Genomic DNA, 72,089 nt, shown 5'->3' with positions numbered 1-72,089 from the left:
ACCAGCCTGCAAACAGCCATCAGCCCCTCACCCAGGCTGGCTAGGCACACCAGTGGGACCCCCACCCTGATCCGGGACACCCTTCAGGGCAAACCAGCCAGCCCCCACCCATGCACTAGGCCTCTCTCCTATATAATAAAACAGTAATATGCAAATTGACCCTAACAGCAGAATGACTGGGAATGAATGGTCACTATGACACACACTGACCACCAGAGGGCAGATGCTCAATGCAGGAGATACCCCCTTGTCGTCAGTGTCAGTGTGCTCCCACAGGGGGAGCTCTGCTCAGCCACAAGGAAGACTGATGGCTGCCAACACAGTGGTGGTGGCGGGAGACTCTCCCACCTCCTCAGCAGCACTAAGGATGTACGACTGCAGCTTAGGTCTGCTCCCTGCTGGCAAGTGGACATCCCCTGAGGGCTCCCAGGCTGCCAGAGGGATGTCTGACTGCCAGTTAAGCCCAATCCCCCAGGGAGTGGGCCTAAGTCAGCAGGTGGACATCCCCTGAGGGGTCCCAGACTGCAAAAGGGCACAGACCGGGCTGAAGGACCCCCCTGATTGCACAAATATTTGTGCACCTGGCCTCTAGTAAAGTATAATTTTTTAAAAACAAAACAAACCACATAAAAAATTCATGAGTGATAAGAGTCAGAGAAATTGGGCACTATTATACCTTTGAGAATGTAAGTTGACACAGTGTTTTTAGCACAATTTGAATATATACATATATGTACATGCATATACTAGTACATATATAAATAATATTTTTAAACAGACAGACCTACTTTATAGTGCCATAACTAGGGAATGATTCTAATAAAATAAGTACAAATATATCCACAGATGTGCCAAAAGACCATACACACATCTTTTATTAGAGACTGATAAAAGTCATATAGTTATATGTGGTTATCAAAAAGATACACTAAATACAGTTTATGAGAAAACTGCATATTTAAAAAGTGTATATACATTGTGATTCAATTCCATTACTATGCATTTATTCATTCAGTCATTTATTTATGGCCTTACAGAATTTGCAGTCTAGTGGAAGTCTATGTATCTAATGACATGATTACAGAGCTAAAGGTCAAAATAGTGATTATCTCAAGCTGACTAGATCTTTCTTATTTTTCTGTAGTAAATTTGTAAAAATAAAGTTATTTTAATTTTTATTGATTTTTAGAGAGGGAGGAAGAGACAGAGAGAAAAAAATACCCATGTGAAAGAGATGCATTGATTGGTTGCCTCCCTCATGAGCCCTGACCAGGGAGCGAACTTGAAACCTAGGTATGTGCCTGACTGGGTATTGAACCTTGACCTTCCCAGGCACAGGAGGATGCTCCAACCAGCTCAGTCTCATTGGCTGGGGCAAAAACAAAAAAAGGAATTTATTTTAAATGATACAAAAAATAGTAATTATATGGTTGAATTAAGTCAAATTATCATTTACTACATAGATTTTTAAACAAAATCATATAGTCCACAATTAAATTAATAAATATTGTTTTGCCTAGTTATTTTGATTGAATTAATACTTTGATTTAAAACTTTTCCTCTACAAATGGGTGTGAATAAAAGTAAGGAGAACCTGATCAAAAAAGGTAGGGCTATATGTTAAGATAAATTCTTATTGGAGAATCTTTACTTTCTACCAGCAATTTCTCTTACTCTCTTCTACAGAATGATTCCTCAGTGCATTAACTAAATGCCAACATAGTCCCCAAAGATACAATTGAGATTCAAGGGATATTTCTTATGGATATATATCAATCACAAAAAAGTTTTCTTTTCAATTGAACAATGGTAATACAGCCTTCAGATTTAAGAAAAGTACAGATTCAGTACCATTCTCACTTACAGACTACTTATTTATGGATGCTGGGATGAGTTGAAAATGAGAAGCTGTGCATTTTGAGCCCTTCATCTGAATACCACTTATTCTAGGCTGCTATCCTTGTGTTATCCCCCAAGCCACTCACAGGATTTTGTCTTCAACATCATTCTCGAAGGCTTCCCTTGCATATTTTTCTTAAGGCATTCCAGGCCTGGTCTCTAGTTTCAGCCCTATCAGAGCTGCATTTTCACTCTTGAACAACTCATTTAACCTCTAAGAAAAGGATACACATATATTAAATACGGATTATTAAAGTAGGATTAAATAGGTTTCATTTCTTGTATGTCAGACTGATTTTTAATTCAGAAAATAAAAATTCTTACCATAACAATGTGAATCAGTTTTTAACAAATCTATAAGAGTGAGTTAACAATAACCCTTCTCTTTCAAACAGGGGTGTTTGAGAATAGATAATAAACACATACTGTATTGCATGCTTTGCTAACCTATGCACACCTATATGCAGCATGAGGAATACATAGAAGCAAATTGCATCACCCCTGCCTTCAAGTTGGATAAAGAAACATAAAAGGGGCATCTACTATTTACTCAGGTATTATGATAGTGATTGAGAAATCAAAGCCCAGAAAAACGATAACTGGCATACCCAAGACCCCAAGAGAGTGACCAGTAAAGCATTCCTAAGAATAAAGAAACAAAAAATATTTTAACATTTACAACACCTACCTTATACCAAGTCTGCCAGGTACTATTGAATACTCCAATAAGAAATTGCTGGGATGTTTCTTCCACCCTCTGATTTTCCTTACATTCATACTATTGGACTTATGTATCCATGTTTGAGCTGACGACTTGTCTAATCCCTTTGTTGGTAGAAAGCCACGTCACATGTGAAAGTGAGATTATTATAGACTGACAATTATCCCCTCTCCCTCCATCCCCTTTATCATCCCTGCCTCAGCATTTCAAATATTTTGCAGCAAATCATGAAAGAAAAATGACCATATGGCCATTTTTTATTCAACCCTTGACAGGCTTCAGAGAAATCAATGAAAAGTAAAAAGCATTTCTTGTCTCGTGCATTAGCTATATTGGAAATAAGAAAGTGCTGGTGTAGTTGTGTTTTATTCACATATGTGTTTGTATGTATCAGTCTTTTTAGAAACAGGCATCCTAACTAGTTTGTAAAGAGCAGTTTGATGCCATTCAATTCGGGGACTAGTCTCCCACCCTAAAATTTTCAGCGAGCATTTCTAATTTTTATAATGATTTTACCCAGGATCCTCTTCACCTCTCAAAAATAAGAGGACAAACCATGTCCATCTCTATATTTATTTCTTTAGGGATTCTTTCCCATCAATGTTTAGTTATCTCCTTTCTTCCTTTCACAGCCATACTTTTAAAAAAAAGGTTCAGACCCAAGTTCTCAGATTCCATTCACTCCTCAACTCATTGTAAACTGGCCTCTTCCGCCACAATCCACTGGAAACTGCTCAGGGTGCCAGTAATCTAGTAGTGATACATTCAGTGGATATGTTTATCTACAGTATCGGACTCTTTGACCATATCATTATCTTTAAAACTATGCAGGAGCATGTTTTTAATCAATAAAAGTCAGCAATTACCAAAGACTAATTCAATTATTGTTGTATGGTTGGGCATTTGGTTTAAGGGCCAGAGAATGGTTGGTTGAATGAGTAATTGAATAAAGGCATGCATATTTCATAGATCACGACATATTTACTTTTGTTCCATTATATCAGCAAATGCATTAGTTATTTAGTTAAAATGATTTTAACATTATTTGTGTTCCATTGAGAGTAACTAATGCTAAATTAGACAACCTTGAGTCACTGTAGTCCCGATATTTTTTTCTTTTTATTAATGTTCATCTGAAGAAAATTTGCTCCGTTCAGGCAACAGAAAATGTAAGTATTAATTCAATTCTTACACAATATTAAATTCAAATGTTTTGAAACCACTGTGATAAATTATTTTCATTAGAGAATATCAAAATATTTATGTGATATAAATTGTTGTCATATTTATCATCCCTTAAAACAATACCTAAATCCAACCATTATTTTAAAGTTATTTTTGCTGCAAATTTTTAATGCTGGAAAATCAAATGAAAAAATGATCAATATGTTGTTCAATTTATTCAAATCTGCATTTCAATTAAGACTATATCTTGATTGAATGTGTCATAGTCAGAAAATACTACCACTAGAATTTAGTGTCAATATTCTCCTTTATGGAAATGCAAGAATTTATATTTTATTGAAATATCACACAGTATTGCATATTTCACATGGTGTCTTTTTAGATAAAAATGTTCTCTACAATGTTTTAAAAATATTTTAATCTTTATAAAAGTAGAATAGCAAGACCTGGATCAGTTTAAGGATTTTTTTGGTAAATTTTGCTAGTCATTTATGAGTTTTAAAATGATTTGGAAAATGTAATTACAGAGAACACAAATTCAAAATGTATTTTCCTTTTTTCCAAACAAAATTCACCTTCGTGAATTTTATGTTGCTTAGCTCAACTCTTTAGTATAGAGTTGCTTTTGTATATTGCCTAAGTTAACCCTTATTATTTCAAGAGCGTTCCCCTTGTCTTTCCAAGGGTAGTTGTGAAGTCAAATATACATATTTCATCAAGAAATTCCCTATTTGGACAAATCAAAAAAATACTATATATAATTTCTTAATGGTTTCAAGGAATGCCATTGAAATTGGAACAATTGAGGCCATATCTCCTACAGAAAAACGTATAGATTATGCATTGTACAACATTTACTTCTGGATTATGGATCAAAATCCTGGTATGTGTACTTTTTTCCAACAACCTTATTAGTGTTTCATAATAGTCTTGACCTAGACAAAATTTTTTAGATCTTCACTTAAGTCAAAAACTGTACTGCTAAAAATCAGTAAGATACTCATTAATTTTGATTCCTTGGTTTTCTTTTGTTGGTAATTCAGAATTCATATAATAAATCTTACTTGCTTAATATAATTTTGCAATAATCCTGGTATAATCTAGTTGAACTGAGTAATGTATATTGTTTCTATTATAAGTATAATTTCTTTTCTTTATTACCTATAAATTAATAAGCTCATCTTGAATTTCCATCTTAAATAATAATCGTTTCTTGCATTATTATTATCTATCTTAGCTGTCCAGGCATTCTAGCATATAATATCAATACCCTATTTATTTAATCTAGAAATTTTCCACTCATATTTTTGTAAAAATGTTGTTCCTTGCACCATCAAAACCTTATTATGCTTGACTAAATATTAAATACATAACATGATATTTTTCTGATTATTATTAGACATATTCACACAAATATATCGGTGTTTGTTGAATATTCCCAATTATTGCTGGTTTTTCGGGGTTTTATTAGTTCTGGTAATGGCATAAGTGCTTTTCTTATGTGCATGGGAAATCTGCTCACTTTCATTGTTTCTAATTTTTAAACATTAAGCACATGGCCTATTTGAAGATATTCTATTTCTATTTTTTATTCATACTTCTAGGTTTTGTTAAGCTCTACTTTAATATTTTTGTTTCTATTATGATCCCAATATGTATAACCATCTAAATGATCGAAGGAGTAGGTAGCAAAAGATTTTATTCAAGTGTACAAAAATAAGTACTTTATCAAAATGTAAAATAAAAATGAAAATACAAAATCAAGACTATTTTATGCTTCTCAAAATGTTATTTTATTCAGAGCTATTAAAATTAAAATGCAAAGTACAAATTATAAGAATGCATATAAATATCTTAGATCAAAATTATGTAAATGCAATATTCTTAAAATTTACTTTATAAATTAAGTTAGAGTTTATGAAATATATCTATAAAAGGAAAACTATTTACAAAACTGGAATTTAGTCACCATGTTAGAGAATCAATATCATGCTTTAAACATATTATGTCTGCACCAACATATATACAAATTTGAGAGCAATATGAATTATTTAATATTACAAAATATTACTTAATCTCCATTGGCAAGCATGAAATGCTGCATTAACTTGTACCTTTAGAAGGATGAAATGGACCCAAAGAGGAGCTAGAAAATGGATGACGGGCTGTCCTGGGGAATGAAATGTCATTAGCCATTCTATTATACACACGCTATCTGGAAAGGTTTGCCAAGCTGATTGATTTCTTCTTTCTCTTTCCCAATTCTTTCCACTTCCCAAGTCCTGCATGCTCTCTGCTTGTGAGACCACTTTCCAGGTCAGCAGGAGCATGACCTGCAAGCCTTAGCAGCTTATGACACAGCAACGTTTCGCTTCGGGTTTCCTGGGGCCTGAACGGTATCAGTTGTAGGGAGGTTGTTTGGAAGTCAGGGTGAGCTGTGGCAGGGCTGACAATGGATCCTGACTGGCAGAGGGGACCAGGTATCATTTAAGGATTTAAACCACATAGAGGATTTATTGTGTATTTCTTATATGAGAGCTTCCAACGGACAGGGCAGAGTGCACGTTAGTTTTCGCCCAGGTTTCTGTGCAGGACTTCCCACAGCGCTGAAACGGGAAGCTGAAATACTACTGCCATCATCTCCACTTAGCCAGTCAGGAAAATGGGCCAGAGAGAGAAAGCACTGTGCTCAGCACCAGATCTAACAGGGACGGATCTGATTGTGAATCCAGCCCACCTGGCTCCTCCGTGCTTACACTCCCTCCAAAAACATCTGTCCACATGCCAGGCCAGCACAAAGCCAGGGTGCCTTCGCACAATCCAATAGTCTGCTTTAACCAGTTAAAATTCAGACAATTCTGAAAGCACATATTCGACGGCACAGTGTGCTTCCACTCTTTGGAGGTGGATATGACACCAACTCTTTACTCTGAACATTAGTCATTAATGGAAAGAATTATGTGGCTATCCTGTCTTTCCCAACTGGAACTTCTATGGAACTTCCCAAGATACACAAGTAGCCCCAGTCAATGGGAAAAAAGGGAAAACAAAACAAAACAAGCAAGTGCTCTTTCTTGTAATCAAATATGTTTGCAAATCCCTAGTCAAGAGGAGAGATTATGGCTCAAAACTCAGGCACATTTTTTATTTTCCTTCTTTTTTCTCTTGCTTTCTTTTTTCAAAAAAAATATATTTTTAGGTTTCCCATTCCAAATTATGTCTTTTGCAGAGGCTGCATGATATAGTAGCAGAGAAATCACTCTAGAGGGAGTCACTTACCCATTTTCCTCAGACCAAAAGTGAGCAAGTTGCAAGAATAAATTAATTTGTGCTAATATTATCTTCAAACCCTGCCAAAATATTTCTTGCTATTCCATTAGCATTTAGAATCCGGTCCATAATTCAGAGTGATATATTCTAGCTGCATACATATAAATTTTGGTATTGACATAGTCATTAAAATTCTGTAAGATTTTTTAAAGGTGGCTTTATATTAATTTGCTAATGAAACACCAGGTGACCGGAAAATTGTTATACACAAAGAACATTCAAAAGGAGAAGAATCCATAGAGTAGAATTTTTTTTAATGACTTTGTTCAAGTTCTCAGGTCTTAATAGATGTTATTATTCTAATTCCAAGAAAATTCCTAAGAGAGAGACACTGTGAGATATTTGGTAAATTATCACAGAGGACCAGCCTGATTTTAAGAGAGCAATGTTGAAAATGTCTACTGGATGATAAATAAGAATTATCAAGATAAGATCCCAGATGTCAATCTGTGTTACTGAACACAGGTACTAAACGCTGGACAAGAGGTCATCCTAAAAAAAGGTGTATACAGGCTGAAATAAAATTAGCCTATCTTTGCTCCAACTTGATCTATGAGAGTGGGTATCTCCTTCTGCATCATTTAATCCTTAACTTTTTGACCCCATTTGATGTGACATCCACCATCCAGAATTCCTTTTTGGCTGATTTTGGCTTGGTGTTTGGGAACAATGCATTTATTACATTCTCCTTCATCCTTGATACAGGATTCCCTTCAACATGCCAGCTTTCTACCACCATCCATGGCTCCTCCTCCTCAAGTCCAGGCTTAGATCCTAAAATAACCTCTTGAGGGTAATACCAGAGTGAGCTTTCACTTAGTAGCTACATGCATTGTGAGCATTCATCTTCTTCCCCTACAAAGGTATTACATGGGATTCCTCTAGGTACAAAATAATACCTCAAATATAAAATGATAATTTCTATGAGAACTAACCAAACATGGACTTACATTTCCACTAGGTTATGAATGGTTAATAGTAGATTCTTTTTATTGGTCAGATTCTGAAGAAAGTGAGTAAAACAGGCGAATGGAAGAGTGGGGGAAAGAAGCAACAGGAAGGGTCTGTAGCAAGAAATCTGAGGAAAGCAGAAAAAATGTTGGAAAACAAACATCTGTCAATAATCTTTCCTTTTAGTCCAATCACCTGCTTCTAAGAATCTCTTAGAGTTTGGGAATTTATTTCTAATAACTACCTAAAGGTAATAGTTAAATATTAACAGAGATAGGGCATTACATTCCTTGCAGAATGTGTCTTGGTGAATGTATCTCAGTGGAATTTGCCTCCTGTTAGAAGAACCTGGAGAGTGTGTCAGGGAGATTAGGCAATGCCGTGGGATGAGGCTGCAGAGATTTCCAGGAATAGTCCCTTCTTCACTTGACCAGGGCTGAGAAGTACATACAACAGAAAATAAGGTCAATCACTTAGGTATTTCTGTCTACATTGATATAGAGACTAGAGGCTCAATGCACGAAAATTTGTGCAAGAGTAGGACTTCCTCCCCCCGGCTGGCAACACCAGCTTCCATCCAGCACCCAGGAACCAGGCTTCCTTCCACCGGCCACCAGCAGGCACCCAGGACCCAGGCTGGCTTCCCTCTAGCCTGGTTTTGTCAGGAAGGATGTCCGGAATGACATCTGGAAGACATTGGTCTAATTAGAATATTACCCTTTTATTATTATAGACTAGAGGCCTGGTGCACAAAAATTTGTGCACTCGGGGGGGAGGGGGGTCCATCAGCCCGGCCTATGCCCTCTCGCAGTCTGGGACTCCTCGGGAGATAACGACCTGATGGCTTAGGCCTGCTCCCGGGTGGCAGAGGGCAGGCCCAATCCCTAGGTGCAGCTCCTGGTCGGGCTCAGAACAGGGCAGATTGGGGAGTTGTGATGCCACCCTCAGTCACGCTCAGGGTACGGCCGAGTGGGGGGTTGGGGCACCGCACCCTGTCACACTCAAGGCAGGGTCTATGGGGAGGTTGCGGCGCCACCCCTTGTCACGCACAGAGCATGGCCCATCAGGGGGGTTGGGGCTCTGTACCCTGTCATGCACAGAGCAGGGCCAATCAGGGGGTTGGAGCACTGCCCCCTGTCACGCACAGAGCACGGTCAATAAGGGGGTTGGGGAGCTCCCCCCTGTCACTCACATAGTAGGGCTGATAGGGGAGTTGGGGCACTGCCCCTTGTCACACTCAGGGCAGGGAAGATAAGGGGGTTGGGGCGCCACCCTCTATCACCCACAGAGCAGGGCCGTTCAGGTGGTTGGGGCGCCACCACTCTCACACTCAGGGCAGGGCCGATGGGGAGGTTATGGCTCTACCCCATCACACACAGAGCAGGGCCCGTGTGTGGGAGGGTGTTGGGGCGCCACACCCTGTCACACACAGAGCAGGGCCAATCAGGGGGTTGAGGCGCTGCACCCTGCCACACACAGAGCCGCAGGGCGATCAGGGGATTGGGATGCCTTCCCCTGTCACGAACAGAGCAGGGCTGATAGGGAGGTTTTGGCCCCGCCCCCTGTCACACACAGAGCCGCAGGGCGATCAGGGGGTTTGGGTGATGCCCCCTGTCACGCTGATCACAGTGCTGGGAGGCCTCGTGGCTCCGCTGATCCCAGTGCTGGGAAGCATATTACCCTTTTACTATATAGGATAGAGGCCTGGTGCATGGGTGGGGCTGGCTGGTTTGCCCTGGAGGGTGTCCTGGATCAGGGTGGGGGTCCCCACTGGGCTGCCTGGCCAGCCTGGGTGAAGGGATGATGGCTGTTTGCAGCTGGTCACACACCCTTCAGGGTGGGGGTCCCCACTGGGGTGCCTGGCCTGTCTGGGTGAGGGGCTGAGGGCTGTTTTGAGGCCGACTGAAGCTCCCAACTGCTCCTTTTTTTCTTTTTCTTTTTTTATTCTGGGCCAGCTTTAGCTCTGGCTCCAGCTCTTAGGCCTCCCCTGCTGAAAGAAGGTATCTGGCTTGTTTGGGTTCTATAATCGAAATAATGTATAATGCCAGCTCTGAGATCCCGGGCTCACTGAAACCAGGTTTCTGGGGTTTTGTTTAACTTCTATATTTGTTACAATGTTTCTTAAACTGCAAGCTCAGAGGCCGGCAAGGCAGGCAGGGAACGTTGGAGTCCTCCATCACTGAAGCAAGCAAGCCTCATGTTAGTTTCAAGCTGCCTGGCTGCTGGCCGCCATCTTGGCTGGCAGTTAATTTGCATATCTTACTGATTAGCCAATGGAAAGTGTAGCGGTCGTATGCTAATTACCATGTTTCTCTTTTATTAGATAGGATAAGCTACCATCCACTTTGCAGAGACTGGGAAGGATACAAGCAACTCTGCTCAATTTGGTCCTATCGTCACCTTGCCTTAGAAAATAATTCTTCTTGAAGCATGTGTTTCTAGATATCTTTCTCAAATGTAATTGCCCATTTTTTTAAGTGAGCAAATAAAATGTAATAAACCCTGACAATGTTAGAAAAGTAAAGAAGTCCACATACCATTTAAAAAGTTGATGAAATCAAGAAGTTCACATACGTTATTTCCTAGTCTCCCTCCTCCCACTATAGACAGGCATGTTGTGCTATGTAACATGCCTTGAGTATTCTTGCCAGACTCTTGGCTGTCTAGTTATCAATGATACCTAAATACTGGTTGAAAATGGAAAGCAATACTAGTCATCTGACCAGTATTCTCTTAAAGCCATTTCCATGATGATGGGACTCAAATCACATTTTTATTTCAGTCACTCCTGATAAACAATAAATTTAAAGAAATAAGGAATATCTGAAATTTTTTAAAAAGTTAAAAACAAAACTGTCTGATAGGTGAACACTCCCAGAAAAGTGAGAAAAGGTGTATGTTTTTTAAATATATATTTTTATTAATTTTGAGAGAGAGAGAGAGGAAAGGAGGAGAAAGAGAATCATCCACGTAAGAGTTAAGCATCAGTCAGCCGCCTCCTGCATGCCTCCCACTAGGAATAGAGCCTATAATCTGGGCTTGTGCCTGACCAGGAATTGAAGCAGCAACCTTTGGTGCACGGGACAATGCCCAACCAACTGAGCCACACCAGCCACTGCGAGAAACAGTTTTAAGTAGAGAAGGTTTTGTCAGAAGTCTCTAAGCTGCAATTTATTATATCTTTGTTATTTTCTTCTTGTCCACATGCTCTCCTCTGCTCTATATACCTTTCTAACCAGCATTTTCTACTACCCTAGATTTACTATCAACTTACAATTTAACCTAGAGATGACAGTAGTCATAATTACATTTGAACTAGAAAGTATCAGGAAGGAAGCAGAGAAGTTAGGAGAAGAGAAGGAGGGTACTAACATATATTGTTTACCAAGTATATTTCAGGTATTTTCTGGTGGTTTCTGGACACATTCATACATTTTACGCTCATATTTTGGTCTCCATTTGGGAGTTAAGAAAACTGAAACTTGGAGAAACCTTATCCAAAGTCACAAATATAGTGAAGGCAGCCCAGCCAGTGTGGCTCATGTGGAACCATGAACCAAGAGATCACCAGTTTGATTCCTGATCAAGGCACATGCATGGGTTGTGGGCTCAATCCCCAGCAAGGAGTGTGCAGGAGGCAGCTGATCGATGTTGATGTGTCTCTTTCATCGATGTTTCCCTTTCTCGTCATCTCTCTCTAAAATCAATAAAGATATATATATATATATATATATATATATATATATATATATATATATATCCTATCTAATAAAAGAGAAACATGCAAATTGACCATGGCCCCAAACGCTTCCCATTGGCTAATCAGGGTGATATGCAAATTAACTGCCAACCAAGATGGCGGCCGGCAGCCAGGCACCTGAAGCAAACAGGAGGTTTGCTTGCTCCAGTGACGGAGGAAGCCAAGGTTCCCCACCTGCTGCTGCCGGCCTCTGAGCTGCAACTCTAAGAAACATTGTTGCAAATATAGAAGGTAAACATTCCCCAGAAACCTGCTTTCAGCCAGCTGGGCTTCAGCCAGCAGGATTGCAACCGTGTTACAATTATAGAACCCAAACAAACCCAGATCTCTGCTTTCAGCAGCAGAGGTTTCAGAGCTGGAGCCGAGCCTCAGAGCTAAAACTGGCTCTCAGCTCCAGTGACAGCCATAGAAGGTAAATAAATCCCAGAATAAAAAGGAAAAAGAAAAAAAGGAGAGGTTGGGAGCCTCAGTTGCCCACCAGCCTGAAAACAGCCATCATCCCCTCACCCAGACTGGCCAGGCACCCCAGTGGGGACCCCCACCCTGAAGCAACAAGATGGCGGCTAATTTGCATACTGAAGGAAGGCGGCAGCAGGGGTTTGTGGATCTGAAAAGCCAGAGGCCTCCGGTGTGCACATCCCCCCTGGCATGCGAACATCCCCCAGCACACTGTCACCCTCCCGCGCCTGCAACAGTTGCAAACTGTTCCAGGCGTGCACAAGTTCCCCACGCCTCTCCACCGCACATCCATCAACGTGGCATGCCTAACACCACCACAGGATGTGCACACATCCCCTCTGATGCGCTCACGTCCTTTGGAGAGTGTCTGGGTGTTCTGGGTGCTGAGAGTGGGAGCCTGTGATATGACAGTGAGAGGGCAGAGTGGTGATGCCCTGTTCCCACAGAGGCCAGTGCAGCTACGAGATCACCTCTGGGGGGTTAATGCAGGTGCTGAGGCGGGAGCAGGTGCAGACAGACACACCTGGTGGGCACGGGTGGCCCTCGCTGAGGTGCCTTCGGTAGTGTTCAAGATCAAGAACCCAGAGGCAGAGAGGAATTCCGTCCTCTCAGTGAAACAGTGGAGTAGTCGGGGCAACTGTAGAGAAGGAATGTGCACTTTGGGTGCCAGTACCCAAGAGCAAAGGCTGCCCTGACTGAGCCTCGCTTGCTTGGGGCCTAGCGCACTCCTGCCCGGCAGTGGGTGACAGGATGTACTTTTCTGAATTGATGAGAGAAAGCATTGATTCTCCTGCTCCCACGAAGGTGGAAAGTGAAGTGGGGAGACATGTGGGGAGTGAGCGAGGTTCCCTGTCTGGGGGTTCCAAATCTGCTGTTGGTTTCTTTCACCGCTGACTAGAGATATACAGGGTGTCCCCCCAAAATGTATACACACTTTGAATACCTACTAATTCCAATGGTTTTAAGCATAAGAAAAAAACAACAATGGAGCTGTTATCTGTTAAAAGTGTGGGCACAAACAGGTAGTTGGACATTTCCTGAGGGGTCTCAGATTGGAGAGGGTGAAGGCCAGACTGAGGGGCCCCTTTCCCTCCCCCCCTACCCCAGTGCATGAATTTCATGCACTAGGCTACTAGTATATATATATATATATATATATATATATATATATATATATATATATATATAGAGAGAGAGAGAGAGAGAGAGAGAGAGAGAGAGAGAGAGAGGGTAAGTGCTGAGATTTGACTTCCAAATCCAAATCTAGCTTCTCCCATTTCATCTGACATGAATGGCTTCTTAAGTTACACCACCATTCATTTCCTTCATCTTCCTGGTCAGCAGAACTCTAGTGCTGTTCAGGGAACCACTTCTCAGGGGAAATGATTCAATCCCAGCTCAGGCATTACTTTAGATGAGTGTATGCCTGTTAGGCAAATTCGAGGCCCCTTGCCAATGTTGGTGTTCATGGGTGTGCATGTAATCCAATTCTGGCCAATGAGCTATTTGAAGAAGTTTCCTGAGAGATTTCTAGAAAAAACTTACTTGTTCTTGTTAATCTTCATCCAAGGATATATTTCCATTGATTTTTAGAGAGAGTGGAAGAGAGGGGGAGAGACATAGAGAGATAAACATCGATATGAGAGAGACAGGGTTAATCATTCTTCTACTTTCCTCCTGGATGAGACGAAGGTAAAATTAAGCCATGTACATGACATGCTTTATAAATGGCAAAGCATCATACAGGTGAGAGGTGCAGTGCTTTGGGAATGAACGGGAACAACTTTAGTAGTTTACAGATTATCACCCACTAGTTATTCCAAACTTGAGTCACTTTGAAGTAGGTCAAGTTTTCTTGGTTTTTTCCATTTATTAAATCTTTGGAGAGCTTTTAGGAGTCACCAATGCTCAGGTCCGATGCCCAGAAATTTTGATTTAAACTGGGGAGGGGTCTGGCCACTAGTACTTTTTAAAATTGTTTCTAATAGGCAGCCACCATTGTTTCTAATAGGCAGCCAATCAGCTACAAACCCAAATGCATGATGTAAGTAGTAATGTTCTGTTGAATTTTATTTTCTGTCTTCGGTGTTCAAATGCCCTTAGCCATGACCTGCACGTTGGAGATGAGTGAGTCAGAGGCTGGCAGCGGCTGCAATCCCCATCGTCCCTCAGAGAACAGCTCTGGGCCATGGCCCTCGCTCCTTGCTTCCTCTCTGACATCAGCTCCTGAGTCAGGAGAGAGCCCTCTCCTCTGAGTCATCATCCCCTAGAACAACCTGATGTCAGCTTGCTGCTTCTCTTGGCCCCACCACAGATATCTCCTGCTGAGCTTAGTCCATTCACAGGCTTTGCTGAGGCAGCTCTTACCTGGGCCCAACACAATGTGTAAATCCCACTCAGTTTCCAGGTCATTTAGAGGCCACACGGGAGCAGGAGAGAGAAGAGGGTGAGAGAAGAAATATTTACTTCCCTGTGCCCTGCAGTCCTACGTGTTGTATCTGCTTCACTAAGAAATTGTTCCAGGCTCATCATAAATTCACAGAAATAGAGAAGCTAATCACCTGAAGGACATGTAGGCCAATTCCTACCGACACAGGTGACTCCTCCAGTTCCTTGGGCACCTTTTCACTTGGACTTCAGATAGTTGCGCAGGTCTTGAAAGAGCTGGTCACCCAGGATGCTCATTCTGGAGAACCCTGTGATGGACGGGGAAGACAAATACCTTAACTCTTGCAGTCCTGAGAGGGGACTTGCTTAAGTCCCAAATTACTGTAGACTACCTATTCTTTTTTTCTTTTTTGTTAATCCTCACCCAAGGATATTTTTTTTTCATTGATTTTTAGAGGGGGAGAGACAGAGAGAAACATCAATGTGAGAGAGACACAATTGGTTGCCTCCTGCATGTGCCCCAACCAGGGCCAGGATCAAGCCTGAAACTGAGGTATGTGCCCTATACTGGAATTGAACCCAGGACCCTTCAGACCATAGGCCGATGCTATATCCACTGAACCAAAGCAGCCAGGGCTAGACTAGCTATTCTTGCTGATACTCAGGCCCCCTGTCTCTGCCTCTTCAATAGACTTATTAATAGGTTTTTATTGTGATTATTGATATTCAAAGCATTATCTCTTTTACTAGACTGTGAATTCTTAAAAGTAGAACACATATTTTATTCATATTAGAATAAAAAGGGGCTATTACAATCATTGGCTTTCAGTAAAAATGTGTGAATAGGTGTATGTTGAATGAATAAATACATGAGTGAATTAAAGGGGCTGATCACATTGTTTACTCCAGCTGTTACAGGCACCTCTCAGCAATACCAGAGGGGTGTTACCAGACAGCCCCTTGAGTTAGAGGGAGAGGGCTGGCCTCAACCTCGATTTTTGTCTTCTCGTATAAACAAATTTATATGAGAGACCTTAACTGTGTTGTGATTCAGCCCATTTATTAAATCAATTAAAACATGCACCTTTATTAAAGAAGCAAAGCAAGCAAACCTATACATCTGGCTTATGAAGCACAGATGCGCCCCAGCCAATCTGAAGAGTGACTTGGATGGGGGTCCGAGGCATTATATACCCTCTTGTCTATAGGTTTCAGAATTCTTCTGCTGAATGTTTTGGTACAGATTAATTCTCAATTAATTCCCTTTTTTTCTTTTTTTTTTTTTACTTTGTTGTGGCCTTCCCAGAATTCACCCAGCAACTTTATCTTGCCAAGTCTTGATACTGCTGGCTTCTCTGCTTAGGGAGTAAAACTGCCTTTTTTCCTTGCTCCTTCCCCCATCCCTTTCTGCATTCTCTGATTAAAGAGTGTTCTTTTTAACCATTTGCTCTCATGTTCTTGTCTGGGGAAGAGAATGGCTTGCTATTTACAAGCTGGCTGCAAATTGCCCACACTGTGGGGCCTTGTTTCCCTATTCCTCCTGCGCTGGAGTTTTCCTAGCTCTTTACTGCCCTGTAACACTTATCACAGTAAAAGCGATAGTTACTTGTCAGAGTTCGTGTCACCCGAGTAGCAGAGGAGTAGAAAGAGAGAGGCCTGAGTAATGAGTAAGGAGGTTATGGCAGCCTTTGGATGGACAGCAGTCTCTGACTCCTGCTCTGACCACATCATACCATTTATCAAACGACTCATTCTCTGTCGGCCCTTTTGCTTATCCTTCTGAAGTGAATGCATTTTGCTCCATACTGGCTTCTCTCATGGGCACCAGACAAGGTTCTTCTTGGTGCCCACTGAGACCCAATGCAGGTTCCTGCTCACCCTTCTTCTGAAGTCAGTCAAGTTAGCTCCATCCTCAGAGAAAAGCCTGTTGGGGGATTTGTGTGTGTGTGTGTGTGTGTGGTTATGCTTGTTTGCTCTCCTGTATTATATTTCCCCGTTCAGTGGCAGCACAGTTTGGCTAGAGCTAACCAAGTCACTTTGAGGCAGGGCCATGTCAAGAGTGAGTCTGGCAGCAGGCGCGCTCATTTCCACTGTCATCGCACTGATGCTGGGAAACCAGCTCCCCGACATGCTCCGTGCTAAACCGTGGCCTTTGCCTACTTCTTCTCCGCAGGCCCTTCTGCAGAGGAAATAACTCTGCCCAGTTTTATTGTGAGGACACGATTTGAAGGGTTTGCTTTTTTTTGGTTGAGCTGCTGAAATAGCAGTGCTTACGTGCTGAGAAGGTCTGGTGCTGCCCTATTTTCCCCTCGCAGATTTGTCTGTTCAGAAAGCAGATTCTGGTTGTTCTCAGTCCAAGATATTTCCCAGTGTCTACTTTGTGTCCACTCACCTGAGTCACCACTTCAGGAGAAATGTAGCTTTTCATGGAACAAGGCAGAAATATGCAGTTCCAAGGCCAAATTCTGATTCATTTCAAAAATAATTAAGATTTACTCAGCACTTAATATGCTTCAAGCTGTTTTTATCCATATATTTTATTTAATCTGTAATTTAGTTCTGAGGAATAAAATAACATATTCATCTGATGAATGAAAATACAGAGGCTCAATATGATATAATATTATGCACTTATTTATTAAAGAGCAAACAAAACATGTATGTGGTAAAATCACAATTGTGTATAATGAGATGGAAACAGGATAATTGTGGTTATTTTTGCATGATAGAATTGTGAGTCCTTATAGATTTATTCCTTATGTTTTCTTAAATGTCTGTAGTGATCACCCTGAGTGATGTGGTTCAGTTGGTTGGAGCATTGTCTGGTACAGGAAAGGGTGCAGGTTCGATTCCCGGTCAGGGCACATACTCAGGTTGCTGGTTTGATCCCTGATTGGGATGCATTCAGGAGGCAATTGGTTTCTCTCTTACATTGATGTTTCTCTCTCTCTCCCTCCCCCTTCCTTTCTCTCTAAAAAATCAATAAAAATGTCTGTAGTGATCATGCATTATTTTAAAATATATGGTAATAGAGATGATTCAATTTTGGGTATTGGGCACACAATACAATGTGCAAATCATGTATCATGGAAATGTAAACTCGAAACCTATATAATCTTATTAATCAATGCCCCCCCCCAATAAATTCAATTAATCAAAAAATAAAATAAATTTTAACAATTAGAAAGCAATATGTATTTTTAATGAGAATTAAAAAAATAACTTCAGAGGCTGCAATTAATCATGGTGCATTGTGTCGAAGCTTCTGAGCCAGGATCTTTGTTTCCTAATGGAAAATTTCCCCCACTGTTCAGCTAGGTATCGAAATGTGAGGCAGACTGTGAGGACAGACACAGGAACACATCTGCTGTGGGCATGGACAGCCCTGACACTTCGCCACTATGAGCTCTGGGACCTTGAAGTTGATGCTAGAAAACAAAACAAAATAGAGGAGTCAGAAATAAGAGAGAGAAAGCAGTGTCTGTAAGGGCAGGGCCCGGAGGGAGAGGGGGCTCAAATTCACGGGGGGTTGGCGGGGGGAAGACTTAAAGCCATCACTGGAGGCTCAGAGTTCTCCTCTCACCTTTAAGTTTTCTCATTTTCTCATGCCCTCACCATAGATGCCGCAGGATACAAATTATAATCTTTGTCAAAATTCCAAATCTAAATGATCTTCTCTTTCATTCAGGGCCATTGAATTAGGTGTTGGCATGTGTCATTCCAAGTGCAAATTTACTTTCAAAGTATATGTTGTAATTAATTCTGAGCTCAGAAATAAGGGTTGTGCTGAAGAGCATTTGCGAGACACTGACGTCATGTCGGTGACTGTTGGTCCATTGTGCCTGGGCATGGCTAACTTTTGTACAGTGTGTCTGGTTTTCCAAAACTCACTCAATTATCTTGCCTGATTTTGTAAGTCTTCTCAAATAAGCAGGGCATTTGTCAGATGAAGAAATAGAGGCTTTGAAAGTCTAAGGAATACTTTTACTTGATTCAGACCGCTCCTCTGTCCAAAAGGATTCAAGATGGCTGACAATGAGACACCTAGACAGTATTGGTAATCAAATAGAAATTTTAAAGTCACAGCCACAAAAGAAGGAAGTAAATAATCCAACCAGGCAAGCTAATATACTTGCTGAGAAGTACAAAAATTACAGCCAGGACAAAAAGATAACCATGGGCAATGAGCTCATTCTTATTACTAGAGAACAGAGCGGATGGCGGGGGCTGCGGGGGGTGAGGAGGCAACACCACTTTCTCAGAGAAGCAGATTCTTTTTAAACTGGTAGTAAAACCCAAATGAAAAATTGGCAATGACCTTGACAACAGATTTTACAACAGGTTTTGTAGCAAAAACACCAAAATGAATATCATGTGGCTTTTATAATGCTACAAATTGTTTTTAAGCTACAAATTATTTTAAAGGTATAAGGACATCTACTTTTTATGGGGGCTGTATCATTAAAGTCTCACAAACCTCTATGAAGTAAGTATTTATTCTTACGTTTTCCAACATACAAAATGGAGACTTAAAATAGTTCAGTAGTTCTCCCACCATCACACAGCCACAACCTGGCAGACACAAATATATATATATATATATATATATATATATATATATATATATATATATATATATATATATATAGCTAAGCGACCGTCCAACTGGCCGACTGGCCAGTAGGTATGATGCACACTGAGCACCAGGGGGCAGATGCTCAACGCAGGAGCTGCCCCCAGCCCACGGGCCCAATCGCCTATGGGGCCTGCAGGCCAACCTCCCAGTCCCTCCCCTGGGCCAGCAAGCCCTGATCGCCCTATCAGGGTCGGGCCCCAGGCTGGAACAGGGAACTGGAGTGGGTGGGGGTGGATGCAGGCTATGAGGGAAGGAAGAGGAGAGACGGGGAGGTGGGGAGGTGGGGAACCATGCAGTGGCGGCACGTGGGCAGGGAGAGAAGGAGGAGGCCGGGAGGCGGGGAGGCAGGGAGGTGGGGAACCTGATTGGCCCTGCTTGCCGGCCAGGCCTAGGGACCCCACCTGTGCACAGTTTTCCTGCGCTAGGCCTCTAGTACTAAATAACAAGTGTTGACAAGGGTATAGAGAAACTGGAATCTTCAGACATTGCTGACCAGACTATAAAATGGTACAGCAACTATGGAAAACAGTTTGAACAGAGTTAACATGTGACCCAAAAATTCCACTTGTAGGTATATACCAACAGAACTGAAAACATATGTTCACACAAAAACTTGAATAGGAATGTTCATAGCAATATTTTTTAGTATTATTTTTAGTGATTTCAGAGAGGAAGGGAGAGGGAAGAAAAAGAGATAGAAACATCAATGATGAGAGAGAATCATTGATCAGCTGCCTCCTGCATACCCCCTACTGGGGGTTGAGCCTGAAACCCAGGCATGTGCCCTGCCCAGGAATCAAACTGTGACCTCCTGGTTCATAGGTTGACCTTCAACCACTGAGCCATGCCAGCTGAGATCATAGCAATATTTTTTATATCCAAAGACCAGCAACAACCCACATGTTTAGTGACTGTGAATAGATAAACAAAATGTATACCATACAATGGAATATTCTTCAGCCATAACATTATGCAATGTGAAAGAAGCCACACACAAAAGTACAAAAAAAAAATACAAAAGTGTTGCATGATTCTGTTTATATGAAATGGCCACAAGAGATAAATTCACAGAAACAGAAAGTAGATTAGTGGTTGCCAGGGGATGGGAGGAGGGCAAATTGGGAGGCATGTGGTTTCCTTTTGGAGTAATAAAAATATTCTGGAATTCAAATAGCAGTCATGATTACACAATATTATAAATACAGTAAAAAGCCATTGAATTTTACACTTTAAAGTGGTTAAGTGGTAAATTTTAAGTTATATGAATTTTTCTCAAAAGAAGAAATTATGCCCCTGTTGGCCTAATGCTGCCTGGTCTAGGATATTGTCCCATCTCTTTGCCTATATTATCAATGCCCTGGCTTGTCTGTGTTCAGCTGCATTCGTTACTGGTCTGAAATGTACAGTTCTCTGAGAGAGCATCTCGTGAGAACATTCCTTATTCTCACCACATTCACCCAGATTAACTTCTGCTGCTAAGTTTTCAGTTTCCTTACAGTCTTTCCTTATTTATTCTTTTATCTTTCCAGCTCATCATACTTTGTTTTTACAACTTATTTCCTACTTATAATTTTATCCTCTTTTTTCATATGTTTTTTATCTCTTCCATTGAGATACCAAAGAACTTTTTAAAATTTTCTTCTTCAAATTACTGTAATTAACACAGACATCATTTAATAGTGCCTGGCACATGTTATGTATTAAACATTGGTCAATAACATATTATTATATTATTAATAATAGTATAAAAATTAAAAGGGGTTTGGCACAGCAAGTTTACAGGTTCTCCAGGAATGACTTGATTTTTTGCTGCCATGAAGAGTCACAGCATACCCACCTATTATGTAGCAAGCCCTGAACTAAGTGCCTTATGTACATTATGCAATTTAATTATCACGATTCTGTGGTTATTCAAGTTTAGAAATATTAAGTAATTTTCTCTTCCATATGAAAATTTTTGTTAGAAATGGTAATTCTTGAAGAGCCACTAAACTAAGCTGCCTCAGTGTCACCATTGTGACTAAGAATACGCAAACCAAGCACACTCAGAACGGATAAGTCACCTTAATGTGCATATAGTCTTTTTTCCTGGGCAAGCATGCACATTCTCTCACATTTTAAGAAAAGTATCCCAAAGTGTGATTATAATCAGTTTTAATGAAATTGTTCAACATTCAATATCCCACCAGTATTTCTAGGAGAAAAATGGTAGTTGTCTTGGAAATTACTAAGGGACAACTGATTTATTTGACCTCTACAGAGCTTGACATTCCTGACCAAGTCTCATTATTCATGAACTGTCATATAGCCTTCCTAATGGTAAAATATTTATTACCAGACAAAAAACTATATAAACTATTATTCAAAAGTATATAAAAACCATATCCTAAAATATAAAAGTTCCTCCTCTCTAGTCTAAGTAAAGAAAAATAAAATAATCCTACTCCTAAACATTCCTTGAAAGGCCTAATATAATAGAACTAGAGGCCTGGTGTACAAAAATTTGTGCACTCAGCGGGGAGAGGATCCCTCAGCCCAGCCTGTGCCCTCTCGCAGTCTGGGACCCCTCAAGGGATGACCACCTGCTGGCTTAGGCCCGCTCCCAAGGGGATTGGGCCTAAGCTGGCAATCAGACATCCCTCTGGCAGCCCGACAGCCCTCGGGGGATGTCTACTTGCCAGCAGGGAGCAGGCCTAAGCTGCAGTCGGACATCCTTAACACTGCTGAGGAGGCAGGAGAAGCTCCCACCACCACCGCTGTACTGGCAGCCTTCAGCTTGGCTTGTGGCTGAGCAGAGCTCCCCCTGTGGGAGCACACTGACCACCAGGAGGCAGCTCCTGCATTGAGCGTCTTCCCCTTGTGGACAGTGTGTGTCATAGTGACCAGTCATTCCCAGTCGTTCTGCTGTTAGGGTCAGTTTGCATATTATCCTTTTATTATATAGGATAGAGGCCTGGTACATGGGTGGGGGCAGGCTGGTTTGCCCTGAAGGGTGTCCCGGATCAGGTTGGGGGTCCCGCTGGGGTGCCTGGCCAGCCTGGGTGAGGGGCTGATGGCTGTTTGCAGGCTGGTCAAGAACCCCCCCCCCCCCCACGGTGGGAACCCTCACCCCATGGAGGTTTGGCCTGCCTGGGTGAGGGGCTGATGGCTGTTTTCAGGCTGGCACACCCCCCTTTAGGGTGGGGGGGTCCCCACTGGGGTGCCTGGCCAGTCTGTGTCAGGGGCTGAGGGCTGTTTTCAGGCTGGCCAAGCCCCCTCAGCAACGAAAGCTCCCAGCCTCTCCTTTTTTTCTTTTTTTTAATTCTGGGATTTATTTACCTTCTATAATTGAAACTTTGTAGCCTTGAGAGGAGCTCAGAGCCGGCCAGGATGGGTGGGAGGGAAGCTTGGCTTCCTCCATCGCTAGGGGCTACCCAAGCCTCCTGCTTGCTCCAACTCCGTAGCTGCAGGCCACCATCTTGGTTGGGTTAATTTGCATATAGTTGCTCTGATTGGCTGGTGGGCGTGACTTAAGGCGTAGTGAAGGTACCGTTGATTTGCATGTTTGTCTTTTATTAGTGTAGATGTGAGGCTAGTAATGTCCTCTATGTCATCTTCTCAGAGCTGGGTCACTTTGGATGGTGCCCTCTAAACCAGTGGTTCTCAACTTGTGGGTCTCGACCCCTTTGGTGGTCGAATGACCCTTTCACAGGGGTCGCCTAAGACCATCCTGCATACCAGATATTTACATTATGATTCATAACAGTAGCAACATCACAGTTGTGAAGTAGCAATGAAAATAATTTTATGGTTGGGTCACAACATGAGGAACTGTATTTAAAGGGCCAGAAGGTTGAGAACCACTGCTCTAAACAGATGACCTCTGGGGACGTGGGGTCCCTCAAATACACACATTTATGCTAATGACACTCTGGGAAATCTGAATATTGAGAATATAAAAATTTGAGAAGTTCACTCCCAATGATTTTTCCCCAGCTTTACTGAGATATATTAGTATATAAAAAATTTCACATAATCCTATCTAATAAAGAGGTAATATGCAAATTGACCATCACGCCCTCATACACAAGATGGCTGCCCCCATGTGGTCACAAGATGGCTGCCCCCATGTGGTCACAAGATGGCTGCCCCATGTGGTCACAAGGTGGCCACGCCCAGGTGGTCACAGATGGCTGCCCCCATGTGGTCACAAGATGGCTGCATCCATGTGGTCATAAGATGGCCACCCCCATGTGATCACAAGATGGCTGCCCCCATGTGGTCACAAGATGGCCACCCCCATGTGGTCACAAGATAGCCACGCCCATGTCATCACAAGATGGCTGCCACAAGATGGCCTGCAGGGGAAGTCAGTTGGGGGCAAACAGTCCAGCAGAGGAGGGCAGTTCAGGGTCAACAGTTCAGCAGGGGACGGCAGTTAGGGGCAATCAGGCCAGCAGGGAGGACAGTTGGAGGCGACCCGGCAGCAGGGGAGGGCAGTTGGGAGTGATCAGACTGGCAGGGGAGCGGTTAGGGGGCAATCAGGCTGACAGGGGATACGGGAAATCAGGCAGGCAGGCAAGTGGTTAGGAGCCAGCAGTCCCAGATTGTGAGAGGAATTGGGCCTAAACCAGCAGTTGGACATCCCCCGAGGGGTCCCAGATTGGAGAGGGTGCAGGCCGGGCTGAGCCCCCCCCCCAGTGCACGAATTTCATGCACTGGGCCTCTAGTTAATGTATATAATCAGGTGTTACCATCACTACAATCCAGGTAATAAACACATTCATCACCTCTGAAAATATCCTTGCATTCCTGTGTTTTTTGCTTTATTTTGTTCTGCTTTGTTTTGCTTTGCTTTATTTTTCTGGTAAGAACACTTGATCTGAAATCTACCCTACTAATAAAATTTTAAGTGCACAATATCTTATTTTTAACTATTGGCACTATGTATTGAAAAGAGTATCGAGTTTCCTTAAAATATTGAAAACAGAACTGCCATATGGTTCAGGAATCCCACTTCAGAAATATATCCAAAGAATTAAATCAGGTTTTGGAAGAAATACTTGCACCCCCATGTCCATTGCAGCATTATTGACAATAGCCAAGACATGAAAGAAACCTAAATGGCTACTGACAGATGAATAGGTAAATAAAACATGATGCATATGTACAATGGAATATTGTTGTCTTAAAAAAAAAAAAAGAAAGGAAAACCTACCATTGAGACAATATGGATGAGCCCAGAGGACATATTGCTAAGTGAAATAAGTTGTCAGTCCCAGAAGGACAAACACTGCATGATTCTTCATATATGGGGCATCTGAAATAGTCAAAGGTAGAGTAGTTGGACAATAGAATGGTGGTTACCAGGGGAGAGGAGCAGGGACATATGAGAAGTTGTTCAATGAGCATAAACTCACAGTTGGACAAGATGAACAAGTTTCAGAGATCTGCTGTACAAATGTAGTCCCATGACATTTTTCATGGTCAGATTTTGAATACCAGCTTTGACATATCCATTGACCTCTAGAAGGATGACTCAACATTCAGTCATTCCAAATGCTTTGTTACCATATCGGAGGCAGGTAATGGTTTAATTCTTAAACAAGACTGAAATAAAACTACCACTGATTGGGATGCCAGGAAGATCCTGCAACCTTTATTACACCATATTAAAAGTTGTTTGGTATGAGTCATGTATTTTTCTGAGTCATGTTTTTTAATTTTACAATATTGAAACTTAATTCCTTATAATTCCAGCTGATCAAGTAGAACTTCCTAGGCATTGAAGCATCCATTAATCTTTCCTAAATTTTTATTTTTTTAAAACTCTGAGACATTCAGCAATCAATGAAACTTGAATAAATTATCTCTTTATCTCCTTTCATGTTCAGGAAATGAATCAGCAAGCACAGCAGTAAGAGGTTGTTCTGCCTTTTTATGAGTCTACTGTGCAAGCAGTAAAATGTCTGCAAGTAGGGATTTAAGCTGCCAAACTCTCATTTAAAATGGGGCAGACAAACATATTCACGGTAGTTAGTCTTTGTGTAATATCTTACCATTTCCAGACATGCCTTACCACATTTAAATTGTCACAGGACACGAGGCAGGTGTAATATCTTACCTGTAATTTCTGTCTTGAAGAATTTAAGGTACAGAAAAATAAAATGGCTTCATAAAAGACCCCCAGAGGCCCCAGCAGACTCCTGATTCTATGCCCAAAGCTCTTCCCCATTTTACTGTTTCATGGCAGAATCCATAAAACTGCTATCGAATTTTGTTTCCTCCTATAAAATATGTTCTCACAAATGGTTATTGAAAATGCAGGCTGCTTGCAAATGTTAACTTTCTTGATGATTTTAGTGCTTAGTCATACAACTTAGAGTAATCATATTTGGCCAAATATAATTAATTTTCCCAACATATTATAAAGAACTAGACTTTATAAATGCTGTTGGTCATTTTAAAATTATTAAACTGTAAGCAATTACATGATTAATTCTCTGCACTATCAATTATTGCAAATGCATAAAATCAATTCTCAGTTACTCACTCAGAATGGTATATATTTTTTTAATCCTAAACTTATTTCTCCCTTTCTCTGAGCACACTTTTTAATCACCCTAATAAAAGAATACAAATGCTTATGAATATTGGCTTAAAGGAAAACAGGGATAAAAGACATATCACATGCCATATATGTACAAATACCTTTGTTACTGTCTTCCAACTGAGTAAATAATCAAAAGTTCATGTTTGGAAATAAATAAGTGATTTAAACAATATAGAAACAATATATAGAATAATTGGTTTATATGATGAAATACGCACAAACACACACACACACACACACACACACACACACACACACACTATAAATGAGTTCATACTAAAACTTCAGTGACAAAATACCAACCACAGAGGGCTCATTCTAGTCTTCCCCCTTTCTGTATCTGTAAACCCCTCACCAGATCATGAGAAATCTGGCTCACATTATACTCAATATATTTACCTGATTGCTCAGTCATCAAATATAGAGAAAGTAGCTGACAATTGTTAACCCCTAGCACTGCAAACAGTAAACAAAAACAAACAAACAAAAAGCTACTACCTGGAGCTTGATATTAATTTACATCTTTTCAAAACCTCAAAAATGACTGAGTTTAAGTTTCCTCTCTAGTCAGTGTAATAATGTTATTCATTTGAAACACATTTAAATTCAATTTTTTAAATTGCTTTTTATTTTTTGGTTCTTTTGAGTATGTACAATAGTACCATGGTTCCCAGAAGTCCAAACTATCTAAAAGGCTCACTCAGAAAAGTGTCATCCCCACGCTGTCCTGACCCCTCATTTCCATCCTCCCCTGTAAGTTGGCAATCTTAGTTTCTAGTTTATCTTTCTTATGAATCATTTTGTAGAATATATATATATATATATATATATATATATATATATATATATATGTGTGTGTGTGTGTGTGTGTGTGTGTGTGTGTGTGTGTGTGTGTGTGTGTAATTTCATATTTTCTTAACCAAAAGTTAGTGTACAATAATTTTCTGCTCTTTGTTTCTTGGAAATCACTCTGTACATGATCATAGAGATCTTCATCATTCTCTTATAGCAGCTGCAGAGTTTTTTAGTATGTGGTCATTCTATAGCCCAGTGATGGCGAACCTTTTGAGCTCAGCATGTCAGCATTTTGAAAAACCCTAACTTAACTCCGGTGCCGTATCACATATAGAAATTTTTTGATATTTGCAACCATAGTAAAACAAAGACTTATATTTTTGATATTTATTTTGTATATTTAAATGCCATTTAACAAAGAAAAATCAAACAAAAAAATGAGTTCATGTGTCATAGGTTTGCCATCACTGCTATAGCCCATACAACTTGCACTCTTTTATGTATAGCCAGTCAAGATGTTCTGACATATCCAATTATAAAATTTTAAAAAAAGACTGCAACAAATATCCTTGTGCAAATGTATTTTTACATTGTTGAAGATATAACTTTTGAATAAACTCCTAGGAATAGTATTGCTGGCCTAAAATATGAATGCATATATAGTTTTTAAATTTGATGTCATTTCGCTCTTATTGGCTGCCATTTTCCTTTCCTTAAGGAAATCCCATCATCAATATATGAGATGCCTAATCTCCCACATCCTCACCAATATTCTTGATTAACTTACTGTTTTAGACTTCTGGAAGTCAGAAATCCAAAACTGGTTCTCACTGGGTCAGAATCTAGGTTTAGGGAGGGCTGTGTTCCTTCTGGAAGCCCTAGGAAAGAATTTGTGTCCTCGCCTCTTCCGGCTTCTAGAGGTCTCCTGAATTCTTTGGATCATGGTGGCCCTCTTTCTCCATCTTCAAAGCCAGCAACATCACATCTCTCTATACAGGATGGGACAAAAGTAGGTTTACAGTTGTTTGTGTGGAAAATAAGACAAAATTAATAAATAATAATACAAGAATAAACCCTGTATGTTGGGAACTCACAACTGTAAATCTACTATTGCCCCACTCCGTATAACTGCAGCCAGAAAAGGTTCTTCACTTTTAAGGATTCCTGTGATTACAGTGGGCCACTCAGATAATCCAGGATCACCTCCCCATCTCAAATTCCTTACCCTTAATCACTCGCAAAACCCTTTGTCATGTAAAGCAACATATTCAGATTTCTGGTGTTAGGACTGGGATATTTTTAGGGGCTATTACTCTTCTTATCATACATATTTTATGGTTTAGTGTTGACATTTCACTTTCTGGAATGATCTAGTCTGTCTTTGACCTAAATTTTTCTCTCTCCTCTCTTATTTTTGACAAAGAATCTCTTAGGGGTTCCATTTCCTGCTTTCCACATCTTTAAAGGGACAGTGGAACTCTATTGTATTTGGAGTTTATCAGAGGTCATCTGAAATTGATGGTGTTAGCACAAGTAGCTAGTTACCAGCAAAGGAAGAGAGTAAAGGGAATGAGACATTAAGAAGCCCAATAAACTGGGAGGCTGGCTCCAATATTGAGTCTGTTTCACTAGGAAGCCATAGCTTCACACACTCCCCCAGGGAACCACCGTCTGCTCCCCAGCGATTACTGTGAGGAGAGTTAAGACAATAACAGGGAAATTCCTCTGCTGGGTGCACACCCAGTTGAAGTCAAGATGGAACATAGCTCAGGGAGAGGTGCTTCTATTGTGAGGCATGTGCAGTGCGAACAAAGATGATGACCATAAAGGCCTGTCAGGGTAGCCTGGGAAAAGGATAGAATTGGATAAAAGGGACACAGTCCCCCATTGAAGGTTGCCTCCGCCTCCCCCCCTCCCCCATCCCCCCCACCCCCTGCCTCCCTCAAGGATTTAGGAGATGGATTGTTTGCAGGGAGGGTCCAGCGCAAACCCACAAAAGATTGGGAAGTTGATTAGTTAGTGTTAGGTTAGGTGGCTCAGGAGGCGGCGCAAGAAATAGAGTCCAGTGAATCAGAAAAGAAAGGAAAGGAAAAGGTTTATTCTGCGTCCCCGGGAGACCCACGTACCCCCAGGACAGGGCACGTGGATTCACACCAACAGGGAGGGGGGCGCTTTTTTTATACTGCAGTTGGGTGAGGGGCGGGAACATGAGCTGAGGAATTCTCTGCCACAGGGGATGGGCGGGGGGTATTCAGAAGAAGTCCCTATCTGTGTGGGGGTAAGTGGATTCAGGGAGAAGAAGCTGGTATCTGTGTCTGGCACGTTGATCTGTGAGAAATCCCAGGGGAAGTCCATTGTCTCATCACATGTCTCTGATCCTGGGCTCTCTCCGACCTAACATCCCGGCCAAGGACTCTTTCTGACTGCTTCCAGCTGGCTAAGGGCGATGGAGGGGGGGGGGGCGTATAAAGGCCAGGGTTAGGCAGAGGCAGGTCAGAGGGCAGCCGAGTGTAGGGATGGAGCAGGAGCTGATTTGTTAGTTTGAAATAGCACCTGACCCTTCCCAAGCCTGAGATCTATAACCCAAATTTAACAAAGCCTCTCTTTCTCTCTCTCTCTCTCTTTCTCTCTCTCCCTCTCTCTCTCTCTTTCTCTTTCTCTCTCTCTCTCTCTCTCTCTCTCTCCCCCCTCTCCTCCCTCTCTCCCCCCCCTCTCTCTCCCCGTCTCCCTCTCTCATCTCCCAGCTCCAGCATTTTCTCTCCATAGCAGTCATGAGGCCCTAGCTGCCTGGGGCCATGGCAGACCCCGTGAGCCTGGACAGTGCCAGCCAGAGCACAGCCAGGAACACCGACTAAGCTAGCCGGATGGGGCAGAGACACGGACTGAACCAATTGTGCAAAATGTCTGCACACTGGCCCTGCTTCTGGGCCTGATGAAGATAAGACAACTTCTGTCACGCAGGACAGATGGGGATGAGACACAAGCTGAACCCAGCAGAGTGCTCTGTGCGCGCTCCAGCCTCAGTGAACCCTATCACTGCTCTGACACCTCCCGGGCACGAGCCTCCTGAAAGGCTTTTCTCACGGCTCTGTGAGAGGACACATCTCCACTTGCCACAGGGGCATCTCTGTCTCCTACTAATTAATGCTGAGATCATGAGTCACGTGTGGTTTTACTATACTCTGTGTTCAGTTTTATGTTTTGGAGGTATTATGTATGGAGGGATTTAGATTCAGCTGGCCACAAGCTGCAGGCTTTATGACTGTGAATGTATGATTTAGGATATTTCCACAGCCTTTCTTAGGACTCTGATACTGTTACTACAAATGCATTGGGAAAATGAGAATACCACCTTATTGCCTCTACTCTCTGATGATTTCTTTGAAGAATAAAGTTCTAGAAATATTTCAAAAAAATGGAAGGGCAAAACTACAACTGCAGTCACGTATGAGAACTAGTAACTACAACGTGCTACAGTCTAATGAACAAACACCCGACATGAAAACAAGGCCTCCTAATTAATTATGTTTGTCATTTTACACCTGCTCTCTACAAGCTAGCTTTCGTCTGCAGTTGCTCTAGTGAGTAGTGCTTTATTGCTGGCAAGCATTACTCTTTTATAGTAAAACAGAAATGAACATTGGGCCGAGCCAGTTCAGCCAAGGGTTCAAAAGCCTGAGTGAGGGCGGTGAAGGATGAAGAAATGACAGACAGAGAGAATAAGGTGGGTCTACCCGTGGTTGGCAAACTGCGGTTCACGAGCCACATGCGGCTCTTTGGGCCCTTGAGTGTGGCTCTTCCTAAGCCTTAGGAGTTCCCTAATTAAGTTAATAACAAGGTACCTACCTATATAGTTTAAGTTTAGAAAATTTGGCTCTCAAAAGAAATGTCAATCGTTGTACTGTTGATATTTGGCTCTGTTGACTAATGAGTTTGCCGACCACTGGTCTAGGTGGATCTTCCTGAGCCTGGCTGAGGCCACAGAGAGAGATCCAAAGGCAAGCTGAGCCTTTATTTTATAGCCAGAGGTAAACAAGGTAGTGGTTACCATAGTTACACTGTTCTTGTGAGTTTCACTTGTTTTGGCAGCACTTGCTGCACCTCCCTCAGCCCCTTAGCTACCCAGAGAAGATCTAGGGAGTGTCATAAGGTCAAGTCTAACTATGCTAAGAGGACTGTGTCCTCTAAGCAGGGACTTGTTTGTGACTTTGCCAACAGCTCAGTCCGAGGATTAACCCTATAGCCGCACACTACAGAACATACTGCTTTAAAATCCCTCAATATCACCTGGCTGGTGTGGCTCAGTAGTTAAGCATCAACCCATATAACAAGAGGTTGCCAATTCAATTCCCATCAGGGTACACACCCAGGTTGTGGGCTCAGTCTTTGGTGGGGACTGTGCAGGAGGCAGCTAACTGATGTTCTTCTTTCATCTATGTTTCTCTCTCCGTCCCCCTTCCTCTCTTTCTAAAATCAATTAAAAAGCATATTTTTAAATCTCTCAGTATCTATGTTTGAATGTCTCATTATCTCTATTCTGCTCTCTTTATTTGCAAACACTGGTCATGTTCTCTCTGATAACTTTTCAGATGCTTTCTCCTTTCTGGAAGGATGTTTTCATTACTTTATATCTTAAGATGAGAAATGGTCAGTGCCCCCCATACCCCACCACCAGAGATCATAAATACATAAATCTTTAAAATATCAGTGTGCCTGACAAAAGAAATGGAATGATAACACCCAAGAGAAAAGAAGAATGGAAGAGAGACAGAACAAGGGCAGAGATTAATTCATTTTGCAAATGTTTGTTGAGTATCCACTATGTGTCAGACACTGTGCTAGGCTTGGTATATAAAGAATACTATGCCTCAGTTCCCAAGGTGTTAACATTTTACTGTATCAGAAGTGGAGCAACCCCTTACATTAAATGGGCACATATAAGTGGTTATGTTTCTTTATTCCCCACAATGCTTTGTGTTTTAGTCATATCATCTTTGAGTCCAAGAAATATGGCATAAAGTTTTTTATACAGTATCACAGTTAATCCTTTAGTGATAATATGATAAGATATCATAACCCTATTTAACTCCTACTCATTCTTCAATATCCAGTTTCATTATCCGGAGAATTTAATTATCCCATCTACCACATTAGATCATCTTCCCTTATTGACTCACACAGTGGCATGTGTCTTATCTAAGACCTCAAAATTATGTTTGTAATTATATTTTTAAAAATTATACAATTTACTTTTATCTTCCTCACCATACTGCAAGATCAATGAGACACAGAAAATAGTTGCTTTTGCTCCCTTTTATAGTCCATTATATACAGGATACCAATGACTTGTAGCTTGTGCTTATTGAATGGATGAATAAATATATAATCAAGTTATCAGTTTTCTAATATAAGGGAAAACATCTCAACACCTGAGTTGGTTCCATGAAGTAACTGCTATTTGATTGCACTCCTGGTCCTGCAGATTACTGCTGTCTACCTGCCCAAATCATGATTGGAACCATCTGGACATCATGAAGCTCAGTGGAGAAATGCATGAGAGGAGACCAAACTTCCACTCAGCCACCCATTCCTTCAATCACTATTATATCTCTTGTAGACAATCTAGCTTTTCAGAAAGTCTGGAGAGTAAGAAGAAATTTTCATAGCAGTAGTAACAAAAGAAAATTAGAATTCACTAAAATTCAGACCTGAAAAGTCTCTATCAATTTTAATCTTTAATGGGCTTAAGCACTAACTGCATTAAAAACCTGTTTTCTTCCCACAAAATTCCTCCCTTTCTTGTTATTTCTCTGACACAAAAATGTACCCATTTTTTAAAATCTCTTTTCATTCTATTTTTAGCTTCCAAAGCATGGGTCTTGCCATCTACTTCCAAGGGAGATAATTTCTGAAGAAAACTGTATTTCTTACCCCAAAAGGACTTGACTATGGTGCTGATAATACTTTGATTCCCTCCTCACACACATGTATCATTTCTTTCTACTCCACCAGAGAGCCACCAAAGTGCTTAAGAGTTGTACCTTCAATACCTACATGTGCTTCTCTCATGTTCCATTACCATTTGTACCAGGATTACTTGAGAGCCTTGTTAATACAGATTCATGGCCTCCACTGCATTCCTACTGAATCTAAATCTCAGAATGATCCTAGATTCTTCATTTTTAACAAGACCCCTAGTTATTATCATACACACTGAAGTTTGATTAAACACACACACACACACACACACACACACACACACAACCGACTTTGGAGAGTCCTTCTTTGCTCTCATTCCATTCCTCACTCCACTGAAATCAGCAGTTACATTTACCTTTTTTGTTTCCACTGATTTTTCTTGACCTTCCAAACTTATCTTGCCCTCTCTCTACCACTTCTTAAATTTTAACTTCTTTTCAACTGGCTCCTTTCCATGGACAAATAATTATGAGTGTCACTCCTCTAAGAACTGGAACAACCCTCCTGACCTCTGCCAACCAGCATCAGTCTTATTTCTCTCCCTCACAAACAGATAAACATCTAGGGCAGCCGTGGGCAAACTACGGCCTGCAGGCCGAACCCAGCCCATTTGAAATGAATAAAACTAAAAAAAAAAAAAACAAAAAAACCGTACCCTTTTATGTAATGATGTTTACTTTGAATTTATATTAGTTCACACAAACACTCCATCCATGCTTTTGTTCCGGCCCTCCGGTCCAGTTTAAGAACCCATTGTGGCCCTCGAGTCAAAACGTTTGCCCACCCCTGGTCTAGGGGAACTGTCTACATTATCTGTGTCCTTTGCTGCACATGCTATTTCCTCCTCAGCCCTCTGTAGTTTGGCTTTCTACACTGCTCTGGAAAGACTCTCACCAATATCTCTAATCCAAATAAGTATTATTTTTCAGTTCATGGTTTCATTTGTTATTTAACTTCTTTGCATCTGTAGCATTCACCCTTGCCTACTTCTACTTTTATTCCTCTGGTCATATTGTCTCTATCTTCTTTATGATTCTTCTTCCCTTACATGGGCCTAAAATTTTAGATTTATTAAGAATCAGTCCTAGACCTCTTTTCATTTCCACCTTTACTAAGGCTGGTTTCCCCAGAATTAGCATGCAGACTATTTGTCAAGGATTGTTCTCAGGGGCAACACCTGTGTGAGGGAGGAGAAGGAATCAAGGTTGGGTTAAGGGAGAAATTGAGCTGTGATGAAGGTCAAACCAGTGTCAGGCAACAATATGGAAGCTCTAAATTTAGAATGGCTCTTCAGAGTTTTTCTGGGTTAGGCCATGATGCCCTGGCCTTTATATTCCTTTATCTGAGTCATTGGTTAAAAGTGAACGTGGAAATAGGTATGACCTTGGGTGACCAATTCAGATAAAGCAGATAAAGCAATTCCTGAATAGCTGATAGCTAAGGGCTCTTAGCCAAAGGCACTTCCAGCTGCAGGGACAAAGAAAAGTTCACTAAAAGGGGATCTCACTGAAAGGTGACTCATTGCAATGAACCCCACATACTCCATATTGGGTCAGTGGGTTAATTCATCCATAGTTAATATATATGTTTTTACTTCTTATCTGATCTCCAGCTCCATATGCCCAACTATCTACATGGAATCTACAATTTCATACATTAAGGGCACCCCCAACTCAGTATATGCATACTGGACTCATAGCTTTCATTCATGTTCTCCACAAACAGCACTAACCCTGTTTTTATTTTCCTTTCTTAGTAGATGAAACCATTATCCATTTATCCCATAAATTGTCACTGTCTCTTCCTTGCTCTTTTTGCAATCTCCATATCTTACCCAATAATAGACAAACATGTAAATTGACCATACCTTCGCTATGCTAATCACCCAATCAGGAGAGTATGCAAATTAACCCAACAAAGATGGCAGTTAATTTGCATATGTAGGCTCCAAATGGTGACGGCCGCAGGGCCGGAGCAGCAAAGCCTAATGGCTCCGGGGCAGCTCCAGACAGAGCCTGGCCAGAGCGAAGGCCTGGGTCCCAGGTGGCAGAGGCAAACTGGTGCCCGCAGCCAAGGGAGGGAAGGCCTATTGCATGAATCTCTCCATGCAACAGGCCTCTAGTTTAATAATAACTAAGAATAACTCCTGACATCTTTTGAATACATCTGCTCCTTTCTCTTTTCACAGCTAAACCTCTAGTTCATGTCATCATTATTTCTTGTCTGGGCTGCTGCATTAACATTCTCACTAGTCTCTTTCCACCATTTTTGTTTCTTTTCCTTCCCTTTCTTGTACTGAAAGCATGGTAATCTTTTTATAACAAATTGATCAAATCACTGCCCTGCTTAAAACAGAAATAATTTGCTCTGTTAAAGTAAGGACTAACATTGCTTACATAAACTGCCATGTTCCTCCTTAACTCACTAGTAGAACCTCATAGTCTGATTCAGACATACTAGCCTTCTTTATACTGTTTAAATGTGTGATGCTCCTTCTAACCATAGGCCCTGTATACAAGGTGTTCCCTTTACCTGAACAACTTGTTTACTTTATCTTCATTTTTGTCTACATAAATTCTACTCGAGCTTTAGATTTCATGTCAGTAGTTATTTCACTGAGATTTCCCCAAGTTCCCTAACCTGTACTGAGTTCCCTCGTTATATTGCTCATAAGACTCTTTTCCTTCTCTTTATAACAAATTTTCAAATATACATTTATTTCTAAATAATGGCTTCTTTTTTTGCTTTAGAATGTAATTTCCATAAAAACAAGAGTCCTGTTTTTGCTTATAATTGTATCTTCAGTCTCTGATATATTGAGGGAAAACAACTCAAACAATTCCCCATATAAAAAAAGTAAACCAAATGATTTCTGGAATAAGTATTCTTCATGGATGGCTTTTCTATAATCAACTAGTATGTAGGAGTTTATAATGGTTTTCAAGGTATTTCAAAAACCATGACTCGATTGCATGGCTGTATGGGGGTGGATTGTAGGCGGAAAATGATCATAGGAAAAGTAGAAATGCAAAGCTTCTTATAGAGGCTAGGCATTAAACCTAGTGTGTGGGTGTGGGAGGAGAGCAAATTACCTGTAATACCTAAGAACCTAGTAATTTCAGATAAAATAACCATTAAGGCAATGTAAAGTACAGTGGTCCTGGAAAAATGTTCTTTTGTTCAATGTTGTTTTCTTATAACGTTGAGGAGAAAAAGTAATTGATTCCTGGTCGCTGTCACTGTCTGTGTGGAGTTTGCATGTTCTCTCCATGTCCGCATAGGTTTTTCCTAGGTACTCTGGTTTCCTCCCACATCCCAAAGATGTGCAGGTGAGGTGAACTGGCATGTCTACATTGTCCCAACTGAGTGTGGGTGTGTGTGATGCACCCTGGGATGGGAGGGTGTCCTGTCCAAGGTTAATTCTTGCCTGGCATCCTGAGCTTTGAGAAGAGGTGTAGGCCACCTCCACACCTGAACTAGAATCAGGGGTTGGAAAATAATTATCTTTCTTGTTTTTATCTTCTTAAATATATATATATACACACACACACACACATACATATCACATGTATTTGAATGTTTAATATTAGAAGTGTTTTGGGTCTTTATTTAAAAATTCAGTAATGAATTTTTAAGAAATATGCTGTATCAACTTAATTCTTGTTTATATTAATTAGCCAAGGTAAATTTGGTTTTGTTATACATCATTTCACTTAAAGTTGCAGTTTCCAAGAACCTATTGATGACATTAAGTGAGGACTTACTGTAGCAGGCCACAATTTTTAAGTTAATATTATTCATTTTGGGAACATATCATTTAAATAATATGTCATGATTATAATTTCAATGTCATTATTCATTCTGAAATACTTACAGATGAATAGAGATTTTGTGTCATTTCAATATATTAAATATGGTTGTAATCAAATCTAGTAAAAACAAGATGCAGCCCTAGTTGGCTTGGCTCACTCAGTGGTTAGTTGGCCCATGGACCAAAAGATCACTGGTTTGATTCCTGATCAAGGGTACATACCTCAATTGCAGGTTCCCTAGTCCCAGTAGGGGCGTGTGTTGGAGCAACCAATCTATGTGTCTCTCTCACATTAATGTTTCTCTCTCTCTCTCTCTCTCTCTCTCTCTCTCTCTCTCTCTCTCTCTCTCTCTCCTTTCCTCCTTCCTTCCCTCCCTCCTATTGTCTCTAGAAGTCAGTGGAAACAATATCCTCAGGTGAGGATTAAAAACAAAAAACCAAAAAACCAAGATGCATACTAATGTAATCAAAGTACGTAAAAATGACTGTTTTTCTATCATAAGAGAGCAAACTGGTACAGAACCGACCTGTTGTAAACAATCTATTGATTGATTTTCAAGTTTGCTATCTCTTTTCCCTGTCATTTCCATTCTGTTCTCTTCAGCTTATACGGTTGACATTTTTATTTTATATATTTTATTTTTCAGGTGTAGATAATTATACATAATTCTTTTGTTTATTTTTTATTACTCTGCTGAGATTTTGTGCATTTTTTTCACTATAAGTGTATTTTCAATTACTTCATTGAAAAAATTATGGCTTTTAAAGACTTAATCTGACAAATTTGACATTTAGGTTTTTTAATGTTTGCTTCTTTGTTTATTTGTCTTTCACTTAAAAATGGCTCATATTTTCCTGGTTCATCAGAGGTTGAGTTGCTTTAGATTTTATTCTGGACATTGAGAATGTGAAGCTGTGGAGACTCTGGGTAGTGTTATATTCCTCTGAAGAGGGTTGATCTTTTAGTTTATTTGGCAATTATCTTGGTTAGACACAAACTGCACATTTACTGTCACTTTGGTGGGAGGCAGTTTAAATCTCTGTTCTTTCAATATTAGTTGCAGGCTCCCTTTAAACTGCCTTATGAGTGCATCGTCCAGGGGTCAGTCAGAGGCTTGGAAAGAGTTTAGACACAGGACTTGGAAATTCCTCTTTTAGGCTCTCTCCCCTTCAGTACTCTCCCTATATTCTGGTGGTTACAGTTGCCCCAAGTTTTACCCTGTTTCTTCAGGTTAGAAATATGGTAAGCTTCCTTCCCCAGTGTTAGCTAACCCATGCCATGCCCTGACTATGGAAAAGCTGAAAAAAATGGGCAACTCTACATATACAGGTCCATTTCTAGCTACTGAACTCTTCCAAGATCTTCCCACTTTTTTTCACTCTCTAGAGCTCTCAGGTAGCTCTCGTGTGTGTGTGTGTGTGTGTGTGTGTGTGTGTGTGTGTGTGTGTGTGTCCAATAAACAATGCACTAAAGTGTGTGTTAACACATGGACAGTTGGGAATTAATTCCTCTGAGGAAATCTGTAGAATAAGCCTGAGAATTGTATCACAAGGATTGGGGGAGCTGGGTGTTTTTCCAATACATGGTGGGATCGTTTTATTGTCCTTCATTGGTTAGAGGATGCACTTGGCTGTATTAAATTCCTGGTACTTTGGACTACAGTGGCCTGGGCTGTGTAAGCTCTCATAGCACCAAGAAAGCTTGGGGTGGGCAAGTGAAGCTATCAACTGCTTCAACAGGTGGACTTAGAGGCAAGGCCAAGGTGAGCATCGCTAGGATTGGCTACACACATGATTCTGTGGGATTTAAAAAATAGACAATCATATTATCTGTTAAAACACAGACAGTTTCATTTCTTTTTTTCCCCAATCTGTATTCATTTTATTTCTTGTTCTTGTTTTACTTTACTAACTAGGACTTTTAGTATGGTGTTGGATAAAAGTGATGAGAGAAAAGATCATTGCCTTATTTCTAACATTAGGGGAGAAAGTGTCCAATTTCTCACCTGTAAGTATGATGTTAGTTATAGATATTTTGGTAAGTGTTTTTTGTCAGGTTGAAGAAGTTCCCTTCTATTTCTAGTTTGCTGAGAGTTTTTATCATGAATGGGTATTGGGTTTTACCAAATGCTTTTTTTTACATGTATTGATAAGGTCATATGATTTTTCTTTGTTAGTCTGTTGATATGGTAGATAACATTGATTTTCAAATGCTGAAGTAGTTTTGTATATTTGGGGTAAATCTTACTTGGTCATGGGTATGTAATTCTTTTTATACATTGTTGGGTACAATTTGCTAATATTTGGTTGAGGATATTTGTTCACAAAAGATACTGATCTGTAGTTTTCCTTTCTTTAATGTCTTTGTCTGGTTTTGGCATTATGGTAATCCTGGCCTCATAGATTGAGCTAGGAAGTACTAGTATTTCCTCTGTTTCTATTTTATAAATTACTAGAGGCCCGATGCAAGCAATTCATGCAAGGGGCCTGGCCATTGCAGCCCTGGCTGCCTTGTGGCCCCAGCTGCCTCACAGCCCCGCCCCCTGCCCACTGGTTGTTCTGGAAGGTCTAATTAGCATATTCACTCTTTATTATATAGGATAATGTGGAGAATTCATGTAATTTCATCATTAAATATTTGGTAGAATTCACCAGTGAACCCATCACAGTCAATGCTTTTTTGGGAAAAGTTATAATTATTGATTCATTATCTTTAACATGACTTAACTTTTTCTTGGAAGCCAGTCATTGGATAACTGGAACTAAGATAAACTGTTTAGTCTGAGGTTTTATGTCATCTGCCTAGGATGTGGGCTGTGTTTGAAGTTGGGTTCACTATGGGTGCCAAAGGCTCACGTTTCTCTAATGTCATTTTTGTTTGTTTCCCCTATGTGCTTTGTGCATCCCAACTACTCTTCTAGTAGAGTCTGTGTCTTACAGCTTTTCCAGCTGTTACCTACTCTTACTATTTAGGGTCCTGTTAATGTGGTAGTAAAGTAGGGGTGTGTGTGTGTGTGTGTGCGCGCGCGCGCGTGAGGAGAAGCATTCCACAATTGTATGGTTGAATCTCAATCTTCTAGTGATTCTGTGTCCCATGGCTGTGACCTCCACAAGTGTTTCTTAGCCTCCCCTCCCCCTTCCTGGCCGTATGTAAGGCAAGGAGGCTAGACTAGGTGGCTGGAATTGGGTCACTGTCCCAAGTAAGGTAACCTGGAGAGTAAGCTTTCCTAATGGAAACTTATCTTGCTGTACTTCAAAATGGATGCTTTCCCCTTCTTTTTTCAGAGACAAGAGGTGATTTTTCTTGGCACTTTACTGGGACAACCTGGTAGGTTCCAGGAGGTAAACCTATGAAAACGTGCACACCCCCGTCCCCATTCTGGCAGTGCCCCCAAGAGTTTCTGATTCTCATGATAGTCCACAATTAGCAACCAGCAATTTGTTGAAATTACCATTTAGGTGTTCCTGTCAGTACATAGCTCAATGACTTCTCTCAAAGTGAGCTGATGTCCACTGTGACTCCATTTGCCTGTCTCTGATTTTGCTATAGCAGTTTGCCCTATGATCTCAAGTCTCCAGTGGGTCCAATGATTATGTTTGTTCATTTCCTATTGTAAGGATGGAAATGGTAACTTCTAAGATCTTTGTGTGTGGGATCTGCCCTTATGTTTTTATTATTTATTTGCTAACAAAATTCTATTTTATTGTCTAAGCCTTTACTGTTATTTATTGAAAAGAAAAAACTTGGCTTGCAGTAAATAAGTGTCTCAAATAAATTAGCATAATAACAAGAATTCAAATTAAAATTTTAATTATACAAATCCATTAATAGGGGAGTGTTTAAATAAATCATGTATTAATCATACAGAGAAATATCATGCAGCTGTGAAAATATTAGACAGATTTGTATGTTGATAAAGAAAGATCACAAGGTACATAGTTAAGTAGGAAAAAAAAGATTTGGTAGTATAATTTGTTCCCATTTGTGTTTTACAAAAGGGAATATATGCAGATGTCATTGTGGTAGAATGAACTTTGAAAAGATAAATAAGAAAATGATAAGGGAGTTGTTTTGAGCAGAGAACTGAGAAACAAAAGCTTTTAACATTAGATCAGATCTTTTTTCATGATTTATCCTTTTGTGTCACTTGATTTTAACACATTGCTTTAAAAAAATCAAGTTAATTTAAACATTAAAAAAACCAACTTGCCTGAAATGCCTTTAATTTTTAAAAATATAGTGTGTCCATTAAGTTAAAGAAACTTGGTCCACTGACCATAAAAGGGTACGGTCTTTTTTATTTTTGGTTTTATTCATTTCAAACGGGCCGGATCCGGCCCGCGGGCGGTAGTTTGCCTACAGCTCATCTAGGTGGATCTTCCTGTGCCTGGCTGAGGCCACAGAGAGAGATCCAGACAGCAAGCTGAGCCTTTATTTTATAGCCAGAGGTAAACAAGGTAGTGGTCACCATAGTTACAATGTTCTTGTGAGTTTCACTTGTTTTGGCAGCACTTGCTGCACTTCCCAAAGCCCATTAGTTACCCAGATAAGATCTAGGGAAGCATCATAAGGTCAAGCCTAATTATGCTAAGAGAGCTGTACGCTCTAAGCTGGGACTTGTTTGTGGCTTTGCCAATAAGTCAGTCTGAGGCTTAACCCTATAGCCACTCCCTACAGACCAGAATGACCGGCTGACCAGCTGGTAGCTATCATGCACACTGACCCAGACTTGCTGCTGGGTCTCTGACAGCCCTGAATCTGGTTCACCCACACCCTGTACCCAGACAGGAGGGAGAAGGGAGCCTGATTCCTTGGGGAATTGGCTGTTTGTTAGCTTGCTGCTGGGGCCAACCTCTTGTGGTCCCTCCACCCGGCCAGCCAGCCCCTCCTGCCCGCCAATCAGCCTCGATCACCAGCCAGGCCTAGAGACCCCACCCGTGTACAAATTCACACACCGGGCCTCTAGTTGGTATATAAAAAATCCATAGATTTCTGGGTGTTAATTTTGTATACTGCTACATTGCTGAATTCATGTATTAATTCTAGTAGTTTTTTGAGGAAGTCTTTAGGGTTTTCTATGTACACTATCATGTCATCTGTGAATAATGACAATTTTACTTATTTTTTCCAATTTGGGTGCCTTTTATTTCTTCTCCTTGTCTGATCACTATGGCTAGCACTTCCAGTACTATGTCGAATAGGAGTGGTGAAAGTGGGCATCCCTGTCTTGTCCCTGTTCTTAGGGGAGATGGTTTTAATGTTTGCCCATTGTGTATGATGTTGGCTGTAGGTTTGTCATATAAGGCTTTTATGTAGAGGTATGATCCCTCTATTCCCACTTTGCTGAGAGTTTTTATCAGGAAAGGGTGTTGGATTTTTTCAAATGCCTTATGTGATTTTTGTCTCTCAATTTGTTTATATGATTTATCATGTTTATTGATTTGCAGATATTGTACCAACCTTGCATCCCTGGAATAAATTGCACTTGTTCATGGTATATGATCTTTTTAATGTAGTGCTGGATCCGATTTGCTAGAATTTTGTTGAGGATTTTAGCATCTGTGCTCGTCAGGGATATTGGCTTGTAATTTTCTTTCTTTGTAGTGTCTTTATCTGGTTTGGGTATTAGGGTAATGCTGGCTTCATAGAAAGAACATGGAAGTGTGCCTTCCTCTTGAATTTTTTTGAATAGTCTGAGAAGGATAGGTTTCACTTCTTCTTTGAATGTTTGGGAAAACTACCCTGTGACACAGTGTGGCCCTGAGCTTTTGTTTGCTGGAAGCTTTTTGATGACTGCTTCAATTTCCTCCTTAGTTATCAGTCTGTTGAGTTTTTTTGATTCTTCCTATTTGAGTTTTGGAAGGTTGTATTTTTGTAAGACTATGTCCATTTCCTCTAGGTTGTTTAGTTTGTTAGAATAGAGTTTTTCATAGTATTTTAAAAAATATTTTGTATATTTGTGGAGTCTGTTGTTATTTCACCTCTTTAATTTATGATTTTGTTTATTTAGCTTTGCTTCTTACTGAGACTGGCTAGAGGTTCATCAATCTTGTTTATCCTTTCAAAGAACCAGCTCTTGGTTTCATTGATCTTTTGTATTTTTTTTTTTGTCTCTATGTAATTTATTTCTGCTCTGATTGTTATTATCTCATTCCTGCTGCTTGTCCTGGGTTTTTCTTGTTGCTCTCTTTCTAATTCTTTAAGTTGTAGAGTTAGATAATTTGTTACCAGTTTTTCTTTTTTCTTGAGGTACACCTGTAATGCTATGAACTTCCCTCTCAGGACTGCTTTCACTGTGTCCCATAGGTTTTGGATTGCTGTGTTTTCATTGTCATTTGATTCCAGAATGTTTTTAATTTCTTCTTTGATCTCTCTTGTAACCAAATCATTGTTTAATGGCATGCTATTTAGCCTCCAAGTGTTTGATTTTTTAAAATTGTTTTTATTGTAGTTGATTTCTAATATTATGTCATTGTGGTCAGAGAAGATGCTTGATAAAATTTCAATCTTCTTGAATTTGGAGAGAATTTTCCTGTGACCCAATACATGGTCTATCTTTGAAAATGTCACAAGTGCACTTGAGAAGAATGTATATTCTGTAGCTTTGGGGTGAAATGTTCTGAAGATGTCAATTAAGTATATCTGATCTAGTGAGTTATTTAGAATTGCTTTTTCTTTGCTGATTTTTTTGTCTAGAGGATTTATCCAGTGATCTCAGTGGGGTATTAAATTCTCCTACTTTGATTGTATTGCTGCTTATCTCTCCCTTGATATCTTCCAGAATTTTTTTTAATGTATTTGAGTGCTCCTGCATTGGGTGCATATTTGTTTACCAGAGTTATATCCTTTTGTTGTATCAATCCCTTTAGTATTATGAAGTGGCCTTCCTTATCTTTTGTTATGGCCTTCACTTTGAGGTCTATTTTGTCAAATATAAGTATTGCTACCCCAGTTTTTTTTTTTTTCATTTCCATTTGCATGAAAGATGTTTTTCCATCCCTTCACTTTTGGTCTGTGTGAGTCTCTTGTTCTGAGCTGGGTCTCTTGTAGACAGCATACATATGGGTCATGTTTTCTTATCCATTCAGCCACTTGATGTCTTTTGATTGGAGCATTTAGTCCAGATACATTTAAAGTTATTATTGATAGGTGCTTGTTTGAGCCATTTTTATTTTTTGTGCTTGTATTCCTTCTCTTTCCCCCCCGTCCACTTTTTTTTCTTCTTTTTACAACAGTCCCTTTAGCATTTCTTGCATTGCTGGCTTGGTAGTGATAAACTCCTTTAGCCTTGTTTGGTCTGTGAAGCTCCTGATTTCCCCTTCAATTTTGAATGATAGCCTTTTTTGAGACAGTGGATTCAGTCCTTTGCTTTGCATCACTTTGTATACCTCCTTCCATTTCTTTCTGGCCTAATGTGTTTCTGTTGAGAAATCATTTGATAATCTAATGAGAGATTCTTTGTAGGTAACTTTCTATCCCTCTCTTGTAGCCTTTAAAATACTCTCTTTGTCGGTAACATTTGCCATTGTAATTACGTTTCTTAGTGTGGGTCTTTTTGGGGTCATCTTGTTTGGGACTCTGTGTGCTTGTGTGACTTTTTTCTTCCCCAAATCAGGTAATTTTTCTGACAATATTTCTTCAAATAGGTTTTCTAACCCTTGCTCCTCTTCTTGCCATTCTGGCATCTCTATTATATGTATGTTGCTTCATTTCATGTTGTCCAAAAGCTCCTTCAGGCTCTCCTCTTGTCTTTTGATTTTTTTTCTCCAATTGCAGTTCAGATTGGGTGTGTTTTGCTTTCCTGTCTTCTAATTCGCTAATTTGCTAACAGAGCTTCTCCTTAGTCTACTGTTGAAGGCTTCCATGGTGTTTTTTATTGTAGCTATATTAGTCTTCATTTCCTCCTGATTCTTACATGGGTTGTTGATTTTCTCATCCATCTGGTTTATGAACTGTATAATGCAGTGGTTCTCAACCTGTGGTCAAGACCCCTTTGGGGCTCGAATGACCCTTTCATAGGGGTCGCCTAAGACCATCGGAAAACACATATATAATTACATATTATTTTTGTGATTAATCACTATGCTTTAATTATGTTCAATTTGTAACAATGAAATTGGGGGTCACCACAACATGTATTAAAGGGTCCCAGCATTAAGAAGGTTGAGAACCACTGGGTAACCCTAATTCTGAATTATTTTTCTGACACATTGCATGCCTCCATTTCATTTAGTTCCTTTCCTGGTGATTCCTCCTTTCCTTTCCTTTGGGGGTTGTTCTCTGTCTCCCCATTTTTGCTCTCACCTAGAAGGATCTAGGTGCCAACTCACATGGGGCCTCTGGTTTCAGTGTTAGGCTTGGTGGCAGGTCACGTGGTCACAGGTGGTGGCTGCTCCTCAGGCGGTCATGGAGGGCCTTAATTTTGTGCTGGCTCTCAGCTAAAGTTATATCTCAGCCCCTGGACCCACCAGCAGTTTCTGGCCATTTGGTATTCTCCATAGAAATATCTCTATCTCATATACCATGGCTGCTTACTTCTTCAAACCCAGAAAGAGGAAAAGAGAGTGAATCTAATAAGACAGTCTTATATAATCTAACACAGCTGTGGGCAAACTACGGCCCATTTAAAATGAATAAAACTAAAAAGAAAAAGACAGTACCCTTTTATGTAATGATGTTTACTTTGAATTTATATTAGTTCACACAAACACTCCATCCATGCTTTTGTTCCAGCCCTCCAGTCCAGTTTAAGAACCCATTGTGGCCCTCGAGTCAAAAAGTTTGCCCACCCCTGACCTAAACCCAGATTATTCTCTTTGTCTGTCTTTTCTACATTCTTCACTGCACCCCACCCCCACCCCCCCAGGCTCACCGAACCCTTGGCTGTGCTGGCACTGTGCATGTGGTGCCCAACGTGGGGCCTGAGTTCAGGGGAACTGCAGTTGTCAGGACGCTCCAGTGAAGCACATGCAGAAAACGAAAAGGAAGGTAAGGAGCTAAATTTAGTGATAACTAGGTGTAAAACATGGGAAATTCTTTTCTACATTCTTCGCTGCCCCCTCCCCCCCCCCCTCAGGCTCACCGAACCCTTGGCTGAGCTGGCCTGGCACACTGGTCATTCCAGTTGTTCAGTCGTAACAGTCTATATATATATATATATATATATATATATATATATATATATATATATATATGGAGAGAGAGAAAAAGAGAGAGAGAGAGAGAGAGAACTCACAGAAAGAGAAACTAAAAAAAAAAAAAATCCCATTACCATTGCAACACAAAAATTAAGATACCTAGGAATAAATTTAACCAATAAGATAATGGACCTGGATTTATAAAATTAAAGGATGCTGAAAAAAGAGAGAGAAGACATAAACAAGTGAAAGAATATATCATGTTCATGGATTGGTAGAATCAACATCATTAAAATGTCCATACTACCCAAGCAATCTATAGATTCAATTCAATCCTCATTAAAATACCAATGGCATACTTCAAAGACCTAGAACAAACCCTCCACAAATTCATCTGGAATAAATAAAAGACCCTGAATAGCTGCAGCAATCTTGAGAAAGAAGAACAAAGTTGGAGAGATCACAATACCAGATATCAAGCTATACTACAAAGCCACTGTTCTCAGAACTACCTGGTGCTGGCACAAGAACAGACATATAGACCAATGGAAAAGAACAGAAAACCCAGAAATTGACCCAAGTCATTATGCTCAATTAATATTTGACAAAGGAGGCAAGAGCATACAATGGAGTCAAGACAGTCTCTTCAATAAATGGTGCTGGGAAAATTGGACAGACACATGCAAAAAAATGAAACTCGACCATCAATGTACACCATACACAAAAATAAACTCAAATGGATAAAGAACTTAAATGTAAGATGGGAAACCATAAAAATCCTAGAAGAAGGCATGGGCAGCAAAAGAGCGGACATTTGTCATAGCAATCTCTTTACTGATACAGCTCCTAGGGCAATGGAAACTAAGCAGAAAATAAACAAATGGGACTACATCAAAATAAAAAATCTTCTGCACAGCAAAAGAAACCATCAACAAAACAACAAGAAAGCCCACTTCATGGAAGAACATATTTGCCAATGTTATCTCAGATAAGGGTTTAATTTCCAAAATTTACAAGGAACACATACAATTTAACAAAAGAAAGATAAATAATCCAATAAAAAAATGGGCAAAGGACCTAAATAGACACTTTTCAAAAGAAGACATACAGAAGGCCAAGAGACATATGAAAACATGCTCAAAGTCACTAATCATCTGAGAGATGCAATCAAAACAACAATGAGGTACCATCTCACACCTGTCAGAATGGCTATCATCAACAAATCAATAAACAACAAGTGCTGGAGAAGATGCGAAGAAAACGGAACCCTCATGCACTGCTTCTGGGAATGCAGACTGGTGCAGCTACTGTGGAAAACAGTTTGGTGTTTCCTAAAAAAAAATAAAAATGGAGCTTCCATTTGACCCAGTAATCCCACTTCTAGGAATATACCCCATGAAATCAGAAAGGACATATGCACCCCAATGTTCAGAGCAGCACAATTGACAATAGCTAAGATTTGGAAACAGCCGAAACCGGTTTGGCTCAGTGGATAGAGCGTCGGCCTGCAGACTGAAAGGTCCCGGGTTCGATTCCGGTCAAGGGCATGTACCTGGGTTGCGGGCATATCCCCAGTAGGAGATGTGCAGGAGGCAGCTGATCGATGTTTCTCTCTCATTTATGTTTCTAACTCTATCTCTCTCCCTTCCTCTCTGTAAAAAATCAATAAAATATATATTTAAAAAAAAAAAAAAGATTTGGAAACAGCCTAAGTGTCCATCAGCAGATGAGTGGATTAAAAACCTGTGGTATATCTACACAATGGAATACTATGCTATTGTAAAAAAGAAAGAACTCTTACCATTTGCAACAGCATGGAGAGCATTTGCTAAGCAAAATAAGCCAGTCAGAGAAAGATAAATATCACATGATCTCACTCATTTGTGGAATATAATGAACAACATAAACTGATGAACAAAAATAGAACCAAAATCATAGAAGCATTGAATAGACTGTCCAACCTATGAGGGAAGGTGGGGGATGAGGGTGTAAGGATCAACCAAATGACTTGTATGCATGCATATGAGCATAACCAATGTACACAGTGGGGGGGGGGGTAAGGGCATGTGCTGGAGGCGGGGGGGGGGGCGGGGGGGGCAGGGAGAGGTCAATGGGGGAAAAAGGAGATGTATGTAATACTTTAAAAAATAAAGAATTTAAATTAAAAAAAAATTGTTACAAAAATAAAAATTTAAGGCCCCAATCTTACAGCTTTGATGAAATGAATTCTGCCGATAACATGAGTGAACTGGGAAGCAGAAGCTTCCCCAGTTTAGTCTTCAGATGAAAACACAGTCCAGCTGACATTTTGATTGCAGCCTGGTGGACTCTGAGTTGAGGACCCAGCTAAGTCGAGTCTGGAAATTGAACCACAGAGCTTTTGAGATGATGAATATGTGTTGCTTGAAGCAGCTAAGTTTGTAGTAGTTTGTGATGTGGCTCTAGAAAATAATAAAGAACCTTAATTTGCTCCTCTCTCTGAGGTATGCAACTATTCCTAATAAGGATTGGTACTCTTAATCCTTAAAACTTGACTGTTTAAATTAGGGTGGATTTGAAAACGAACAGCACACATATCAGCATAAATATTAATTCTTGTGTCCCAATCCTCAAGAAAGGGGCCTTCCCAGATCTAGTATGTTAATCATCCTCCCACTGATCTTGCGTTCTTCCTGCCAGATTTACTAGATCAACACTCAGCTTTCCTATTTGTGTAATTATAGAAATACCTCCCTACATTGACTTCATGCCTGATTTGCTTTTAAATTTGTAAACATCATTCCCAATTCCACACAGATGGATCATGAAAAAAAAAAAAGATGGTGAAATAAACAGAAGTAAGCACAGCAATTCTCATTCAAATTCAAATGTCTCACAAGCAGCACCGTATGGGGCCTTGTGGCTGCCAACCCCATACACCCTGGGCTGCTGGGCTAAAGAGCACTTGGCTCCAGTCCTCTCTCCCTGGTCAGATACATCAGGCCCTTGGAGGGTGAAGAAATGCTCAGAAGCAGCCTGGGGGAGCGCTTTGAATGGCTGGACTCTTCAGCCCCCGGAACAACTGACAGATGGAGCAGTTATGGAGCCAGGTGGGGAAGCTGAGCTGAACCTAGCTGCCGTCCCATCAGCCCATCCTTCTGTTCCCCCCGGATGTCCCACAGGAACTCGGGCAGCAGCAGGGATATGAAAGGAAGGGAAACGCCTTAGCAATAGCGCATAGGGCAGCCCACAAAACACAGCCAGCATTTGAAAGTATTAGCCAACTGGCCCCCTTGCTTTTTAAGAAAAAAGATCAGGTACTTCCCCGCAATAGGAAGAGGAAGCCGCCCTGGATGGTGGCAGAGGAGCTGGCCATGTGTTGGCTTCATCCTATAGGCAGGACTAAATAAACTCCCCAAGAGGCCCCTAAGATCCCAATCAGATAAAAACATCAGAAACACCTGTAATGTACCTCTTTGCTCAGAAAACAGAGAATTTTAGTAGCTAGTCAACACCATCTCATCCACCTCTATCAACATAACTCCCAGCCTTATTTTTCTGTTCTTTTGCCACTAATCACCCACCAAAAAATCAATACAACCTTGAAGTTTTTATTATACTTTATACCTTATCTTTTCATTTTCCCTGTAGTCCTGTCTTCAACTTTGCAACCAGTAGAAATTCACATACTCACACACGCATACACACACCTGCCATTTGAAAACATATATTCCTAGAATGTAAGGGCAAAATGAAAAGAATGGAAACACATTAAAAATTCAATTTGAGGAAAACATACCTGCCAGTGCAGATAAATTGGGTATAAAGAACTAAAAATAGTTCCTGGGGGGGGGGGGGGGAAATATCACCATTGTGTGCAAATCAAATCAACCTAAGTTTATTGAGCATCCAGTAAGCTGGATGTTTGGGAAGCTATAAATGGGTTAAAAATACAATTTTTCTTTTTAAAAGTTTATCCTTTGTTTTGGGAACTAAGAAAAAGAGATTAGAATGCCACCATAGTATACATTGTAGAGTATAATATAATTTATAAATCATTTTTATATTTTTAATTTTGATTAATTCTTAGATAAAGCTTGCCTTGTGATTAGATAAATCTTTGTCTTATTAAAACTGACTATTAAAAAAGATTGTCTCAGAGATGTGGCCTTCTGAAGGTCACCCAGCAAATACGGGTTTGAGCTGAATCTTAAACATAGTTCTTCTAACTCCAAATTCAATGTCCTTTCAAGTTATGCATTTATCTCCAAATGTAACAGACTGTAAGTGTCAAAGGTGTCTGTGAATTAGAGAAAACACAGAGAACCACATAAGCAAGTTTGGCACAGGGGATGTGAAATGTGAGCCCAGCCCTGAGGTTTTAGCTATTAAGAGAGCAGGAAGGGGGAACTCTGGATGGGGAAATGGTGAGAGCAAAGGCTTAGAAGCATGAATAAAGATTAGTATATTTAGGGCCCTGTGAGCATTTACAAGCTACTGAATTTACTGGATGTCACCATCATTTTACACTTGTAATTATTTTCTATGCCTATAAAAAAAAAGAAAAAAGAACAGCCCTTTCCTAGATGGGTGGGGGGAAGTAGCAGACCTCTATGTATGCCTTTTTAAAAATATATATATTTTTATATATTTATAATACAAATATATATTTTATATATATATAATACAAAATATATATTATATATATTATATTATATATTTGTATTATATATATATATTTGTATTGTATATATATATATATTTGTATTGTATATATATATATATTTGTATTGATTTCAGAGAAGAAAAGAGAGGGAGAGAGGTAGAAACATCAATGATGAGAAAGAATCATTGATTGGCTCCCTCCTGCATGCCCCACCCTGGGACTGAGCCTGCAACCCAGGCATGTGCCCTGACCAGGAATCGAACTGTGACCTGGTTCATAGGCCGACACTCAACCACTGAGCCACATCAGCAGGGCCTCTTTGTATGTCTTGAGGCAGCAGTTATACAGAAGTGCCTGACTTCAGATCTCATTTCCATCAGCAACCAGCTATGCAACCTTGCACTAGGTGCCCAAAACTCTCAGCTGCTATAGATCAGTTGCTTCAGAACCAGAAAGGATTTTGAGCAGGCCAAGCTTTATAGATCTAATTAAAAAGCATAGCTTTATGGCCCAAAGGTGGTGAAAGATTCATATATGTTATGTGTGTGTGTTTCACAGCAGTCATAAAAATTAATTGAAAATCATCCTTCAGTATTGAAGTTGTGTTTTGATCTTAATTTCACCTAAACATTTAATATCTATTTTTAAAGAGCTAGGTTCTAAACATTGTACAGTTTTATATTTTGAACACTTCTAGTTCACATGTGATTCCACACTGTATTTTGTTTTGTGTTAGTTTTGCTTTTTTTGAATATATGAGCAAATGCAGTCCTTAATTTTCACAAATATTCTCTATTTTTAAAATATATATTTTATTGATTTCTTACAGAGAGGAAGGGAGAGGGATAGAGAGTTAGAAACATGGATGAGAAAGAAACATCGACCAGCTGCCTCCTGCACACTCCCTACTGGGGATGTGCCCACAACCAAGGTACATGCCCTTGACCAGAATCGAACCTGGGACCCTTCAGTCTACAGGCCGACGCTCTATCCACTGAGCCAAACCAGTTAGGGCATGTTCTCTATTTTTAAGGCTTCTACAAACTCTAGTGGTGACAGTGAAAATCTTCAAGAATGCAGTAACACAGTCAGAACATTGATACCTAGATTGGATATAAGAAAGTTTCTTAGCATGGATACATTGTTCATATTCTAATCACTGGGTTATCAAATGATTAGCAGAGGGAAGGAAGAAAAAGGAATAAGGCATGTTGCTTTAACTAAAAATAAAAATGACTAATTTTAAAATTTGTTAATTTGTCAGTGAAAACAATGGCATAATGAGTAAATCAACCTTAGTTCCATGTTCAGCATATCATCTTGTATTGAAAAGAAAATCATTATGTTAAAAAATGCATTCTTGCCCAGTTGGTTTGGCTCAGTAGATGAGCGTCAATCTATGAACCAGGAGGTCACTGTTCAATTCCTGGTCAGGGCACATACCTAGGTTGCAGGCTCGATCCCCAGTAGGGGCTGTGCAGGAGGCAGCTAATCAATGATATTTCTCTCTCATTGATATTTCTATCTATCCTTCTTCCTTCCTCTCTCTCTAAAAAACATCAATAAAAAATATATTTAAAGTTACATTCTTTAAAAATCCATATTGGTTAAGATATCATGTTTGCTCAGAAAAGACAGATAATTGATTTGGGAAAGGAGGTGCTGGCCTAGGAAGTGCAATGCCTATGGTGCCTGCTGTTTTGATACATGACTTCACTTAATTGCCCCACAAACCTAGGCAGTAGATCATATTAGTTCCAGTGTCCAGATAATCTTACTGTGGCCCATGAGAAAAGTAATTTCTCCAATATCCACATTAAACAAGAAGCAGTATGAAGACTCAAGCTTAAGTGCTTTTGACGATAAAGCCTGCCCAACCCCTCCATCCTCCTTGCCCTCTCCCTCCCAAGAACAAAGGAACATGATAAGCATCCCTGGAAGAGGCACTGGCTCTGCCTCCACCCCTCTAATGGAGTTGTTGGCCACTGCCTAAGGGAAGACCTCATCCCCAAAGACTACTGGCTTTTTCTGGTATGGCCATTACTAAGAGTTACCTCCATCATTACTGCTGAGGTTAAAAAATATAGAAGAAATTCTGGGAAATTCTCTACTTCATTATAAGCTCCTCAATAAAATTCAGGTAGTAAAAAGATTTATACATGTATGTATGAACAATGTAAATTTATAGGCATATAAAATAAAATCATAGAAAAAAGTCTGAGATTTGTGTAGTTATTTTTTTTCCCTACCTAATTAAAGGGTCAGTAATTCTGAAAGTCACCACAACAAGTGCAGAAGTGGACATTTGTTCATTCTAATTAATTAATTGTGTTATATGTTCAGAGAATGTGACTTAAATAATCTGTCTTTAGAAATGCACTGACAAAGTCTTGGATACCATTCTAAAATATCTGTGATCCATGACAAACTTGTCTAATGATTGCACAAATTTTAAGGCAAACTTTTTTATTGAAGTATAACATATATGTTAAAGTACAGAAATCATAAGCATGCAGCTCAGTTAATTTTCACCAAGTAAACGCACACCTCAGGAAATAAGTAGTCTAATCCCCAGAATCTAGGAAGCCCTCCTTGTATCCTAGTCAGAACTCTTTCCTGTAAGGTTAACCACTGTCCTGTTTTCTATTACTATTATGTTTTGTCATATTTTTAAAAATGTTTTTTATTGATTTAGAGAGAGAGGAAAGGAGAAGGATAGAGAGATAGAAACATGGATGAGAGAGAAACATCATTGATCGGCTACCTTCTACATGACCCCTACCGGGAATCGAGCCTGATTTCCAGGCATGTACCCTGACTGGAAATGGAACCATGATTTCCTGGTTCATGGGTCGATGCTCAATCCCACTGAACCACACCAGCCAGGCTAGTTTTGTCTGATTTTGAACCTTAAATAAAATCACAGAATATGTTTTTTTGGTAATAGGCTTCTTTGTTCTATGTTAAGTTTTTGAAAATTATCAGATTGTTTTATTTAGTAGTGGTTCATTTATCTACATACCGTTAAATGATTATTTCACAAGTTATTTATACATTTTACTTCTGATAGATTTTTTAATTGTTTTCAGTTTGGGGTTATTATGAATACTATCATTATTAAAATTATTATATTTTTCTTTGAGTGCAGATTAGTGCAATTTCTGTTGCATGTATACTTACGAGACAAATTGCTGTGCTGTGGTAAATTATTAGTTTTCCTAGAAGATTTTGTTTTATTCTTCCAGCAGTATATCAAAATTCTGGTCGCTCCCAATCCTCTCAAACTCTTGTTGTTCTCTGTCTTTTTCATTTTAACTATTCTGGTGAATATATGAAAGAGAATCATTTTGTGGATTTAATTTTTACTTTACTAACGATTAACTAGGCCAAGCATTATTATGCTTTTATTGTCTATTGTTCATTTGGTATCTTTTTCTATGAAGTATCTGTTTAAGTCTTGTCCATATTTCTACTTGGTTGTCTTTTCTTTGTTAATTTCTAACATCTTTATATACCCTGGGTGAGTCATTTTTTCAGATAGACATGTTTTGTCAATGTCTTCTATTCTTTGGCCTGCCTTTTCACTATTGTCATGGTGCCTTTGGATGAACTAAATGTTTTAGTTATGATATATTTCATCAAAGAAAAGCTTATTCTTATTCGCATGATACTTTCCTTTGGTGTCGAATGGAAGAGCAGTATTAAGTTAATGTCCACAAAACATGTTAAAGGCTGAGGAATGTTCAAACTGAAGGCTGAACTCTGAGACAGGGTTATGCACACTGTAGAGCACTATCCTGGGGCTTATTGTCTTTCCACCCATCTGTAGAGCTATCAGGGGGCAGCGTTTCTGTCATGAAATAAGAATAATCAATTGAGTTGAGTTTGTATTTAAGACAAGGTGAATTAATTAAGACAGTGTCTGCAAGAGTTGTCAGATGTGTTTCTAATCTGCAGTCAGAGAAAGAGAAAGTCTTTGGATGTTTCCTCCATGAGCAATGTCAAAACCAACAGGTCTTATACAGAGGACATAAGTACACAAATCTACACATTCATGAGTCCAAACTAAGGCTGGTTACTCTTAGTGAAATGTTTTCCCCTATAAAACAAAGGGGCAATATTATCTTAAGAGACTACAGTTCTATGTGAGTCTAATGAAAAATGAAGAAGGAAATAATATTACATAAATATAATCAAAAGCAAAAGAAATAATTATGTGACACAAGTTATTTCCCCTTTTGGATTTGGTTAGCCAGGACATTTGAGCAAAATTCAATTTCCAGTCAAATGTTAATACCCTGGCCAACATATATATTTTTACTGGAAAATCAGTATAATGTAGTAGCTAAGAATGAGCTTCATGCCTGCTTTCCAATCGGAGCACTGCCAGTTATTTGCTACGTGACCCTTGACAATTTATAGAGGTAGCCTGCTCATTTATTTATAAAACAGGAATTACAATAACACCTAGCTTATGAGATTTTTTTTTTGGTCAAGTTTCGGTTAGAAAAGCCATGTAAAACATGTATTCCCTACACTTCATATGGCACTCAATATTTTTAGAATATTAATAATCTCATTGAATATTTGTCTTTTATTATAAGCTACTTCTAATTATTTAAATGCTGCATATTATGAGCTAGCATTTATCAAATGTTACTAGACACTAAACACTAGACATTATTGAAACTCCAGATGTCTTAACCACTTCACTACACTGAATCTCCACTAATGAGTTAGTCATGAAAATAATTTTGTTAGCTGTTAAATTTGGCTCAAATTTCCTTGCAAAAAAAAAAAAAATTACATGTAGGTCATGTAATTTTCAACATCTAATAGATGGAACTCACAAAATTTGCTATCTCATACGATTGTGGTAAATAACAAAAGACATTATTACATAAATGTGTTTTGGGAGTATTATTTTCTGGTTTTATATGGATAATAATAATATAATGTATGAGTGTAAAAATATGTAATTTTTCTATATAAGTAAAGTCAACCTAGGTAAACAAAGCTGGAAAAATAAAGTGGTAATGAATTGTATGAATTTAGCAAAATAAAACAATAAAGGCTAGGAAAAGACATTCTCAATCATTGATAAGACCATGAACATGCAAAAGCATGATTACAGAAGAATCGCTTTATATTTTATCTGAACCCAAGGCCAAGACAACAATGTTAATGGATTGCAAATTCCATGTGTGGTGAGAAAAGGTGGACTTCCTCATCTTGGTTGTATATGTCCAACTCCATAGATGTAATATCTTAAGACCAGATCACTTTTGCAAGAAATATAACCCCATGGATTTCATGTTCATTAGAAGACAATACAAATATTTTAGCACTCTATCCTTTCTTATTTTTAACAACTTGCTGACTTAGGCAGACACATTAGGCATTGATTAATGGCTATCAATAAGATTTTATTCCAGCTAGTAGCCAGATAGTAAAAAAAAAAATAGTAATAAAATTTAATCAAGACAGCATTGCATATACTCACTAATGATTTTATTGATTAAACTCATAATAATAATATCTTGCAATGTGCCAGGTACCAGTTCTAAGTGCTTCATATATATTTACTTCATATATATTTACTGTTAATTTTGACAATAATAATCCTATGAAGTAGTTTCCATTATTATCTCTTATTGTACGGTTAAGGAAACCAAGGCATAGAAAAGTTAAATAACTTTTCCAAATCACACTGCTGTAAGGAGTGGAGTTGGGATTTGTAGCCAGGCAAACCGGATCCAAAGGCCACACATTCCACCACTACTCTCTACTGCCTCCTGTAGGTTAGTATATGAGATGTAAAAAGAACGCCAAACAAACGTGAAAGCCCAACTTCCAAGTTGCATCTTGAGTTTTTCCTAGTTTTGTATCTCATTGCTATGCCCTTTACTTTGCTTATCCATGTGACTAATTCCTTCTTATGTTTGAATGCCGCTTTAAATCCCTGCCTCTGTGCTCGCTCACAACTTCTACATTCCTCTAATTATAGTACTTTCCACAATGGACTCTAATTTTGGTTTTCCCCTTTCTCTCCCTATTGTATGTAAGTTTATTCATTGTAAAAGGTGAAAGATTTATGCGATCTGAAGAGAAACCAGAGTATAGTTTATTCATTGTAGAAACTATGGCTTTATGATTCCAATGCCTAGCCCAGAGGAAGGGAGGAAGGAAAGAGAAAGGAAGGGAGGGAAACAGAGGGAAAGAAGGGAGGGAGGGAGAGAGGGAGGGAGGGAGGGAGAATTTGATTCTTTTCTCCATATGAAACAGGGTTGTCTTTAATATGCATGGTATTCGGGAGCTCTCTCCATTTAGATGACTTAAAGAGGGCTGATACAGTGCTATAAATTTGTCGCCAATGCAAGAAAATGGTTTTTAAAGTAAAAGATGAGGCCTGGAAGGAAGAGGAAGAAGAGAATAAGATAAAGAAAGAAGCAAAGGGGACTTGAGGATACTTTGAACTGCTTAGACACCGGAAAGAAAGCCAGCTCGCTCTCCTTCACTCTGTCCCAAGGAAATACTTGGCTGATTAAACAGGAGCTGGTTCATTTCCAAACGACTGCATCACTCTCTATTTATTAACTGGTATCTCGCCTGCAGATTGAGGTATGCAAACATTTCTCTTGTTCCTATACTTTGTGTCCTGAAGACAGGCTTCAGTTGCAATTAATTTCACCCTTTTGCTGACTCCAGCTATGATCCTCTGCCCTTCACCTGTCTTGCTCCTTTCTTCCCATTTGCAATTTTCACTGAATTGATCAACAAAATCGTACAGCTATAGCTTGAAATTTCATTTTCTCTGGACTCAAAAGCATCTTCTGCTCTCCAAAAAAAAAAAAAAAAAAAAATCTGGCAACCTTTACTTCTAAAGATCTTAACCAGTGGTGCTGAGAAATTCTTTAATTTCTCCTTCATCTGCACCATCATGTAGTTGCCTCACCCAGGATGGAATCTGTACGTACATCTTCTTAACTTGTTCTTGGTTTCCCTGTAGCTATATTTAAGCAACACTTTCCATGCTGAAAGTTTTTATCAACTGGGCTAAAGTTTTGTTTAACTTCCCAATAAATGTCATCTCAGTGCCTGAGATGGATTAGTTTGGAGGCACCCGAGCCATTACTGGGCTGACCCAGCTCCTGGCAACAGAGCCTGTGTTGTGTAGCTGGCAATAGCCTCAATGTATTTGTAAGTAATGAAATGAGGAAAGCTATTTACGACTGCAGTATATTTCATCCATTAATCTTATAGACGTTTTTAAAGCCAATCCCCTGCTTTTGTCTCTGTGGAATAGAAAAGCCATCTCTATCAACCCAGAACAATTTATTAAAGGCTTCAAAAAAGAGAGAGGGGTACGCTCTCCTTCGTAATACACTATTTTTCTCATACATTTTACTACGTTATTTACAGGTATTATTTTCTACTTTTCCTAAGTTTAGATGACTAAAAATATGACTGAAAGAAAATAAAATGTTTCCTCTTTTTCTTATTAAAATGGTGGGTTTCAAAACATGAGTTTTCGATTTTGGCAGCCTGAGTTCCAAGTACCACTATGTCTTGGAGAACTTGATCAAATACCTTAACCTCCCGAAGCCTTGGTTTTCTCATCTGTAAAATGGGAGTAATAATAGCTACTTTTCCAGGTTCTGGGACAACTAAATTAAGTAATGAATTATGTATAAAGTCCGTGGTGTTGGCCGCATATGTAGCACTCCATAAATGAAAGCTGCTAATAGAGAGTACCTGGTTCCCAGGGAATTTTTGAAAGTCTTTTTCCTCTCATTACTGCTTTAACATCTCTGAAAATCATCAGAGAGGGGAGTAAAAAGGATATGGGGCAATGGACATCAGAGAAGCTTGCTAACTTGACAGTTGCTCAGTCTGCAATAATGTATTCCTTTTGGACCAGTTTTGTGAGACTCTCCCCTGAAGCAGGTCCACTGGGCAAGGGGCAGGGTTAGGGCAGGGCTAGGGGTTGGGCTAGGGGTTGGGGTAGGGGGATGGGTAGGAATTGGGCTAGGGGTAAGGGTAGGGGGATGGGTAGGGATTAGGGTAGGGGGGGGGGAATGGGTAGGCTACTGAACTGAGGAACAAGTTAAGCTTTTGCAGTGAGCTCTGTCAGGTTCAGGTGGTTACAGACCAGTTGACCAAACTGGGTTAGAGCAGGATGCTGGGCTCCAAACACTTTTTGGAGTGGGTCTAAATTCATTTTTTGCTTTATAATGAAGATAGCCCTAAATGCATGCCATTCTTCATTTATTTTAATTTATTTTCAGTGTATTTGAGGGAGTATAATTTTATTAAAAATAGTCATAAAGGTTTCACATCCTCTCCGATATCTGTTGCATGTGTTTCTTACAACATCAGAAAGTGTTTTCACACAGATGTATCAAAAACAACACAGGTCTTTGAAGTTAATCCCATGTGGTCTTGCACACACCCTGGGTCATAACATGTGAGGTGTCTGATACCGGATGCGTATAGAAGGGTTCAGTCAGTGCCTCCATCTTACTGCATTCACTTAGAATCGTGGTTATTTGTATTTAATCCTCTGCTAGATAGAAAGTGCCTTGAAAGCCAGGTTCATTTCTAATTTATTTCACCAGCCTTCACAGTCTCTTCACAATACCGTGCATACAGCAGGTATGAGTGTTTGTGAGTGAATTTTAATGACTCAGAACCCAGAAGCAAGACGCCAGCCTGACCAAATTTACTTGCCCTGGTAACCATGTCTGCAATTTCTGCTTTATTTAGGGGACATTGCAGAACTGTGAGGTTGCACTTCCCAACTTAATTCCCTTACTTCTGCTAAGAGAAACAAACAAACAAAAATCCAATTTAATTTGATTCAATCAGGCCAGGGTATCTTTATCCTTATTGGTGGTGCCAATAGAGATGAGGCAGAGAATTCAATGTCCCACTCTCCCCAGCAGCAGCAAGGGACCAAGAGCAGCACACCCTACTCTCCCAGCTTATCCATGGAGACAGAGTGGGACATGTGGACTCCCATCCCTACCCAAGAGCGGCATGGCAGGCAGCACACGCACCCTCTGAACCAGAGAGTTGGGGGAAAGATCCAGGAGAAGAGACAACTGGAGAAAGGGGTTCCTAAAACGTGGAGAGGAAGGTCTGGCCAAGTCAAACATGAAGGTGACCAGAATGAACGCACCAGAAGAGAATTGAAGTAGCATGGAATTCCACGCACAGGTTTTCAAAATGCCCTAGTAGAGTAAGAACTCAATATTAATCTTTGGATTGCTGAGGCATCCATTTCAGAAAACTTCCATCCTGAATAAACATATTGCCAGCTAAACGGCACTGCTACCAGCAGAACAACCAGACAAGGAATCAGGCTGCCCCAGCTCATGCAGTTCCCTCTTTCAGAAAGCCATGACTAACCTAGGGAACTGACCATTTTAGGGACCTAATTCCTGCTTCCCACACCCTAATTCCCATTTTTATGTGTCTCTCAGGTTTGCCAGGTACCCTCCAGGACCTATGAACCTTGTTCCTCCAAGTTCACTGATGGTTTTTGCTGAAATGCATCCTGCAATCATAATGAGAACCACGTGAGCCAGATTGGCCCTAGTGGGAGCAATGTTTGTGGGGGTTGCTATGAGTTAATACAGTAATATGCCCAGCAGGTGCCTCCAACATTCCTAGCCAATAGCATCACTATCTATACAGGCTGGAACCCATGAACAAGACTCTAAGGAGCACAAAAATGAACCAATGAAAACTGAAATCGAAAGTATTAGTGGAATTACAGCTCACAAAAACAGGTCAGGATGTGTGTTTTAAACCTGAACAACGTAAATTTCTGCTAAAATAAAAGATATAAATATCAAGAACCAGTAAATCATAACTTGGATGAAAAGAATGACAAGAAATAATACCAGAAAAATGGAAAACAGAGGGAACAGACAAGAAATAATAAAATGGCAGACCTCAGCCCTAGCATGTCAATAATCACTTTCACTATAAATGGCTTAAATATACCAGTTAAACGACAGATTGTCAGAGTGAATAAAAAAAAGCATGGTCCAACCATATGCTCTTTATAAAAAACTCCCATCAAATAGAACATGATAGGTTGGAAGTAAAAGGATGGGGAAAATATGGCATACAAGCATTAAATGAAAGCAGAAGAGGATATATTAATGTCAGATAAAATGGACTTCAAAGAAAATTACTGGAGACAAAGAGGGCCATTACATAATAACAGAGAGACCAATTTATTTAGCAATCCAAAATGTATATACACCAAACAACTGAGCATCAAAATACAGGAAACAAAAACTGGTAGGAGCCTGGCTGGTGTGCCTCAGCGGTGAAGCATCAACCCAGGAACCAAGAGGTCGCTGGTTTGATTCCTGGTCAGGACACATGCTGGGTTTGCAAGATTGATCCCCAGTGGGGGCCATGCAAGAGGCAGCTGATCGATGATATTCCTGTCTCATCTATGTTTCTATCTCTCTATCCCTCTCCCTTCCTCTCTCTCTAAAACCCATAAAAACATATATTTAAAAAAAAACAGTTAGGGAAAACTTTAATGTAGGTACCCAACTGATGAGTGAGGATCAAATCCTAGAAAAAGTGAAGAAAATCTACAACAATCTCGCACAAGCTTTTCCTTGATAGACAATCTTCTGAATTCAGTGCAAAATAGGCTACAAGGATTTGCCATTTAAAAAAGATCCTATATCCAATAAATAATCTTTTGGTGATGATGGAGAAAATGATCTCTTATGCCATATAGTATATCCTTTTGCAAATAATTCACTGTATTAATATTTAAATAGATGGATGATAAATGTTGGTTGGTAATTCAAGAGCGCTGCCACTTTTCGGAAAAGAAAAAGTCATAACCATTGAAGCAAGGTTATGCACACTTCATTTTTATTGAGCACTCAAGCATCTGGACACCTATTCCTTTGCTTCAGCCCATCCTCAGATCCGGCTGTCGCCAGGAGTTAGCTATTGTGAAATGATATTCCTCCTGGCCCAGCCTCTCTTGGTTTGGCTTTTGACAATAGCTTCCCTTGATTTATTAGTTGCAGTTCCTACCACCCATTTAATCAACATGAACTTCCACTTCTGGCTAAGATGTGATAGCAGGCACCAGGTTTACCCTGCCATTGGAGACAACAAAAAAATATTTTCAGATGAAATATATGAAACAACAGTTTAAGGACACTATAGATCAGACAACAGAGGACAGAGATCTCTGAAAGATGGGGAAAAAATGAGATGAGCCCTAGCTATGATTGCCTTAGCTGACCACCTTGGGAGTCCCCAGGCCCCAGTGCATGGGGAGTGGTGATGATAGGGGGGATCCATGTAGAGGGCCTGAGTTGAGAAGATAAAACTAAGAATCTGGGGAGAGCTAGTTCCTAGAAACTAGAGAGCAAGGAGCAAATATCAGAGACAAGGTACTACACAGGAAGAACCCAGAGATCTGCAGAGAGTCCTACTGGTTATTCATCACTTCAGTGCACGAAGGTGGGAGAATACCCAAGTCCAGGAGAAAGAACTGTTTGCAGGATTAGAGAAAACAGCACCCAGTGGTCATCCAGGATAGTTTCTGTTCTTACCACACAGACAGGAAAACTTTTTTATTCATGGGGCAAAGGGTAGAGTTCTCAGAATCATTGTGCCTCAGTAGTGAGGAATGGTACTGTTTTGATCCCACCTAACAAAGCTTAAAAGCAAGACTCCAAAGGATCAAACTGAGTCCAAGTAATTTAACTTCATTCAAAGCAAAGGTAAAGAATATTTATGGTGATACAAAAATATCCAGCCCCCAACAAGGGAAAACTCACAATGCCGGCATCCAGTCAAATATCACCTACGGAAGCAGAAAGGACGACCCATAATGTGATGGGTAAGGACGCCACCTTTCCCAAATCTCTACACGTGTCTCTTCCACTTAACTATGGCAACTGGCATGGAGTGCTATTTACACTGGTGTTTGAATCATTAAATTGGTGTTTATGAGTTCTGACTTCAATGTCTGGTTTGGTTTGGCTTTTTCTGTTTAAGATCTCTTTAGGATAACAAAATCCCAATACTTCCTCAAGGTCAGTGGTTGCTGTCAATCCATTCTCTACTTCAGCATTTTAAAAATAAATGCAAAAGCACATTTTCCCTCCAATGGATTGAAGGTCAAAGTCTTATTTTTGTCAAGTCCTGATCAGAATATTTCGGTTTGGAAAGTGAAAATTATGATACGCTTGAGAGATTTTGATACGGCAGCTTGTTATATTTGAAGAACCCATGTAGGTAAGCACAAACTGAACAAGAGGAACAGTGGAAATCTGCCTGTGATAAGCTTGCTGTGCCCTGCTGTGGCCAAGTGGAAAGTCAATGCTGACCCTGCTTTCTGCAGATTGATAGTGTCAATAATCAGCTTACCTCCTGTGTAAAGTGTTTTTGCTGAAACCAGTTCTCAAGGATATGCAGAAAGAGGAGCCAAGGTACTGCATTGGCTGTGCCATGAACGTCCTCTGTGACCACTCAATTTACCTCTTTGATTATGACATCAGAGGTCAGCTCTTCACTCTCACTCTCTACATGACCTTGAGCAAGTCATGATATATCTTTGGGTTTGTGTGAATAGATGCAAAGATAGATTGGAATCTATTTTCCATTAATATTTCTCAGAGAAAGCAAAATAAGATGATGTGCTCAGAGCTCTCCTTTGCCAGAAAGGCCTTTGACAGGTATAAAATGTATTATTGTTTTTGGAACCGACCCCAGCCTGCTGCCTTGTAAACAGAGGAACTCAATCAATACCCTTGGTTGATGGATTGGTTCAGCAAGTGAACGTGTCCCTGTGAGAAAATAGCTCTAAGAAAACATATTTAGCAGAACATTACTAAGTGTGCAGATGTAAATACCTTCTCTCTTTTGAGTCAAGTAAAACAATGAAGGGACAGAGTAAGGCACAAATATTCAATGTGTCCAAAATCCAGGTAGTTCCTGCAAAATATGTTAATCTAGTGACATAAAATGCCAAAGAAACTAGTAACACTAACAGATATTTATGAAGTTCAAAATTCCATTTATTGGGAATAATAAAACTCCATAAAAGATCGCATATACATGAAATATTTCTGCCAGCTAACTCTCCAAAACTCGTAGGAACTACTCCCCACTTGGCATATGGTGGTTTTCTCTCATAACTCTGTTTTATCCAGAAAAATATGACACAACTTTACTAGATTCAGAGTCTGGGAAATTGTCCCCCCCAAAAAAATCCCTCTTTCCCTCAATACATGGTTCTAATGAGCCATATAGTACACTAACTCTACATATTAAGGTAGCTAAAGATTTGATCATTTTTAATTTAGAAGTTTGAGAGAGCTTTTAAGAAAATCGTTATGTGGATTTTATTGTTATTCCCATTAGAGTTAGAAAAAAATTATTTTGTCACATTGTTTTCATGCCTGCAGTGCACTAGTTTGGGACTACCTGTACCCCAAATCCCTGAGCTCCGCCTGAGTAGGCACACTTCCCATCCTGTATACCCCTGCCAAAATGGTGTAGTTGCCTATTGGTATTATTCTTTGGGACCTATTGAAGGTATGGATAGTAATTTTTCTAATAATCTGAATTGCATGAAATTGTCTTATTTAATGAACTTGGAACCATACTTTATCACTAAACAGTTAGGATCTGGGGAATGATGAGAAGAAGATCCAGCAGGAATGAGAGTGGGACGTCCGCAGTAAGGCTTGGAGCATCCTATGTGAAAAGGTCTAGTATTCTAAAAGGACACGGGGGAGGGGGTGGGGAATGAAAGCGTAGAGGCAGACAGACATATTCCATTTTGCCTTGTAACCTTCACCAGGACTTAAACACATTTTAATTTGTGTAAATATAACATGATTTAGAGAACAAGGAACCAGAGAAGGCTGTCTCAGCGAGAGTGGATATTTGGAAAATATTGCATATCATAGTCTGATGGCACATTAGCTAAGAGAGAAGTGCCATCTGACTGTAAATATGGGCCTGCCAGAACCACACGGCACCTCAGGCTGTCCTCCAGGCCGTAGCAGGCAATGGCTGCAGAAACCCAGAGGACTGCTTACAGAGGAACAGATTACCAAAAACTATCAAAATCCCCCAAGAAGAGGGGGGGGGGGGCTGGGAGATTGGCCTTGTAGTAGGAGGTAAGAATGGAGTGATGCCATTCAAGTGAGGAGAAAACGCTCAAGCAGCCTGACTTTGATAAATGATTTTAAGTGTGATTCCAAAACAGCAGGAATGCATGCAGCGGGTGCTGGCAGCATCCAGGGACAAGCACCGCTGCACTTGCATTAATCAACCCGGCCCCAGTCCCACCGCAGACACGACTTCTAAGACCGTGTGCAGCATCAGAGAAAGCACCCAGATTCTGAGAAAAGGAGACTCTAGAGAAGCCAGGCGGCCCAAGAAGGACTGCAAACATCCCTAAGCACGTGCTATTTGACAGACACTATGCTAAGCACTTTACTAGCGGTATTCATTCAAGCCCCCCAGCACCCTCTGTGATAGGCAGGGATGTGTTGGAATCAGCTTGCACTAGTTAATGTTTGTATCTCTTCCCAGTTCCATGTTCAGTGACATGACACTGGTAGCTTGAAATTAGTCATGGTGGCTCTAATTATGTGAGGGCAATCAGCAAATACAACAATTTAGTATTTTTTTTTCCTGCAGAGACTGGTTGTTAAACATTTATGAGCACCCTATAGGCAATAAATACATTAGTACTCCCTCTTTATACATAAGGACACAGGCACTGAGAAGTTAGAAAACTTCCCCAAAGCCATATGGTTGGGTAGTGCTGGAACCTAAACTCAATCTCAAATCGATTTGGTTCCAAAGCCCATGCCTGTAACCCATATGTGCTCAGAAGATCCCTGACCTAGTGCCAAGTCTGATAACTTGGACTCCATCTCCAAACTTCTTTGAACTCCAGCCACAGGCACAGTAAATTGGACGGTTAAAATGGAAATATTAGTGCTTTTATTCAATTCCTCTAGTGACTAGACTGCTAGAGTCTAGTCTATCGGTGGGGCAATCACTCAAATGAATTCACACTCCATCATTTCAAACCGAGAGAGAGAGAGAGAGAGAGAGAGAGAGAGAGAGAGAGAGAGGGACTCAATGTTATTGGCCTCAATTAAAATTTCTCCAGCAGACTATGCATGTTCTGATGTTCACAGTGTCTTTTCTCCTTTCTCGGTATCTTTCCTTTCACTGTCTATTCATGTGTCTTTGTAATAATGTTATCAGTCCAAAAGTCCATGTGCTCTAAGCTCCAAGAGGCCAAAACTCAAAACATCAGAGTTTGGAGTAAAGAAAGATTTATTGATGGAGCAGATGCCAACAGAGTAGATGGAAATCCTAGTGGTTCCTCAAATCCATTTTAAGAAAGTAGAGTCCAGGCTTCATTTATGTCCAGGGAAGAAAAAAATGGCTGTTTTGGTAAAACTCAAACTGCAAGCCGAATCCCTCTGATGATTAGCCTGTCTATATGTAAGACTAAGCCGAAGCCATTAGCCTGAAGATCATGGGAATAAAACAGGCTTGAACAAGGAGTCAAAGAGAAACCAAGCACTTCAGCCTGTTACAATATTGTGGTTTATAATAAGAAATTTATATTTGGTCTTCATTCCCATTCCCTGCACAGAGCTTCTATAACCCCTAGAATTTTCTAAATGCTGAGTGATAATGGTGCCCTTTGTTATGTTTAATACAGTGAATTTTGGAAAGCTCTATAAGTAGCGTAAGGATGGGGGCTGGTTGCCAGAGGAATCAACCGATTGATTAGAGTGTTGGAATTTTCAGCCCTACTCCATGACCTCTGGGGAGGGGAGAGGGACTAGAGATTGAGTTCAATTACCAATGGTCAGTAATTTAATCAATCATGCCTACATAAGAAGCCTCCAGAAAACCCCAAAGGTACAGTCTTTGGAAAGCTTCCAGGTTGCTGAGCACAAGGAGGTATTGGGAGAGTGAAGGCCTCAGAGAGAGCAAGAAAGCTCCATGCCCTTCTCCCAAAGATTGCCCTATGCATCTCTTCCATCTGGCTGTTCCTCAGTTATACCCTTTTGTAATAAACCTGTAATCAAGTGAGTAAAATGTTTCTCTGAGTTCTGTGAGCGACTCAAGCAAATTAATTGAACCCAAGAAGGGTTCAATGGGAACCTCCAATGTATACCTGTCAAACATGCAGGTGACAATCCAGACTCATGGTTGGACATGAAGGAGGATGGGGGGTGGATCAGTCTTGTAGGATCTGGTGCTGGCTCCAGGTAGATAGTGTCAGAAATGAGTTAATTGCTTCGTAGTATGGAGAAAAGCACACACATTGAAATTAATGCCAAAATTGGAGTATTTCATCTGCTTCATCTTCTCTGTGCCAACGCGTATTTTGATTAGGATAGAAGACAGATTTATTGTAATTTGAGACCTTAGACTTTTTTTATTTAAAAAACATGTCACGTGTTCTCTTTTTTAAAGTATATTTTTAGAGAGAGAGGAATGGGAAGGGAGAGAGAGATAGAAACATGATGGTAGAGAAACAGCAACATGGATAGGCTGCCTCCTGCATGCCCCCTGCTGAGGCTTGAGCCCACAACTGGGGCATATGCCCTGACTGGAAAATGAATCAGTGCCCTCTTGGTGCAAGGGTTGCTGCCCAACCACTCAGCAACACCAGCTGGGCAACACCTTAGAATATTTTGAGGGACAAGTGTGACTGAAGTGGAAGACCTTAGAAGGAGTTATATGGTAGTAAAGCAAATAAAATGTTATTGTTTGTGTAAGATACTAGTTGAGTGCCTTAGTTCAGAGCAGGTGTTCAAAAAATGTCTGTGAAACAAATAAACAATTGAAAGAAAAAAACTAGTAATATCTAACCATTAAAAGTCACTCTTTAGATAAAATATTCTAAGGCTAGATGTCATTCTTCTACCTAAGGGAAACACATTTTTCATTCACAGGCTTTAGTCCTTCTATAATGGAAACCTTAATGGAAGTGAAGGAAAGAAACTGTATCCTGGAACAATCACCATTTTCATGGAATACTTGATCTTCTTGTTTCTCCTACTGTCTTGTGATCTTAGGAGTTTGGGGGTCTTTGCTGAAAACCTAATTGGTATGACAACACCTTAATACAAATGCAATATTTCTGAGTCATAAGCAAGAAAATAACCCTATCTAATAATAGACAAACATGGAATTAACCGTAACTTCTCTACCCTTCCCATTGGCTAATCAGCAGGATATGCAAATTAACTGCCAACCAAGATGGTGGCCGGCAGCCACGCAGCTGAAGCGAACATGAGACTTGCTTGCTCCAGTGACAGAGGAAGCCAAGGTTCCCCGCCTGCCGCAGCCCAGCTCTGAGCTCTGGATGCAACAATGTTGCAATTATAGAAGCTAAACAAACCCAGAAACCTGCTTTCAGCCAGCCACAGCCTCAGAGCTGGAGCCGGCTCTCAGCCCCAGTGACAGCTATAGAAGGTAAATAAATCCCAGAATTAAAAAAAAAAAAAAAAAAGAGGCTGGGAGTTTCAGTCGCCCACCAGCCTGAAAACGACCCTCAGCCCCTCACCCAGACTGGCCAGGCACCCCAGCGGGACCCCCACCCTGATCCGGGACACCCTTCAGGGCAAACCAGCTGGCGCCCACCCATGCACCAGGCCTCTATCCTATATAGTAAAAGGGTAATATGCAAACTGACCCTAACAGCAGAAAGACTGGGAATGACTGGTCACTATGACACACACTGACCACCAGGGGGCAGACACTCAATGCAGGAGCTTTCCTCTGGTGGTCAGTGTGTTCTCACAGTGGGGAGCTCTTCTCAGCCATAAGCCAGGCTGATGGCTGCCAGTACAGTGGTGATGGTGGGAGACTCTCCTGCCCCCTCAGCAGCACTAAGGATGTCCAACTACAGCTTAGGTCTGCTCCCCGCTGGCAAGTGGGCATCCCCTGAGGGCTGCTGGGCTGCCAGAGGGATGTCTGATTGCCATCTTAGACCCAATCCCCCAGGGAGCAGGCCTAAGCCAGCAAGTGGTCATCCCCCGAGGGTTCCCAGTCTGTGAGAGGGCACAGGCCGGGCTGAGGGACACCCCCTGCACGGATTTCGTGCATCAGGCCTCTAGTACAGATATAAATATTTAGAAACACCATCAACCAGCCATATGTAATCATTCATATTTGCTAATGTTCACTCTTAACATATATACAATATGATACAATCAAATGTCACTATTCCACCCTGAAGTGCTTGGGAGCTTACCCATGCCCAACCAGATGAAAAGACTCTTGGAAACTTTATTTTTTAACTGATTCGTTGTCCTCTTTTTCCTGCTTTCTTTCTTATAAATGTTCTACTTCCCCTGGTCTAATCTGATTTTCTTCTCTATTTCGTCTTGTTAGAACACCATGAGTCTCTCTTTTCTGTGAATGCACCTTCACTCACCAGAACACTCACAAAGTTCATGCAAGTATCTTTACTGTTAAAGACTTAATTAGCAATCCTTTTTTCCTTATTATACAACTAATGCATGTTCTTCACAGAAATTTTCAAAACTATAGAGAAGCAAAGACAATTAAAAAATTACCTGTATCTTCATTAAAACAAAAGATTACTACTTTTAATATTCTACACTATTCTTTATTGATTCTACATTTTTTATAACTTAGCATGTCAAACATTTAGACAAGTGGTTCTCAGCGAGTAGTGATTTTGCTTTACTGTTTCTCCCTTCCCCCACCTCAAAGGATATTGAACAACAGCTAGAGACATTTTTGTTGCACAACTTACTAGCATCTGTGTAGAGGCCAGGATGCTTCTAAAATGTCTGCAACTCACAAGACTGTCCCACACAACAGAGCTGTCTAGCCCAAAATATCATTAATGTTAAAGTTAAGAAATCTTGGTCTAGACAAAGTATTATGTATTTCAGGGTTTCCTATACCTTTTTAATGTCTGCTTCCTATGATATTCTCAGTTTTCTGTGTTATCCAATATCTGTCTTCCTCTTGTAGCCAACATTTTATCATTCATACATAGAACTGCCAGGCACACACACTAGTGAATGAAGGACATGCTTATTTTCTTTCTCTGCTAGAGTCCTGTGTCACTTTCCAGCTGTGTTTAGAAACTACCTTTATTTTTTATTTGACCTCTCTTAATTTCCTTCCTTACTTCCTCTCTCTTTTTCTTTGACACACATAAACATTCATTTTTATACAAAAATGCTTGGAATGGATCTTTCCACATTTTATTGTGGACTTAGTTATCTATTCTTCACATTCTTTGAAGTGTTTGATCTTCAAGATGAATGAACAAAATGTGAAGGCATTCCTAGAGAGGGAGAGAAGGGTTTCTTTGTGGAAACTAAGGGGACAGGAGATGCTATAGAGTTCCCGTGGGTTCCTGAGATAACAGAGGAGAAGAAGGAGGTTCTGAGACTGCCAGGAAAGTTAAAGGAGGGCCCCCTTAGATCCAGACGTGTAGCATGGATTAAAGGGGCATGACACAAATTACAGGTACCTCAATGTCCAAAGGACTTCTTCCCTTCTCAAATGCCTGCAAGGGACAGAGTCAATAATACCTGTGATGTCTAAGAGCCTGAGTATCATGGGACTTTCAGAGGTCTTGTGCACATTGCAGAATTTACCTTTGCACCATTTGTTTCCTGTTAATGAAATATCCTTCTCTCATCCTAAATATAAAGTGCTTTTGAGGATTGCTGGGTGCTGTATAAATTTCTGTTACACCGGGAAGATGTTTGAGCCAAGGAAAGCCCTCCTCAGTCCTGGTCCTTCATCCCTATTACAAACATTCTGGATACCAAAGTGGTAACTCTTCACCAAGAATTAGATCTTCAGCCCAGCTGGTGTGGCTCAGTGGCTGAGCATCAAACCATGAACCAGGATGTCATGGTTCAATTCCTGGTCAGGGCACATGCTCAGGTTGTGGGCTTAATCCCCATTAGGGGATGTACAGAAAGCAGCTGATCAATAATTCTTTCTCATCATTGAATGTTTCTATCTCTCTCTCCCTCGCCCTTCCTCTCTGAAACCAATAATTTTAATAATAGTATCTCAATAAAAGTTATTTTTATAAGTAAAATTTTAAAAATTAAATTAAATTTATAGGCTTTCACAGATTTCAAAACATATCCACATATTTTATGTCACTTTCTGTTCACAATCTTGTTGAGGGTATAGGACACTTGATTTTACATTAGAATTGACATTCCCTCTGTGCCACTTAGTACTTTACCTTAAGAAAAACACTTAGCCTCCTTGTTTTCTCATCTGTTGAATTAGGATATTTATGCCCCTTTTTACCTGGTTCTGGTGAGATTCAAATAAGGAAATGTATTAGAGAGAAATTATTTTATCAATAATAAAGAATGTTACAAATATAAGCAATTATTCTGCAGGTGGGGAAACTGAATCTTGAAGAAATTAGTAACATATACAACAGAAGAGTGAGCCCCAAGGTAAACAATGGATTGGGGTGGTTATGATGGGTCAATGTAGTCTCCTCAATTATAAGCAAATGTACCACTCTGGTGGGGGTTGATGATAGTGGGGGCAGCTGTGCATGTGTGGAGGCAGAGAGTATATGTGAAATCTCTCTACCTTCCTCTTAATTTTTCTGTGAACCTAAAACTTCTCTAAAAATAACACTTAAAAAAAAACTGGTGACTTTTTAAACATTATCCATCTAGTCAGTTCTAGATCCAAGTCTTGACATGAGCATAATCTGATACTACATTCAGTTATTCCACTCATTCCTCTCAATCCTCTAGGTGGTCTCAAGTCCTAGAAACTCCACCATTTACATTCCATTTAGATTTTAACACAATATCATAGATGCCAGGTACAGTGATGGTCACAAAATATGTAAGTACTAAATAAATACTCTTCCTGCTTAAGTGATTAGCTGAAGCGTAGTGATGAAATAGAATACATATTTCTACAAGTTTTTTTCAGGTAATTCCATACTGAGAGGAAGCATTGAACAATAATACAAAATATAATTCTAAAATCAGACAATCCCAGGTTTAAAACCAGGATCTATCATTTATTAGTTGTGTGACTTTGAGTAAGTTATCTAATACCTCCAAACCTTCTTTATCTGTAAAATATAGATAGTGATATGTCATAAAATTATGAGAACAGAACACATCTTGTAGAAAAAGGACTCAGCACTAGACCTACCATATTTTATGCACTCAATAAATGTTCTCTATTTCTACTTCTTTATGCTAAATTTCTGATCTGTATGTCTTCCTTTATGAGTTTGAGCTAATTTAATTTTAAGGCAGACCAATTTGATATTATGAAGGAAACATCTATTCCATGCACTAAGACCACAGATTTGCTTGGAGAGCAAGAGGGAGAAGTGACAATGAAAAAAATTACTCCCTCCACCTTGCATGGTGGCTCAAAGAAATTTCTTTCTTTACAATGAATAAAAAATTAAAAAATAAGGATGAGGTCAAGTTTTTCCTACAAGATCCGCAAGAGAATAAATGGAATTCTTTCTACTAGTCCTGTTTGCTATGGACAGAGAGCATATCAATTACAGCATGTCCTGATTAAAATCACACGAATCCCTAAGACAGAAAAGATTTATCTTGTTCAAAAAGCAAGAGACAAATGAAAGTACTTAACATAGAAATAATTAATGGACATCATTGACTTGGCCAGAAGATTTTTGGAAGGAAGATTGGGAAGTCTTATTTTAGCTACTAGGTGTGAAAAATAGA

The sequence above is a fragment of the Myotis daubentonii genome, chromosome 5, assembly GCF_963259705.1.
Source record: "Myotis daubentonii chromosome 5, mMyoDau2.1, whole genome shotgun sequence".
Classification (NCBI taxonomy): domain Eukaryota; kingdom Metazoa; phylum Chordata; class Mammalia; order Chiroptera; family Vespertilionidae; genus Myotis; species Myotis daubentonii.
Note: the sequence above shows the minus strand (reverse complement) of the source record.